Raw genomic sequence first — 53,299 nt, 5'->3', positions numbered from 1 at the left:
TTGCTTGCTCCTCTTCCCAATTTCTAAACATTGTCATGCTGAAGGCCAAATGCTAGACCCTCTTTTCTGCTCTGGCCACACTTGCCCTCTAGTGACCTCATCTAGCTCCTTGGCTTTACATACCTGGATAACTCTCAATTTTTTTTCTCTTCAGACCAAACCTCTCCCTGAGTTCCAGATTGCCAAATCTAACTGGTTTCTCAACATCTCCACTTGGATATCTTGTAGGCATCCTAAACTTAACTTGTCCAACAAAATTGTACTCATATCTGCTCCTCTGCTCATCTTCTTCATTTCAGTAAATGGCACCACTATTTTTCAGTTGCTCAGTGTCCTTGGGTTCATCCTTGATTTTTCTATTTTTTTTCACACTTCACATCCAGTCCAAATCTGCTAAGCTCTACCTTAAAAAATACCCAGAGTCTGACCATTCTTCACAACTTCCATCCAAGCCACCACCATTCTTCCTCTACATGACAACAGTAAACTCCTAACTGGGCTCCCTGTTTCCACTTTATTTTATTATTACTTTTTTTTTTTTTAAGAAATATATATATTTTTAAAATTTTTTTTTAATTTTATTTTTTTGTTTTTAGAGACAGAGCATGAGTGGGGGAGGGACAGAGAGATAGGGAGACACAGAACCTGAAGCAGGCTCCAGGCTCTGAGCTGTCAGCCCAGAGCCTGACATGGGGCTTGAACACACAGAAGGTGAGATCATGACCTGAGCCAAAGTCAGATGCCCAACCATCTGAATCACCTAGGCGCTTCCCTGATTCCATTTTAACCACCTCTCCCTATTTTGTTCTTTCCTCACACAGTATCCAGAATGAGCTTGTTTTTTTTTTTTTTTTTACCCTTTTCACTATTTTTAAGGGTACAGTTCAGTGACATTAAGTACATTTACTTTGTTGTGCAACTATGACCACTATTCTTCTCTAGCACTTTTTCACCTTTCCAAACTGAACCTCTGTGCCCACTAAATAATAACTTTCCATTCTCCAGTCCCTGACGATTTCTTTCTGTCTATGAATTTGATGACTGTAGGTACCTCATATAAATGGAATCATACAGTATTTCTCCTTTTATGCCTGGCTTACTTCACTTAGCCTAATATCTTCAAGTTTATCCATGTTTTAGCATGTGTTAGAATTTCCTTCCTTTTAAGGCTGAATAATATATCATTGTACACACATACTACACTTTATTCATCTGTTGATGGACATTGATTGGATTTGTTTCCATTTTGGGGCTATTATGAATAATACTTCTTTTAAAAATTTTTTAAATTTATTTTTGAGAGAGAAAGAGCAAAAGCAGAAGAGGGGAGGAGAGAGGGGGACAGAGGATCCAAAACAAGCTTTGCACTGACAGCAGAGAGCTCAGAGCGGGGCTCGAAGTCATGAACCATGAGATCATGAGATCATGACCTGAGCCGAAGTCGATGCTTAGCCAACTGAGCCCCCCAGGAACCCCATGAAATATTTAACTTCTAAAAGGCATTATGGCCATATAGAAACAACAATAATTTCTTTCAAACCGAATCTTCCAAGAAATAAATAATACGGATATAAATTGTCCTAGAGCTTAAGGAAAAATAGAAAATATTCCAATTCATCTCAAATATTTAGCACAAAGCTGATTAGGAAGTTGTATCAAAATGCGCCATGGTGGGGCGCCTGGGTGGCGCAGTCGGTTAAGCGTCTGACTTCAGCCAGGTCACGATCTCGCGGTCCGTGAGTTCAAGCCCCAAGTCAGGCTCTGGACTGATGGCTCGGAGCCTGGAGCCTGTTTCCGATTCTGTGTCTCCCTCTCTCTCTGCCCCTCCCCCGTTCATGCTCTGTCTCTCTCTGTCCCAAAAATTAAAAAAAAAAAAAAAAAAAGTTGAAAAAAAAATGCACCATGGTTATGTAATATATTATCATTTGGGGAAGGGTAGGTACATGGGAATTCTAGGTTTTTTTTGCAACCTCTTGTGAATCTAAAAATTATTTAAAAATAAAAAGTATTGGAGCACCTGGGTGGCTCAGTCAGTTGAGTGTCTGACTGTGGCTCAGGTCATTATCTCATAATTTATGAGTTCGAGCCCCACATCAGGCTCCCTGTTGTCAGCATGGAGCCCACTTTGGATCCTCTGTTCCCCTCTCTCTGCCCCTCCCCCACTCATGCTCTCTCTCAAAAATAAATTAAAAACATTAAGAAATATTTCAGGGGCGCCTGGGTGGCTCAGTCGGTTAAGTGTCCGACTTTAGCTCAGGTCACGATCTCGCGGTCCGTGAGTTCCAGCCCCGCGTTGGGCTCTGGGCTGATGGCTCAGAGCCTGGAGCCTGCTTCCGTTTCTGTGTCTCCCTCTCTCTCTGCCCCTCCCCCGTTCATGCTCTGTCTCTCTCTGTCCCAAAAATAAATAAATGTTAAAAAAAAATTAAAAAAAGAGAAATATTTCAAAATCTATCACAATCCTTAATTCAAGATGATGATTTCAATATAAAATTTATTTTCTTCATATTTCTTGTATCTCACAAATCTGGGATGTAATATTTCCATTATGATTTAGCTCAAAGTATTTAATTTCCATCATGGTTCATTCTTTGACCCAAAGTTATTTGGAAGCCTTTTTGTTTGTTTTCTTAAGTTTCCAGATACATGTTTGTATTTACATTTTACATTGTGATCAGAGAATATAGTATGTATTCTAAAATTCTTTGAAATTTGAATTATATTAGTTGAGACCAATTTTTATGAATAGTCTAAGTACGCTTAGGAAGAATGAGTATTTTTAAAAATTGTTTATTGGGGCGCCTGGGTGGTGCAGTTGGTTGGGTGTCCGACTGTGGCTCAGGTCATGATCTCACAGTTTGTGAGTTCCAGCCCCGTGTTAGGCTCTGTGCTGACAGCTCAGAGCCTGGAGCCTATTTCAGATTCTGTGTCTCCCCCTCTCTCTACCCCTCCATTGTTCACGCTCTGTGTCTATCTCTCAATAATAAATAAATGTTAAAAAAAATTGTTTTAATTGTTTATTTATTTATTTGGGGGGAGGAGGGGGCAGAGAGAGGGAGAGAATCCCAGACAGGGTCAGCGCAGTCAGTGCAGAGCTGGATGTGAGGCTAGAGCCCACGACCTTAAGATCATGACCTGAGCAGAAATCAAGAGTCCAACGCTTAACCAACTAAACCACCCAGCTGCCCCAAGAATGAGTATTTTTAAGTTTGGAGTGTATGGTTTTCTATGTTTATTTAAAACAAGCTTGTTTGTTGTGATAAAAAAAAAAAAGGAAAAAAAAAAAAGTCCATGGCAGCAATCCAGTCCAGAGATGATGGTAGGTTGGGAGCAGGAACGATGGAGAGAAGTGGAAGGCATTCAGATTTATTTGAGAGACAAAATGAACACTTCGTGGTGTTGGAAGGGGATGAGGGAAAGGTGAAGAAGAGAGCCATCAAGGATGACCTCTTCAGGGGCTCCTAGCTGGCTCAGTACATAGAACATGCCCCCCCCCTCCTTTTTTTTTTAAGTTATTCCTTTATTTATTTGAGTAATCTCTACAGCCTACTTGGGGCTCAAACTCAGGACCCAGAGATCAAGAGTCGCATGTTCTTTCCACTGAGCCAGCTAGGCGCCCCCAAGAGCATGCCACTCTTGATCTCAAGGTCGTGAGTTCAAGCCCCACATTTGGCATTGAGCTTACTTACGGGCGAGAGGGGGGGTGGGGTGGGGAAGATGACTTGTTTTATCTGTTTTACCCAATTCGACAGGTAGCAGAGCTATGCACCTAAAATAGGGACTCCAAGGAGGGATTAGGTAATCTCTGTATTTCGCCCAAGCACGTTTCTTTACTTCCCACGGCAGCTAGGAGGAAGGTGGCGAAATTAAGGCTTGGGGCTGAGCCTCAGCAGCTCCCCGCCCTTTCTTACATGCTCTATATTCGTGTTACAGTATTTACCATGGTGTATTATTCACCTTACAAGGTGTCGCACCCTTTGGACTGGGAGCTCAGAGGGCATGGGCTGAGTTTCTTCAAAGCCTCTGGAGGGACTTTGCCCAGAAACTCGCTCCTCCGCCTCCCCGGTCTTTCTTGGCCCCGCCCCCAGGGATTTCCGGCCGGCCCGCCCCTCTACACCCGCCTCCGCCGGGGCATCCCGGTTCCGCCCCTATTGCAACGGTTGTCCTCTAGCCTAGTTCGGGCTAGAGTGATTGATGCGTGTGTTCTCCAATCACTAACGCTGAAAGACCACATAATTACCAATTAGGCGGTAGCAGAGGCGGGTGCTGAAGCCTAGGGTTGGGGGTGACCAGGAAGTGAGAGCCGAGATGAGTCAAGCCCAGGCGGTGGCGTAAAGGTGACCGGGCATCTGGGTTCCTCCTTTCCCGTCTCTGGGTCAGGGGTCCCTCCGCAGCTAGGAGCCAGGACCTCCATTTACTCTTGTTAATGTGGAAGGGGGTGTGTCTACATTTGTAAACGGCCGAGGATTTTGCTGAGCCTCCTGCCCTTTCGCCGGGAGGCGGGTCCTTCTCTTAGCCTGGGGGTGAGGACTGGTGGGGTGGTCCTGACTCCCTCCCCCTCCGAGCTGGCGCCTGTAAAATTAAGGTCCTTCCGTAGCCTGTGGGTGGTTAAAGTCACCACGGAAAGGGTGGTGAGGGATGACGACGGTGAGATTCGCGGACTCTGCCCTTCTCCTGAGGAGTTAGAGACCTCCAGCTGCAGTCAGAGGTAGTAGAAGGTGGAGGGGTCCTGGAAGCTAAATTCCTGTAGTTAGGAAACTAGGGAAAAGAATAGGTAGGAGAAGGAACGGGTGGAAAAAAAGCATTTATGTAGAGGTCCTGGTAGTTCTGAGTCTACTGTAGGGTTAGACGCGTTGGGTTTGGGCTCAGGCTCAAAATCCCTTTCCCACCTCTGCGCCGTCAGCTTTTTGCCTTCATTTCTTTCTCCTCAGGCTGGAGGAAACACCTGAACATGTGGAATCCCAATGCCGGTAGGTGTTTGGGGATCTCTTCTCTCACCCCCACCCCTTTTCATATGAAACCCACAACAGGAAGTTTTTGTGTCAGTTTTTCCTCCGCCTCTCTCCACCGCAAAAGCAGTCCTTAAACCATAGCCGACCAATGGTCTTTCCTTATAGTTCACGGTCTCCCTTTCCCCCCAGTCCTGTCAGTCCTTACCTTTGTCTCCTGCGCAGCTTTGTCTCCCCTACGCCCCGTTCTCCTTCCTCACCTTTGCTTTTCCCTCTAAGTATTGAGTGAGAAACGGTGTTTCTCACCTTTTGTAGGCATTTGTTGCCAGAGGGTCTGAGCAATTCTGATCTTAATTTATTCTTTGCTTCTTCCACCAGGACCACCAGGGCCAAATCCATATCCTCCTAACCTTGGGTACCCTGGAGGTTCCAATCCTGCCCACCCACCGCCTGTAAATCCTGCCTATCCTCCAGGCCCCTTTCCAACTCCTCCAGAAGCTCCCCAGGGGAATCCAGCTTTTCCCCCAGGTGGGCCCCCTCATCCTGTGCCACAACCAGGGTATCCAGGATGCCAACCCCTAGGTCCCTACCCACCTCCCTACCCACCACCTGCTCCTGGCATGCCTCCTGTGAATCCCTTGGCACCTGGCATGGTAGCACCAGGAATGGTGATGGACAAGAAGATGAGGAAGAAAATGAAGAAAGCTCATAAAAAGATGCACAAACACCACAAACATGGCAAGGTCAGTGCCCTCTGGAGTCTGGCTAGGAAGGGGTGCCCCCTCAGAGGGACTAGGCTGGCAGGAATGGGTAAGGGGGATTTGCAGTCTGAGGACGTGAAGCAGCCATTATGTGGCTCTGGTAGATGGTTCTTCTTTGTAAAGGATTCCCACTGATAAGAATCTGATAATCTTGGAATATTAGGCTAATTGGACCTTCTATCAGGGAGGGCTAGGTTGAGCCTTAGACATAGATATTGGAATCTAAAGCCCTTCCTGTCTGTCTTTCTCTGTCCCAGAACTTTTGCTCCCCCCCCCCCCCACCCCAGATGCTTTTAGCAACTTAGATACACCCACCTTCAGTGTTCACAAGGTGTTGTGCTAATTACATGGGCCTTTTTGTCCTACCACCCAGCAGGACTCTTAGTGACTCTCAACCTCAGATAAAAATTTCGTGCACAGCCCCAAGGTGAAGTATCTTCCTTCTAGAAGAGTGTTAAGCAGCAAATAGCTCTCAGGACAACTCTGGAAGGACAAAACCAACCTGGATCTTGAGGAGGCCTTAGTTTACCTTTTTCTGCCTAGTGTTTATTTATTTGCCTTAGTGCTTTGGGCACTACCTCCTGGATCTAGGTCTTTGGTGGAAGCTTGAGGAGAAGGAAAGATGAGATTGAATTGGGGGGAGAAATTACCCCAGAGAGACTCAAAAGTGTTTTTGATGACAGTTGTTGGGAGTACGCATGTAAAGAATCTTGACTAGTACTCTCTCCACCTTCTCTCCCACCTTCCTCACTTTCTCCCATTTGGGGCTTAGGAAAAAGAAAAGATAGTTGGGCACACAGCTGCTGTTTCTACTCACTTGTCTTAGAATCATAGCTACAAGAACTTTCCATGTGACCAATCAGTAAGCATTTGTAAGGTAGCAGCTGTCTCTTAGCACTATGCTATGCTAGTGCCTGTATTTATTCCTTGCCAAGGCATTGAGTCAGGTAAAGAAAGTTGGAAATATGCTCCAAATGCAATATTAAGTTCTGTGCAATGATTTAGGAAGGTTTAATCCATTCTTATATGTTCACTGCTGAAAGAAACGTTTGCTTTTGCTGTTTAAGAGACAGTCTGTTTCAAAACTGCTGACCTTCTTAGGAAGCAAGGGGGTGCTGGGTGGAGGGGTAGAGCACCAAAGAATGTCCCATGGAGTGATCAATGGTCATTGGATCTGATGCTGTCTCCTTTCCCCTTTCCCATTACAGCATTCCTCCTCCTCCTCCTCCTCTTCCAGCAGTGACTCTGACTGAATACAGGGCCTGGACCCTTCCCTCAAGCCTCTCCAGTTCTGCTCTCCCATCAAGCTTCAGATGCCATCTTGTTACTGGGGAAAATTAGCTCTTGTGCCCTTCCTCGCTCACTTTCCCCTCCCCCCCCCCCCCCCCCCCCCCCCCACCGGCTCCTACAATCTGAGCCTTCCTCTTCTGTTCAGCCCTAACTGGCTAGGGAAAATGGGAAAAGAATTCCCATGGGCTAGCAAAGACCTTCTTCTCACTACTGGGATAGAACTTTTAGCTGATGAGTTTAGCAGGACTATTTTTTGAGGATGATGAGACCTTTGAGCTAAGTGCTGAAGACAAGTTTAAGATCTGTAAAATGTGGTTTTGTAATACTTGTAGTTGGGAGGTGTTGTGGAAGTTTAATTACAGCGAAAAAGAAACTGTATTGTTTTTGTAAGGTGGCTGGCACACTTTGGTAATTTAGTGGCAAATACATTTCCCATCAAGCCTTTATTGATCGTACTAACTGGAAGGCTGCTGGGAGGTGGAGTCCATTTGGAACCTAATCTCACTCCTTAGCTTGGTAGGCTGGCTCAGGTCCTTCTTATTCTCCAACTCTCAGTGCAAATAAAGCTGTTTTTCCTTGTCTCTGTTCACCCGTGCCATTACCTTGGTTGGGCCCAGCACATTCTACCACTTTTGCTGCCCTTCCTTAGACCCTCCAAAGTGTATCAGTTTTATATCCAGGAACTAGAGCATCAGTGAAGAAGACGCCATACTGTCTCTATGTTTCTTAAGTGAGAAGAACCTTCAGAATTGGTTCAGTCTACTTTTATGAATCTTTACTGTCTTCCCTTCAATGAACAGAAATAGGTCTTTAGCTTAAGTTTTCGTATCTGCTACAGAGGTTCTTAACCCTGGCTGGCCATCAGCTATCAGAATGATTTAGAGTTTTGCCCCAAATCTATTGAGTAAGACCCTCAAGGATGGGGCCCTTTTCCCTGTCAGGAAAAGTGACATTTCAACTGCCTCTTGGGCCTGGAGCATGGAAAGGATGAGTCGAAAAAAAATGAAAGAGTGGATTTTCCAAGTGGAGTGGGGAGAGGGGTTGGGAAAGGCATGTGTGCTTAGGTACAGAGTCACAGAATTCCATAGCATGTTTGGGAATCACAGGTCTCCCAGTGGGACTAGATTGGTTTCCTGGAAAATTGTTTATTGAGGAAATAACTGTGTTCTGGGTGCTGAAGCTACAGTTCCTGCCTTTCATGATTTGCAAGATCTAATGGAACAGATGGACACATAAATAGGTTATTATAATACAGTAAAAAGGACCACAATAGAGACATGGACCAAGCAGTGAGAGAACAAAGGAAGGAGTGACAGTGCCACTGGGAAAATGAACTAGATCCAGGCTGGGCCTCAGAAAAAGTAGGAGTTGCCCAGTTGGTAAAAAGTACCAGCTAACACTGAGCATTTATTGTGTGCCTTATGTTTATAACTTCTAGAATCTTCACAGCAACTCTATGAGGTAGGTACCATTGTTCCCATTTTATAAGTAAAGAAAACTGACGCAGGAAGTGGTTCTGTCAGGATTCAAACTCAGGCAGTCTGGCTCCTGAGTCTGTGCTCTTAACCCAATGGATTCCAAGCAGAAGAAACCTTTTTACAGAGGCACAGAGTTGTAAAAAGGGGTAGGATGAGGGATGCCTGGGTGGCTCGATCAGCTGAGTGTCTGACCCTTAATTTGGGCTCAGGTCATTATCTCATGGTTGTGGGACTGAGCTCTGAGTTGGGCTCTGTGCTCACAGCACAGAGCCTGCTTGGGATTCTCTTTCTCCCTCTCTCTCTGCCTCTTCTCCATGCTTGCTCTCTGCCTTCTCTCTGTCAAAGTAAATAAACATTAAAAAAACAAAAACAAAAACAGGGGTAGAATGAAAGTTTAGTTCTTGAGCCTGAGTCACCATGCAGGAAATGAGGGGCAGAGAGCCCCTCATTTAGAGGGAGAGAGCATGTGCATGCACAGGAGAGGGGCAGAGAGAGAAAGAGAGAGGATCCTAAGCCTCAGCGTGGAGCCTGACTCGGGGCTCGATCCCATGATCCTAGGATCATGACCTGAGCTGAAATCAAGTTTTCGGTATTCATCAGCTCTTCTTTTTTGAGGAGAAGGGAGATATGGACACGGGGATTGTGGGGTGAAGAGAAACAGATGTTGACAAAGTAGAAATAAGGAGAAACACAGCAGTGGCTAGAAGGGGAAAACACAAATCGTGAAATTAGGAAACTCACTGACTCCTTTTCTCTCCCACTCTTTCTCTCTCTTTTTTTTTTAATGTTTATTTATTTTGAGAAAGAGCATGAACGGAGGAGGGGCAGAAAGACACAGAATCGAAAGCAGGCTCCAAGCTCTGAGCTGTCAGCACAGAGCCCGATGGGACCTGAACCTATGAACCATGAGATCATGACCTGAGCTGAAGTTGCATGCTTAACAGACTGAGCCACCAGGCACCCCACTGTTATTGGTTTGTTTTTTTTTTTACATTTATTTATTTTTGAAAGACAGAGTGAGACAGAGCACAAGTGGAGGAGGGGCAGAGAGAGAAGGAGACACAGAATCTGAAGCAGGTTCCAGGCTCTGAGCAAGAGTTCAGCACAGAGCCCAATGCGGGCCCAAACCCACGAACGATGAGATTATGACCTGAGCTGAAGTCGGACACTTAACCAACGGAGCCACACAGGCGCCCCAACACCCCACTATTTTTTAATGTTTATTTATTTTATTAAAAAAATTTTTTTTAACGTTTATTCATTTTTGAGAGACAGAGTGCGAGTAGGGGAGGGGCAGAGAGAGAGGGAGACACAGAATCCCAAGCAGGTTCCAGAACCTGAGCTGTCATCACAGAGCCCCACCTAGGGCTCGAACTCACAAATCACGAGATCATGACCTTAGCTGAAGTCAGACACTTAACCAACTGAGCCACCCAGGTGCCCCTAATGTTTATTTTTGAGAGAGAAAGAGAGAGGGAGTGCTAGTGGGGAAGGGACAGAGAGAGAGGGAGACAGAGGATCTGAAGCCCAATGCGGTGCTCAAATCCATGAACCATGAGATCATGACCTGAGCCGAAGTTGGAGGCTTAATCGATGGAACCGTTCAGGTGCCCCCTTTCTCCCCACTCTTAACCATGGAGAGCACATCTCCCCATCCTGGCATTTCTAAGCCATATGCACAGTGCCTTACTATTGTTTTGTTATTTCTCAAAAATTTATTAACTTTTTAAAAAACTTTTTTAAAAAGTTTGTTTTGAGAGAGAGAGAGAGAGCATGGGAGGGGCAGAGAGAGAGGGAGAGAGAGAGAGAATCCCAAGCAGGCTCTCTCAGCTCAGAGCCTCATGTGGGGCTCAATCCGAATGAACTGTGATATTACGACCTAAGCCGAAATCAGGAGTTGGATGCTTAACTGACTGAGCCACTGAGGTGCCCCCCAAATTTACTAACTTTTTAAGAGCTGAAAGCAATACATGTACTTGAGAAAAAGATTGTAACTTTTTTGTTTTATCTTTTAAAATTGATATATTTTTTTAAAGTAAGTTCTATGCCCAGCCTGGGACTGGAACTCATGACCCAGAGATCAAAAGTTGCATGCCCCACCAACTGAGCCAGCCAGGGCCCCCAGATTTTAACATTTTTGAAAAAAATGTTTATTTGTTTTTGAGAGAGAGTGTGTGAGCAGGGAGGGCAAAGAGAGAGAGGGGCACAGAGTATCTAAAGCAGGCTCCACGCTGAGAGCACAGAGAGCACAGAGCCGAATACAGGGCTTAAACTCACAAACCCAGGAACAGTGACCTGAGCTGAAGTTGGATACTTAACCAACTGACCCACCCAGGTGCCCCAGATTGTAACATTTTTAATAGGAAATTGAGTGAAAAGATTCTCCTCTCTTCTCAGAGAAAGAGCCAATCACAACTACCAGATACTTTTGTAAACTTCCAGAGCTATTCTGTGTACAGTCAAGTGCCCCCCTTTTATTTCTATCTTACATCATTCCTATTTTCCTCCTCCCCACTTTATATGGGAGCATACTCTATGCTCTCTTTTGGACCTAACTTTTTCTCATTTAACCGTCTGTCTCGGAGTTGATTCCATCTGTGTGTATGTGCATGCATGTGTGGAAGTGTGCTAGTGAATACAACCTTGTTTTTAACACCATTCAATTTATCCAATCTTTTGTTGTTGGAATTTTATATTGCTTCCAGTCTTGCTATACACTTAACTGCTACAGTGAACATTTTGGTACATTTATCTTAAACCGAGGTTAAGAGATGCCTGGGTGGCTCAGTCAGCTGAGTGTCCGACTCTTGATTTCAGCTCAGCTCATGATCTCAAGGTTCGTAGAGTTTGAGTCCCACGTCGGGCTCACACTGACTGTGCTGAGCCTGCTTGGGATTCTCTGTCTCTCCCTTTCTCTCTGCTCCTCCTGCACTCTCTCTCTCTCTCTCAAAATAAACTAAAACAAAACAAAACAAAAAACAAAAACAACTGAGGTTGAAAAGTCAGATGCCCATGGCTATATCTGGCTATGAGTCTGTCCATCCGTCTGTCTGTCTGTCTCTTTTTTTCTTTTTGTGGAGAGCCCATTCTGTGCTAAATATCAGACTCTCCCCCACCCCCCAAGTAGGCTCCATGCCCAACGTAGGATCTCACAACTCTGAGATCAAGAGTTGGATATTCTACAGACTGAACCACCCAGGTGTCCCCAGACATTTTCAATAAAGATTTAGATTTCAAGCTAGAAAGTCTAGCAACAGTGGGTCCTCATTTCTGAAGGCAGAAAATCTGGCCTCGAGTAGTGGTCATTCCTTACAGGTGGATCCTGTGCACTCCAGTGTTCTCATTGCAACTTCCTGTTGCCTTCTTTCTCCCAATTACATAACTTGCCTGTCCCCTGAGAGCATTGGGTTTGCGCCATATTTTGTGCAATGATATAAAGCACTAAAGATGGTGGTTCTCAAATGTGTTTATCTTATGACTTCACCACCTTGTGTCCACCAGGGGAATCTGGGATTCTGCCATTCTCTTCCTACTATAAACAAAGTATAGCAAGGTTTCCACACAATTGACAATGGGAAAGGATAGGAAACCCATGAGATCTAAAATACAAATTGAGGGCCACCTGGGTGGCTCAGTTGGTTAAGCATTCAACTTTGGCTCAGGTCATGATCTCACGGTTCATGGGTTTGAGCTCCGCATAAGGCTCTCTGCTCTCAGTGCAGAGCCCACTTCGAATTCTCTGTCTCCTTTGCTCTCTGCCCCTTCCCCACTCATGCTCTTTCTCTCAAAGATAAATATTTTTAAAAAATCATTTAAAAAATCTCTTTAAAAAAATAAAATACACATTGACACTTTAGGGGCGCCTGGGCGGCTCATTCGGTTAAGTGTCTGACTCCAGCTCAGGTCATGATCTCACAGTTCATGAGTTCGTGCCCCTTGTTGGGCTCTGTGCTGACAACTAAGAGCCTGGAGCCTGCTTCGGATTCTGTGTCTCCTTCTATCTCTGCCCCTCCCCTGCTCACGCTCTGTCTCTCTCTCTCTCTCTGTCTCAAAAAATAAACATTAAAAAAATTATTAAAAAAATTGTCACTTTAGCTTTGGGGGATTGCCAGTCATGGGATGAGTCTTTAGTTTGCTGTCTTTTTGGAATCATCTGCCTATATCAGGTCGTTTTGTAGCTCAAGGCAAACTCACTCTCTTCTTTCCCTTTCTGAGAGAAAATTATTGATTCGTAAAATTATTAGGTATTGCCATTAAATGCATCTCATCTTTCTCTTTCAAAGCTGACTGCAACTGTTGCCCAGTCCTAGGAGAAGCCATACTAAGAATGATGTTATTTTATCAACTTGTATTTGATCTTTGTTTTGCCTTCCACATCAGAGATGACTGCTTGAATAGCCACTCACTTTCACCCCAGCTCACAGGGTCCCTGGAATATAAATGACCCTAATGCAAAATCTTGAGGTTAATCTGACCTTCTGCCTGGGCCTCTCAGTAAGCCTGTTCCTTAGTTTGATTTGTAATGTTATTGTCCTGGGAACCTGGCTGGCTCAGTTGGAATAGCATGTGACTCTTGATCTTGGGGTTGTGAGTTTAAGCCCCACACTGGATGTAGAGATTACTTAAATGGATAAAACTTAAAAAAAAATTTTTTTTGAAATGTTATGTCCTAACATTTTCTTGTTTTCCTTTCCTCTCAGTATTTGGTCTGCCCCTTGCCTTTGCAAGTACAGACTTCTTTTTATTTCCTTTCTTTAAATGTTTTATTTATTTTTGAGAGAGAGAGCCTGAGCGAGAGCAGGGGAGGGAGACAGAGGGGAATAGAGGATCTGAAGCTGACTCTGTGCCTACAGCAGTGAGCCCGACATGGAGCTCTGAAGCTGACTCTGTGCCTACAGCAGTGAGCCTGACATGGAGCTCGAACTCACAAACTGTGAGATTATGACCTGACGCTTAACCAGTTGTGCCACCCAGGCTCCCCACTTATTTTTATTTCTATCTCACATTGTTTCTAATGTCCCCCGCCCCCAAGGCACTGGAATACCCAAGCTGTATTTTCCACTTTGGAAGGCTGTTCTTCTTCAGATGACTCCATTGAATTGGGGTTGCCCAATAAAATAAACATACTAATATTAAGGCCAGAACTGACATCTGAAGGACTTGAACGAGGTTTGCTCTCTCTTATTTCCTTCTCTTATCTTATTCCCTGCCAGAGCTCTTCTCTGTTTTGTTTTGTTTTTCATAGAAAGTTTTAACATGGAAATATACAGACATACACAGAGAAAGCAGTTTAATGAACTCCTATATTCCCATCACCTAGCCTCAGTAATTATCAACATTTTGCCAATCTTGTTCCATTCCACGTCATATTGTTTCCAATTTTTATTATAAAAATTACCTCTTAAAAGTTTACAAACAGTACAGTGATTATCCATAAACCTACCATTCATACTAAACAATTGGTAACATTTTCCCATATTTGCTTCAATTTGAAAGTCTGTTGCATACATCATGACCCATGCTCAATAAATACTTCATCATGCACCTTCTAAACAGCATTTCTCCTACATAACCACAATTCCATGATCACACTCAAGAAGATTAAAAATACTTCCTAATATTAGCTAATATTCAGTTTGTTTGAATTTCCTCAGTTGCCCCCAAAATGTCTTATGTAGCTATTTAAAAACAAGCAAACAAACAAGATCTGATCCATACCTTACATTTGTTATTTCCTTTTAAATTTCTTTTCTTTCACCTCTTCCTCCTTCTTTTCTATTACATTGCCTTATTAAAGAACCTGAGGTAGTTGTCTTACAAACTGTCCAACATTCTGAATTTGCTGATTATCTTTTTGCAGTGTGAGGTATATAACTTATTCCTTTATTCCTCATACATTTTCTATATGTTGCAAATTAGTGGTAAAGGTTGATTAGATTAAGCTCTTTTGACAAGAATATTTAATAGATAATGCTATGTATTTATTGTATCTCATCAAGGACCACATAATGTCAACGGGTATCCTGCGATTAGTGATACAAAGTTTGATCACTTGAATAAGATGATGATTATCAGATATCTCCATTTTAGATTACTTCCCCTCCCCCCCCCCCCCCCCCCCCCGTGCGATTTGTCAATTATGTGTGTGGTGATATTTGGCCCCATAATATCCTGCTCCCCTAACAGCTTTTCACTTAAAGTTTTGATGTTTGATGAGACTGGCCTGAATGAATTATTTCATTTTGGGTTGCAGAATGAATGGTGATTTTCTAACTCTTTCATTCTTTCTACATTTATTAAATGGAACTCTTAAAAGAGTTTTCCCTTAACGGATGAATTACATTCTTCCTAAGAGAGAGTAAATGCTTAATTCTTTGCTTTTAGTTACTAATTTTCAGAGTAAGGAACTAGTGTAAAAGTTGCCTTCAATGTGGCAAATTAGTTTTTTTAAATCTTTCTTTTATTTAAGTATCACTATAGACTACTGGGTTTTTCCCGTCTCTTCTCATTCTCTTCACCCACCCCTTTTCCCTCTTGTCTCCCTTTATCCATGGCGACTGCAAACTCTCTCCGTACTCACGCCTGGGATTTCCAATCTTTCCGCTAGGGGCCACTAACTTCCTCCCTGTTCTTACGCTGCCGCTCTATCATAGACTTAGCCATCGGCTACAAGGTATTGTCTCGTTGGTGCCGACGCTGTCCACGGAGCCGCTCTAGGCTGTAGGGAGGCCGTCCGCATTGCGTGGGGAAGGTTTGGACGACGCAGTCGCCTCGCCGGCCCCCGGGGCGGTTAGCGCTTCCGGGGTCGGAGGGTGCGCGGGGTTGAAAGCGGGCCGCTCCGCCCCGTCCCCCTCCCAGACCAGCAGAGGCAGCAGCCGGAGCAGCCGCAGCCTGCGCCCTCTCCCGCCCGCCCGCCCTCCGCCCGCCCGCCCGCCCTCCGCCGCCCTCCACCCGCCCCGGGGTCTCTTTCCCCCTTCCTCCTCCTCCTCCTCCACCCCCCCCTTCCTCCTCCGCCCGCCCGCGGGGCCCCCCTCGCCTTCCCGCCCGCCCCTATTGTTCCGCCCCCGGCCTCCCGCCCTTCCCCTTCCCGCCCGCTCCCCTTTTCCCCTCAGTCGCCTCGCGCCTGCAGGTAAGCTTCAAAATTCTCCCTCCGCCCCCGGCTATAGCTTTCTTTCCACTCTTGCCATCTTTCTCTGTGGGCTCCGGTCCTCGTCACGAGCCCCGGCCTCGCGTAGTACCGCGTGAGCGCCTACCCCCTCAGTCTGCCTGGCCGGCCATTCACGCGAGGCCCTGGCTCAGACGCGGCCTAGTAGGCCTCGCGCAAGGCCTCCCCCCCTCCCCCCGCCTTTTCCCGGTGGCGGCTGCGCAGGAGTCAAGGAGGGCGCGCGCGCGGTAGGGGGGGCGGCGGTGGATTTGTTGGTTGAAGGGGGTTGGGGGAGGCGATGGCCGGCTTGCTGGCCGGGCGGGTGAGCGCGGCTCCCCGCGGGGGTCAGGCGCTGGCGCAGCCACACGAGGAGGCGCTACTAGCCCGGCCCCTCCCCCTGGATCGCAGCGCCCCCCCCCGACCGAACCGTTTATTTTTTTTCCCTTCTCTCTTTTCTAGTGGAGGGATGGGGGGGGCATTTTTTAATTGGAAAATGCTTGGGTGACCGAGGGGAGGGGGGCTGCGGAGTTAAAGAAAGGGTAAACGGGCTCCCAGTTACCGAGTTATTCAGGACGTTTTCTCGGGGTAACGAATTTTGAAATTACAAAATGCCTGCCGGTATAGACCCAGGCCGAGCTATTTATAGGAGAAGGGGTAATGGACTGCAGGATTAACAGCTGGATTTCTGGGATTGGGTACATTTATATTAACCTAGGCGGGAGAGGAATGACAGGGATTCTTGGATGTTTGGAGTTAGAAATGCACGTCTGTGCCTTAATCAAGAAATGGCTTTCTAATAGGTTTTTCAGTGTTCCTGCTCTTTTGAACTTGTGTTACTGTGGTATTTGAAAGTGATTCCAGTTACATTTGAGTGGGGATAAAGAGTTAAACTGCCAGTTTTTTGGTTTTTTTTGTTTTTTTTGTTTTTTAGCCATAGCTTATTAAAAAGTCATTCTTAAAGACGTAACAGTCTCCCTCGCCCCCCCAGCACTGTTGTTTTTCCCTGAGTGAAAAGTGTTGAATTCTGGGATTTTGCCAACAATTCTATTTTGACAATGGGGGAATGAGGTGCTTTGGGGATGCAAAGTCTGTCTTTTAAAATAATCATATTTTGGAGGTAACCACAAGGCAGTTTGCCATATACAGAATGATTTGGCAGCAACTTAAACATTTTAAGTGTTTAGGGGATGGGCTTTGTGTTGGAACAAAGTTAAAACAGTGGCTGGTTTGTGAAGGGGGAAACTTAGCTGAAAGAGAGATCATTGATGTTGACTTTCGAAGGGATGGTTGCTAAAAACCTCACTGGTGAAATTTATCAACTTTGGAGAACCTTTTTAAAGCTAATGCTATTAGGTCCTAAGGAGGTATCATAGGAAAAGGTATATTCACAAATTCTCTATGTTTGGTTAGTTATTCCAAGACAGAAATGTTAGGAATATTGTTTCAGATGATGGGTGGGGAAAGAGCTTTCTCTGTAGGAAAGGTTTATTCCTGCTGTTGCTTAAGACAACTATACAATAAATATTTAGCAGTAGTTTTATTTTCATTGTTTTCTTTGGAAGAAAATTTAAGATTTAATAGATTTGAATAAAGGTGGAGTGGTAACAAAGATTAATACGCAGAAGCAAGGCAGATTTTCAAATATGAGTGATTATCAAGTTGGGTCAGGAGAGGGGATGGGAGAAAGGACTCAGGATGTACTCAGTGTATTGAGCCTTTTCCCAAAGGGGAATATGGAATCCCAGCCTTCATAGAGGCTTTTCAGATAGTGCCATTTTCAGTGAGGTTGTTGATTTAAATCTTATTAAAATTATTTGGTGTCATCTATCAACATTTGAAATTGTAATGTGAGCTATCTCTAAATTTTTTTTTTATCTAGAAATTGCTGCAAGTAAGAAAACTTAATGTGTCCTTTCTTGCTCTCAACCTGAGCGTGCTACTTAACAGGGAAGCAAAAGGTCATCTGTCTGTCTGTAGTTGATTAGTTTGAGGTCTGGCCTCATGATTTCCAGGTGTTTCTGTATCCTGTCGAATCTTATTCTGTTGAAGGACAACTGGTGCACGTTCAGCAGTTCCTTTGCAACCATTGCGGGTTGAAGGAATCTTCCTCCTCCTCAGAGTCAGCGGAAACCTTACCATTAAGGACAGCAGACTGAAGAGTCTCTTTCTATACTCTATCAGAACCTGAGCTGTAAATGGTTGTCATTAGTGCAGTTGTGCTGGGTGTATACAAGCTTCCCGATGGATAGGCTGTCATATAAGGAAAAGAGTCAAAAAACATTTGTAACAGTGAAAATGACTTTGGGAACTATTTCTCCTATTGTTTTCCCCTTCTGATTTTGGTCATGTTTGCATTTCAGTTTTTGGCTTCACCCCCACCAGTGACCAAAGACTTGACCACTCAAAGTCCAGCTCCCCAGAACACTGCTCGACATGGACACCGGTGTGATTGAAGGTGGATTAAATGTCACTCTCACCATCCGGCTACTTATGCATGGAAAGGTATGCACCAGCTTGGGAAATTGGGTCATAGTAACTGCTCGGGGAGAGGCCAGGAAGAGAGGGCATGCATCTTGGAGCTCATCAGATTAGCACTGTGGGGCATCTGGCTTTAGCAGTCTTCTCTATCAGAGTAGATGAGAGTGTAGTGGGAAAATGGACAGACTTTAGTAGGAAGCTCCACTGAGCAGGAAAGGCTTAACTAGAGGATGGAGCCAAAGACTCTCATACCTGGATAATAAGATTTTCCTCATCGAGATTGGTGTAGCTTGTGATAAATAGATAACCTCTGCCAAGACAATTTTGGGAAACTATACAGATTTGGTACTTCAAAAAATAAGTTATGTTAAACACAGAATAGTATTTGATTATTTCTGAATCATTATTCCTTCAGTATTCTTTGGTACCTTCAGTTATGTTTTGAACAAAGAAGAGAGTAAGCCTCCCTACTTCTCTTCCTAATAAATCTGAGTTTTTCCATTGTTTTGGACAGTTAAAAATTCCTTTTTATGATATGAACACTTGAGTTTCCTCTTATTTGACGCTAGTTTTCTCCATTGTAGGAAGTTGGCAGTATCATCGGAAAGGTAAGACTGTTTCACTTCAACTCTAATTACTATTTAGTTAGTCTTGGTTGAAACAGCAGTTGGAGCTCATTCTTGACTTTTCTTCTTACAGAAAGGAGAATCAGTTAAGAAGATGCGTGAGGAGGTGAGTTATAGGGGGCTGGGATGGGGGGCTAGTTTAAGGGTTGTTAAAAGCCCTTAAAGGCAAAATTTTTATTTAATGAGCAATTAGAAGGAATCAATAGGAGAATCTGGTGTTTTTCTGGCCTGGTTATTTGTAATCACATAATATGCTGGGAAATGTAGTTCCAGTAAGCCTCAATTCATTCAAGCTTTAAGGCAGCTTCTGTAGTGTTGAGGGCAAACATGAGCAATGTTTGAAATCCGAAATTGGCTTGTGTTAAGATCATGCATATAGGTAGCTTCCTTGGTCATCTTATTTGGGAGGGGCTGTGTAATCTGTATATGCTCAGACCTTTTTGTTAACCTCTTGGCTTTGTTTTTTTAATCCAGAGTGGTGCACGTATCAACATCTCAGAAGGGAATTGTCCTGAGAGAATTATCACTTTGGCTGGACCCACTAATGCCATCTTCAAAGCCTTTGCTATGATCATTGACAAACTGGAAGAGGTTCGTTTTCACTCATTCCCCCCCCGAATCTTCATTTTAAAGAGCTTCTAGATAGCTCAGTGATTTTTCTAAGAGCTTTCTCAATTGAAGGCCAGACTGGATCATAAATCTGTAAATGGGTCCTTTACAAACCTCCTCTTCAGTGTTCCCAAAATTTAACCGTAAGTCACTTGAATCATTAAAAGGACTAGCTTGACTATTACTGAGGACTCAATGTAAAAAAAAAAAAAAAAAAAAAGTGTGAAAACCCATTTTTTATTTTTATCTTTTGACCAGTAGTTTTGAAGGTATGATGGTACTGCATTGGTAAACTTCATGTCCTCTAATTTATAGTTGAATGAACTTAAATAAATGTGCTTTTGTTAGGTGCCCTGATGAACACTAATACATGCCATAAATAACATATCTTTCAACTTTGGGTGCAGTTGGGATTTTTAAGAAATTCAGTCTGATAACTTTGTGTCAGAGCTATACTTGGAGGAAGAGAATATGTTTTATAGGTTTTCAGAAGAAAAATATCAATGCCAGTTTTTTGGCAGAAGGAAGTTTTGTTTTTGTTTTTTTGTTCACCAAGATCCCTCAACCTTCAGATACTCTACAACCATTGCCCTAGGTCTTCAGCCTCCTCCCCCTCTTCAGTAATGCTGCTAATCATGCATTTGACACCACAGGCAGAGGAGAGCTATTGGCTGCTGCTTGGTTGGTGGTTGGATACTTAATGGTGCCTGAAATTTTATCCTGGCCAAGATCAGAAATGTTATCTTTTGACCTGCAAGGCTCTGCTAATCCAGAGCTTGAAGCTTAAAAAACATTCAGAAAATTTATTCGTACTTTAACATGTCCTTGACTTTAGGGGCTTATGTTTAAGCACTTTTCAGGTCTAGCTACTACATAGAGATTAGGCTGAGAAGTGATGTTTAAACCACTTAATCTTCAGAGGGCTAAATTTAACTAGGTTAAAACCATGACTTTTTGGAAGTAGCATATTATGGGAAAGACAGTGGGCTTTGGAGCCAATACAGTCCTTTAATTTCAAATCTACAGCTTTTTAGATGTGATTGGGACGAGTACTTGGCCTCAGTTTCATTGTTTATATAATGGTGATTTTACCAAGAAATTAAAACAAATAGAAACACTTGCTTAATCTTTCTAATTTTCTAAGAGAACAGAATTGGTTATTTGAATTTGGGGTTGCATTGTTTCATCTGAATGTTTTAATTTTGACTTTGATATTGTTTCCCTTTACAGTCAATTCTGATTTCCAAAACAAACACTTTTCTTCCTCCATGAAAGAAACTGTATTTAGGGATAATCAGAGGAAGTTTGTAGGTGTTTTTATCTTTAAGGAAATAGTTGTTTTGGGGGTGGAGGGGGTAATATTTGAACTTTTGTTGATGGTAGATCATGACTGAAACGTCCCTTAAAAGGTTAAATGGTTCTTTTATAGCAGTTGTAGGTCCCAGGGATCTGCTTAAACTTAGATTCTTGTGTTCTCATTTCTTTTTGAAGGACATCAGCAGCTCTATGACCAATAGCACAGCTGCCAGTAGACCCCCAGTAACCCTGAGGCTGGTGGTCCCTGCTAGTCAGTGTGGCTCTCTCATTGGGAAAGGTGGTTGCAAGATCAAGGAAATACGAGAGGTTGGTGACTTTTGTGGTCTTGAAAATGTTTATTCTAAATGTGGCTTTCTCTGTTAATAGCTCTTAGTATGGCTTGGAAAAGTTAACGTTTGCAATGAAGGTTGTTATTAAAGTAGTAGTCCTAGACGATTATGATTTAATTGTGTATTGGGAAGAAAAGTATTACACAGTTGACACGTGTATATAAATAATGTGTAGGATGGTTTTTGTTTTTGTTTTTTGGTTTTGTTTTTACAATTCATATATCTTAACAGTAAGACAGAAGGTTAACCAGAATTTCTGTTGCATATGATCTGTTTCTATTTTTCATTTGGCAATTTTTCCATGAGACTATATGCTTTTTTTGTGTGTCTGAAGAGATTAGAGTTTGATATGGAATGACAGCAAATATTTTCCTTGGCCAAACAGCTAAATAGCAAGGGGAAAACAGGAAAGTATATTAGGATGTAGTTGTAATCCTGCTCCCTTTTAGGCTGGAATTTACATTGAATTACGGAAGCTTTTAATAGTATCTGGGAGTTACTAAATTGGATATTGGAATGAAATTTGAATGGCTTCTAAAGGAGTTTTTGGGATCATATTGTGCATGCCAGAAGAGCAGGGATTTTGGTTTTGTTTGATGTATTCCAAGCAACCTGGAATGGTGCCTGGTGCATAGAAGGGGCGTTATATAAATATTTGTTTAATAAAAGAATGAAAAGTGGGTGATATTTGTGGGGACTTTGATGGCTTACGAAGCTGTCATTAGCTGAAAGAAAACTATCTAGTAGGACCTTTTTCTTGAGAGCAGCTTAAATTTAGGCTGTTACTGACTTCCAGAGGCTAATTTATTTATAACTGTGATTAAACAGTCCTATCTGGAATAAGGGAAGAGTGGGAAGGGAGGATAAAAAGGGTAAAATAGGAAATGGGATAAGTATCGCTGCTGTAGAATTACTGCTTGGGGAATTGGAAGAGCATGAATCGTTTTTCTCTGATTTTTAAAAATTTTCTTTCTACCCCAAAGAGTACAGGGGCTCAGGTCCAGGTGGCAGGGGATATGCTCCCCAACTCAACTGAGCGGGCCATCACTATTGCTGGCATTCCGCAATCCATCATTGAGTGTGTGAAACAGATCTGCGTGGTCATGTTGGAGGTAAGCCCTCAGGCTCATGCTGAGAATGGGGGGAGGGTGATTGTAGGGAGACAGACTGATCTATATTTAGTAAGACTAGAATTAGGTGAAGCTGTTAGAAGCCTCCAGTGGGGGTGGGGAAGAGGTTCCGTGAGTTCATATTTTCCTCCCCCCCCCCCCCCCCCCCCTTTCTTATAGTCTGAGCAAAAATAGAAACTGTTAAGCAGCCCTGATCTTTTGGTTTACAGCAATTCTAGCAGGGTTGGTAGGGGAAGATTCACTACTTGGTCTGAGTGGACAAAATATGTAACTGGGTTCCAGAGAAACTGAGTTAAGTTGCCTTTTGGATTACAGTATTTTGGCTATGTGCAACTTTGACGTATTCTTCAAATTAATTTCCATGTTTTAAGGCAGGATTATATTCAAAATCTTTTTATATGAAAAAAAACTTACCTGTGATGGTGTTTATGAATAATTTGTGAGGTCCTGGTAGTATATGCTATCCAGTTAAAACAAGAATAGCAAAATTAAGGGAAAATAAAACATTTAGAACTGCCATTGAGATGTTCCTATATTCATGAGAAAAGGATTTTCCAGTAGAATTTAGGAAAATGTTGATCGAGCCTTTGAACTACTTACCGTGTATATTTCTCTAGGCATAATATTTGGGTACTTTATTTCATTTCCTGTTTAGGCCAAAATGTAAGATCCTAAATTACCAACTTCATATATACACATAGAGGTTTGTCATGTTCATTAGTTTTATTTGAAAACATGGAAATAATGCGTAAATTATTACAGGGGAATCTGCCTTGATGAGAATTAGTGTGAGCTGTGTAGTCCACGGACCCATCTTACTGCTTTAAAGGCAAATAACTGCAGATGATTTGAGATTAGATCTAGCCAGAGACAACGTTGGTAGGTGAGGGGATGGAAATTAATACAGTTTTTAATATAACTGACCTGTGTGAGCTTAAGCCACACAGCTGAAGCAGCTTTGAAACCTTATCTCTTTTTGTTTTTTTCCCCTCTGACTCTCTCCCAGTCCCCCCCGAAGGGCGTGACCATCCCGTACCGGCCCAAGCCGTCCAGTTCTCCAGTCATCTTTGCAGGTGGTCAGGTAAGAAAATTCTTATTGGTGGGCTACAATGAACAAGGATTATATTTGAAATGTAAACTTTGCCAGCAGCACACCAGGCCACTCTGCATGCTTGCTGAAACCTATACTCTGGCCATAGTTTGACCTGCTTTTAGTTTTATTTTTTGTACTGGAGAAAGCTCTGAATGCCAAGCTCTTAATTTTTAGCAGGCAATGGGAGTTTTGTAGGCACTCGGAAGAGGTAATTTACTTGGTAATTTAAGGTGGGTTGGGTTAGAAGAAAGGGTTAAATTGCCTTGGTGTCACTACTTCTTTCCCTTCCCCCCCCACCCCATCCATGCTTTTTAATGTGTGGGGTGTTCTTTAGAGGTCTGAATAAAAGTAGCAAAGGATTGGACCTCTGAAGGAGATTCTGGATGGTGGTCTCAAAATTGGGGGGTTCCTAAACTTGAGTGTCCTACAAACTTCCCCTCCCCCCCCACCTCACCTCCCCTACTCCTACCCCTTCACTCCCAAACTCCAGTGTGTTGTTCCCCCAGACTCTTAACCTCATAAGCTGGTTTGAACCCACATGGCATAACTGAAACCAGCCCGGGGTAAGGGTTCAGTGTGCAAGAATAGAAGGGGGAGAGCATGTTGGGCTGTGGTGCTATGACCTTTGGTGTTAGAGTAAGAACACCAAAGCACCCCCTTGGCCTCTTTCTACTTCACCCACCTAAACTCTTGATCTTTGGCATATGGTTTATTCTGAAGTTAGATTTTTATGACAAGAGCACGGGTTAGATCCATGGTAGTTTTATGCTTTGTTGTTAGTATTTGAGGAGTAGGTAGGTCAGTTTTTTAAATGTTGGGGTTCAGGTTGAAATAGTGACCTTCATTTTGGTGGCTGCCTAAGCAAGCAAGTACATTGTTCAAAATGCCTTTTCCCGATGAGGGGCTGGCCTGTTACAAGCACACTTAATTAGTTCCATCTTGTGTTTGAATTGGGGGAAGCCTAAACGAAGTCCATCCCATTCACATTCTATTTTGAGTTGGCATAAAACTGAACAAGAATTTGGGGACTTAGTTTGTCATGTGCTTCTGGGAGCTTTCACAAGAAATTAATCATGTCACAGTATTAGCTTGAGACAGTGTAGTACCTTGCTTTATAGAAACTGGATTGGTCAAAGGGTTCCGACAGTCTGGATAGGCAGGATAAACAAAGGCCCAGAGTCAGTTTAGTATAGCAAGGAGGCTTAGCCTTAGGAGTTTTCCCTTCTCCCCAGGAACTCCATGTTCCTGCTCTTCTGGATTCTTCCACTCCCATTTGGGATTGTAAAGAGTCCCATGCTGCATAGCAGCAATTCTCTATAATTCTTCATTTCCCTTTCCTTTCCTCCTCTTTCCACCTCCCCCTTCTTACCTCTTTGCTTCCCCCCCCACCCTCCCCCACCCTTTATTCAGTTGACCACCCTCTAAAGGCTTGCAGCTTCTTTCATGAGTGGCCCTTATTATTCCCACGGGCCTTTTTAAATGGACCCATTTATGCAACGTCCACAGATGGACCTGTACCTTTTGTTCCTTTGTGACAAAAGTGGGCTCTATAGGGGTTCAACTTAATCCCACAGTGACCAGTAGCTGGCATCAGCTCTGTTGCCCCACCCCTTCATTCTTACTGAAAATAGCCCAATTGTGCAGTGTGATACCTGCCACAAGGTAACTTTTTTTTTTTAAATTCACTGATTGCAGCTCGTTTCAAATTGTGTCGTGAGCTCCTTTTTAAAGGAAAAGAAAAAATTAAACAACTTTTTTTGTGTGAATTTCATGCTGGTGACAAGGTGCCGGATTGACAGCCCTGGAGACTGAAATCCTCTATTTATCCACAGGACAGGTACAGCACAGGCAGCGACAGTGCGAGCTTTCCCCACACCACCCCGTCCATGTGCCTCAACCCTGACCTGGAGGGACCACCTCTAGAGGTGAGAGGGGATGTTCAGTCTCCAAGGCTCACTCAATCCTTCCGCCTCAGCCGAGACTGCCAACACGCGGGGGGCCAGTGGCGCTGGTGATTTTTGTGCTGTGGACACCACCTGTCCACGGGGACCTGGACTGACCCCCCCCACCTCATTTCACACAGGCCGCGTAGCCCACCAGATGGTAACACCAACTCTTTTTTTTCTTTTTTTTCTTTTTTTCCTTTTTTTTTTCCTTTTTTTTTTTTTTTTCCTTTTTTTGTTGTTCAACCCTTCTTCCCCATCTCCCACTCTTCCTATCCCATTTTCACCTTCCCACCCCCCACCTGGGTGCACTTTTGGGGGTACTGGCCACTGTGATGTGAAAAGCTTCACATCCTGTTAACCAGCCACTCCTTCCCCTCCCTTCCTGTTCCTCCTTGTCCCCCACCCCATTGCCCTGAAGACCCAGCTCCCTTTTCGGAGGTTATGGTGTGGGGGGAGGAGGGTGTAGTGGGAGCTGCAAGTGCCTTTTATGGAGTGGGAGGTGGGAGAAGGTGCAGGATTTAGAACACAGTGATTTATTTTATTTATTTGTGTTCCTGTGATCAGCTCCCTAGTGTTAGGGATTAAACTAGCTTCTAGTGCACTTAAGGTCTTTAGGCAGATGTAGAAAAAAATTAGATAGGGAAAGGGAAGTGTTATAGAACATGCTGTATAGGTTTATGCAGATGCAAACATTCATGTCACCATGATTGGCATAAGGGTTGGGGTGGTTGAGGGAAGAGACCATTTTCCTCCTAGGCTGTCTTGTACAGAGGGAGAAAGGGGGCTTGGTCAATCGAGGCATTCCTTAATCCACTTCCCACCTTTTCATTAAGAAACAAATGTGTATTTTGCCTTTGATTGCAGGGAACTTGGCTCCCTTCATAGGCCTCCTGGAATAAGTCATCATATTTAGGTTTCAAAGAAAGCCAACTCAGGTCTGACTGTATTTGTGAGATACCATCTACTGCCTCAATCTGTGGCCTCCCCCATCTTTAGTTCAACTCTGGCTTCCTGGCTAGTTGAAATCTGTCTCCCCCTCTCCCTCTGGGTGGCTGTCCCTGATTGGTTTTTTTTAATAGGAACTGTTTTCCTCCTTTTGTAGGCCTATACCATTCAAGGACAGTATGCCATTCCACAGCCAGATGTAAGTTTTGTTTTCACTTCTTGTTTTGAAAAGTTCCCTTTCCCATCCAAAATTGTCTCACTCTTTCTTCCACATAGGCAGAAGTGAGTTGGGTCTTAAGCATATGGAGTATTGTTTTCCTCACAAGGTGAACCCCATCTTTTGGCCCTTAAATAATCTGTAATTAGGGCATAGTAGCACCTTGTTTGCCTTCTGATAATATAATCACTGGAAATTATAATCCAGCAAATTATTAGATTCTATTTTATCCTGTTTTCCAGATTACTGTGTCTAAAAAAGAAATGTTCTGTGGTGTATTATCATTTGTTATTCCAGGGCACAGTCTAAATTGACAGTGGACTGACTGCATCTCTTCATGGAGTCCTTTCTGTGGGGGAGGAGTGGGAGGTTGGGTTTGCCCTTGGGTACTGTACTCCTCAATTTGAGGTGACAATTTAAAAAGCATCTGGAGGGGTGGAAAAGGGGCTTATTTACACAGGGAAGAATAAGAAGCTGAATATTTGGGAATTCAACTCCATAAAACCTTTCTTGCCACTAAAAACTCCTACTTAAAAGTGCTGGTATTCAGATTTCCTTTAAGGGCATTTTCTTTCTGCACTTTTCTCTATCATTACTAACCCTTTCAGGTGCTGAGCATTAGACTTGGGAACTTGGGTTTGGTTCTTGGTTAGTGTTTGGCCCAAGAGAGAAAGTAGCCTTGAGGAGGGATTGTTGTAGAACTGCTAGGGTAGTGTATATATAGGTGAAGAAGAAACGCTGTAGAAATCTTTTGGTGAGGGGGTGCTGAGTCCAGTTTGGTTTCATCTTAATCTTTCTCCTCCTTGCAGTCTCCCTGCCCCCTCATCTCCTTCCCTCCTCCTGATAATGACAGAATCCTGCATGGTGTGTTTCCCTAGCACCACTGCACAGTTTGTTTACCTAGCCTGTCTGTGCTTGTCCCTGGGGCAACTGTTGCAATGGCTGCAAACACCTTCATTAAGTAGCCCACAAGGGGATGGTTGTTGGGCAGGTGCTGCTGCTTTTCTTTCACACACCCAAAATGCATTCATTCTCTTTACTGTGCCCTTTCTATTTCTAACCCTTACCTTCATATTTTGCCCCATCCCCAGGATTGTGGTATAAGCCCCATCCTATGTTGTAGTTTGAGTAGTAGAGTCAACTTTGGGGATCAGGAGCTCTGCATTTTCAAATTTGAATGTGCGTGAGCCCTGGCTCTCTTACTCTTCTAATGCCAACCTCTCCTGTTTCCTCCCTGCAGTTGACCAAGCTGCACCAGTTGGCAATGCAACAGTCTCATTTTCCCATGACGCATGGCAACACCGGATTCAGTGGTATGGATACCTCAGTGTTTATTTCTGTAAGGTGTAGTGCAAGACAGAGGCCAGCCCCAAGGTCTCAGTTTGACATCTGTTTAAAACATACTTCATTACCCAGCATCCTGCTGGTTTAAACTTGCCTGTCTTCTATCGCTAAACTGAAAGAGGTAATGTGTTTGTTAACTTGGTTTTCATTTGGGGTGAGTTATTCTAATAAAAAATAAAATAAAAAAAGGCCCTGGAAGGTTTGGGGTGAGGTCTGGGGATGCTTGTCAGGCAAAGGGTAGGCTGATATTTCTTCTAACCCATCCTCACTGCTGCCCCTTTGATCTGATTGGCACCCCCTTTCTCTCCACCAGCTATTCACAGATCTGGGTAGAGAATCCATATGTGCCAAATTGTGTAGTTGTTTTTGTTTTGTTTTGTTTTTGGGGTTTTTTTTTTCTGTATAAGGAATAACTTGTCCGATAGGGTTAGGATGAGACCACCAAACTCATTTTCACTTGTATCTTAACAGGCATTGAATCCAGCTCTCCAGAGGTGAAAGGCTATTGGGGTAATGATTAAAAAAAAAAATCTGTAGTATTCTACTGTTATATTAATAAACTGGTGGGAGTCTTGTTTCACTGCCCATGACATACCAGCAACATGCACATGGCAGAAAGGAGCTGAGAGAGCAAAGGGGTGGGCCTGGTGCCCCTGAGGGTCCCTTGATGGATCTGGCCAACCCCCTTCTAAAAATGTTGAGTTTAGCAGCCACAGCTGAGAGCAAGACTAGCTTTGAGAGTTAGCCAGCTGACCTGGTTGGGTCCAGATGTCAGTATTATTGATGGGTATGAGTGTTTGCTAATGGGATTTTTTTCTTTTTCTTTGGAAAACAAAATAAAAACCAGAACAAATTACTGAGCAATTGAGCAAAAGACAGGGAATAAATCTGGAGAAATAAACTTTCCTCACCTGGCTGCCATTTCATTCTCTCTGACCTTCAAGTGTAGGTTAGGATTGGGGGAGGTGTTAATCTGATACAGGTATATTTAAAGCAACTCTGCATGTGTGCCAAAAGCCCATGGTACCCAGTAACAGGCATGATATTGGCACTGGTGCTAGTGAGCATCAGGTGAGATAAAATTGGAACACAACAGCAGCAGGAAATCCTAAGCAGAAAAGGGGAGCAGTGCAGAAGGACTTGGTTAGATTTTGGTCCTTTTTGAGTATACTACATTCCCTTGCCCCTTGCTTCCATCCCCTTATATGCTAATAGGCTGGGCTTTGCAGGAAATGGCATGAAATCAGCTCTTCTGAGTGTACAGAGGAACCTTTCCAGCATTATTTCTGTACCCTTTCCCCCTCTTTCCTCTTTGGAGGCTTCCAAGTTAGTGATGAATCCCAACAGCCAATGCTGGGTTTCCAGTTTGTTTCCTTCTGTTAGGTTAATGTGCAAATCAGTGGGGGGTTTGTATGCTTTGCATTGAACTTCCTTGCTCTCTTCTGTCTTTTAGCAGGTTTGGATGCATCTGCTCAGACTACTTCTCATGAACTCACCATTCCAAACGATGTAAGTATAGTTAATAGGGTTTCATGGGATAAAAAAGAGTGTTGATGCAGTGTCATGCCACTTACAAGACCTAGGGAAGAAAATGGGTTTTTTAAAAAAGATCCCAAATTAAAAATTTTAAAGTATGTAGAATCTGAATAAAAACTGGTGGAGAAAATTGATAACACTATTGTGTTGAGGTTTCATGAGGCAGAAAGAACCTTTTTTGTTTCAGATAGAATATCCCATCGGCCTTGGCTTCTTGTATAATCTGAAGCCTTATACTTAAAGCAGCAGTTGAATGTTCTGTGTTGTCCAGCATAATAGTCACTAACCACATGTGGCTATTTAAATTGTGAGAATAATAAAATAATTACCTCAGTTTCTCAGTCTCACTATCTACATTAAATGTGTTCAGTATCACTTTATTAGTGTACAGTATCAGACAGTATGAATGGAGACCCAAGTTTTTACTTTTTTCTGAAGGAAAAGCATTCGAAATTAGCCAGAATTCTTACCGGTGTATTAAAATGGTAATCATAGCAGGATGAATTTGGCATCTTTGTTGCCAAAAACCAGAGACCTTTATTGTCCCTTGCCATGATAAACTGGTTTGTTACGATGTTGCCTGTTTTATTTTGTCTAGTTAGTACCCTGAGGAAATAAGCTGATGTTACTAGGAGTCAGTCAGCTGAGAGTTGGCTCTGACCTGTTAGTGGTCAGACAAAACAATAGGGCACAAGTTGAGATGCAGTCTATAACTCAAGTTTTTAAATCAGGAGTGAGTAGAGTGTGTAGAATGCAGATAGTAGTTTCTGTTCCCATTATCATGGACTGGAGCTATAAAAGGCTGGAGGGGTAGGATGGAATTCTTGGACCTAGCCATGCAATTCTTAATTTGGTGTGCCTTGTTTTTTTTCCTTAAGTTGATTGGCTGCATAATCGGGCGCCAAGGCGCCAAAATCAATGAGATCCGTCAGATGTCTGGGGCGCAGATCAAAATTGCGAACCCAGTGGAAGGATCTACTGATAGGCAGGTTACCATCACTGGATCTGCTGCCAGCATTAGCCTGGCTCAATATCTAATCAATGTCAGGTAAGGGTTCCCTCCCTGCCTTTTTTGTCTTGTTGGTGGCAACACAAGTAATGTGTGTTTTGGGGAAAGCTACAATGTATTACTAAATGTGGGAGTATTTGGGGGATGGGAGTAGGGATGGGTGGAGATGGCAATAAAGTTTAAGTCTAGCCCTACCTTAATCCATTTTTAGTGTAGCAGAGAAAGTAACCAGATTGTAATAAAATTGTATGGGGGAGGGGGACAGAAGGCTTGCATTTGACTTGGTGTTTTTAGGAGTGGAAAGAGTATGACTTCACTAGCAGAATAGTGCTCTGACCAGAGCACCTATAGTGACTTAAAACCAAATGTAGGTCTTTTGCTGTATGTATCATAGACCAATATTTCTTTCATTGATTGGGTTTAGTCTCCAAAACGCCCTAATTGATACAAGAAAAATGTGTGACAGCAAGGTAGTTTCTGGGAAGCAACCATTACCACTTACTCTGAAAACATCCATTTTTCTCAAATTGCAAATGTGTTCCATTGTTCACAGCTTGTGGGAAAGGGGAGGCATAGGTTTGGGAATATTTCAGAAATGTCTAGTATGTTTTCTTTCTTTCTTTTCTTTTTTTTTTTTTCTCCCACCATCTCATACCTTAATGACTTCTGAGGTTTCATTTTTCTTTACCAAACCGAGCTGATGTTACCACACAAGATAGTTGTAGCAGGACCATTCCAGTGGGCATTCTACAAGGCATTTATATTTCTTGCTTTCTCAGCACAAGTGCTTAAGTCATGTTTTTAATTGCTTACTAACATTCTAAGCCAGTTAGCCATTGCCCAAGGGGCTTAGCCATCCTTTTTCTGTAGATTTTTGTCTAGTTGTCGTTTACCTCTGTTAAAACTATTCAGTCTTTGTTGCGCGTAAAAGGTGTTAAGAGTTCAGGGGAAAGGAATTCATACAAATGAAGTCCATATTACATTTATAGTTACTGGCTTTGTATTTATTCCATTGTCTTTTATCTCCTGGTTAAGAATTTATCAGTTCCCCAGTGGTTTTGACTTTTGCCTGAAGCCTTTTAATGTCTTGAGGTACTTACTAGTATTTATGTAGAAAAAGACTTTTTTGTGTCTAGATCTGCTTTCTTCTACCAAGCACATCAGATTCTTAACATTTCAGTGTGAAATGGTGGTAAACTTTCTGCATAGGCTGTTTGCAAAGGTTTGTTGTCTTGTTTCTAATTGGGGTATGGGGAGGAGTTAAGTGGCGATAATCATGTTCTTGGAAGCTGGAGATGGCTTTCTTCTGCTTGGGTAGGCTTGCTCTGAATATTGTCAGGTAGTGCTTAAATGGAAGCGGTTTGTTTGACTCCTGTACCTGGGTCAGTGTCTACATTGGAAGGAACCAGAACTTCACCAGAGTTTCCTGATTCAGTCACTCTTTTCAGGATCATCCTTATTTTATTGAATGGCTGGTTATTTAGAGTCATCCTATTTAATGAAACTGTCCAAACTGAATTTGTGTTACAACTTTTTAAAGCTTCATTTAACACCGAAGCAAAGACTACATGCACAAAGCATACTCTTCACTTCCCCATCTTGGCCCAGTTTGAATACAAAAAGCAAACTAGTTTTACTACCAGGCAAGAAAGATTTCTCTGCTTTCAGTAATGGAGTCTGAGTGTTTCTGCTCTTATTCTGTCAGTCTGAGTCCTTTCTTTATCCCCTGCTTTATGGATTGTAAGGGTCTCTGGACTTCGGTAAACAAAATGGAATCTTAAGAGGAGGGTCCCTGCCCTTAAAGAGTTAAACTTGTGGGGCAGGTTGTCCAGACAGTTCTCAGCAAATACTGCAGTTCTGCTTTAGAAACATGCAGGCATTTGGGAGCTGCCAGGTCATTACTATTATTTAGAGTTTATTTTAAGAATAGAGGCGTATTTTTATATTTTTAAATGAGGTTTTCAGCAGTGCAGAAGTATGTTCCAGTTCTGTAAGGTCTCTATTAGAAGTATGATCAGTCAAAAACAAAAGGCTTTTTTTCTCACCCCCTCCTCCTACCAGAAATGAAGCTTTCCTAGTTCTTATCTATACTTCTGTTCTCAGCATTTTTCTTTGAAAATGCTACATTCTTTAAAGTTTTGAAATTAGTGACCTACTTTGGTTTCTTGTCCTTTCCCATCGTGATATATTGGTTAGTTTGCTGTGGAGATGGAAGCAAACTTCAGTGCTAGGGGGAAAATTTTCTAATTCTGTATAATAACATTCCACAGCTTCACAAGTGATTGGTGGGTGAGAGACATTTGTTCTTTGTTTGGAGATTGATACAAGTATTCTTTCATTTTCTACTTTGAAATCCTTTGACTCCTGAGTTGGATTCATGTGTCAGATACACGGAAGTGTGCTCTGTGTGATTTCTTTTCTCAGTCTGTCAGCTTTTCCTTCACCATAGCAGTTTTAAATAGCATCGTGGAATGGAATTTGGCAAAGTATACATTTTTAGAGGGTGGGACACAGACTTAAAGAAAGGTAGCTTATCACAAGTTGGTATTAGGTCTTCCTAATGTGCAACCAGAGGCACTTAACTGATAACAAGCAGTTTTTGTCCTGTACTTTTTCCCTTTTGTGGTCTTCCCTTCCACCCACCCTTTTTTTTTTGTTCCTTTTTTTCCTCTGTTACAGTTTAGAAAACGCTAAACCCTCCTCCCAGGCAGCCTCCGTCACGATCCCTGATCACCTCAGCATCAACCTCTCTCAACCCTCCACCCCTTCTTCTTCTTCTTCCTCCTCCACCACCACCCCCTCGCTCGCCACAGCGGGGACCTCCGACGCACCCTCCAGCCTCCCCAACCCTCTTCCGACCGCCCCTTGTGTCTCCAGTCTGCTTGGCATGAAACCCATCCCTCTCCTGGCTCTAAATGTTGTGTCTGCTGCTAAGGGTACCGGGGCTTCAGCTACCACCACCACCACCTCTGCCGTGCCATGTGTAACTAACAAACTGAAAGGCGAGAAACAGAGATTCTCCCCCTACTGATTGAATATCTTGAGGCACCCCCTCAAGTATTCCTTGGTTTATTTTGTTTTTCTTTGTTAACATTGGTGAGAACCAAACAATTGTGAGCTTGTGACCGTTTCCTTTTTACTATTTTGGGAATAACAGGGTGGGGGTGGGGGCAATGGTAACCTGGGGTTAGGTTTAGGCCATTTCATCGGAGTGCCTGTTTCAGAGTCTGACTTGTTGAATTCTTTATCTAGAGCCACAGTTCTTGCTCTTCTTTTTCATTCTGTTACTTTTTTGTAGCTTTATTCTGCATTGCAATATAACAATGTGTTAGGCTCTGTGTTAATGAATAAAAGCTTCTCCGTTAACTTTTTTTTTTTAATTATTTAATGGTTATCAGCAGGCCTTCTTGGCCAGATTTGTGTTTCTAGCTGTAATAAAGTTGCCACAGTAAGAACTTTAGTTGATTGTGTGCTGTGAAGGGTAAAGGGGTGGGGAGCTTGTGACCTGTGGCTACTCAATTTAGGGATTGTATAAAACTGACTCGGGCTTGTTTGTATCCCTGGTTAATTTAGTTGTCGTCCTTTGTCATTCCCCACAAAAGGAGATGGGCCTGCAGCAGATTAAATCCTGAGGGTCTTCCATAATTGCCATTAAGATTCTTTAGTGAGAACAGTTTCTCTGACTTCTAAAATCCCTTACCTTGCCAATAGCAGGTAACAAGGGTGTCCATCCCAGGCTTGTTTCCTCTGGTTAGTGGTTACTTTGAGGATCTTTTACAGAACATACATATAAAGAAGTTACTTCTTTACCTAGAATGAGGAGGCAAGTTGGGAAAAGTCCAATAAAGTTTGCTGGCTTTTGTCTGCGTTCCTCTGAATGAGAATTAACCCCTCTTCCTCTGACACTGGGTAGATCTTGAACAAGCAACTGTAACATCACCCAGAATTTGACAGGATTCTCCAGTCATCCTAAACCAACCCTGATTAAGTCCCTTTACCCTTCCTTCTATTCTCTGCCCACCCTTCTGTCTCCCACCAGCCCTGTCATGAATTGAGAATTCTAAACTGGGAACCTTTAAGGTCAGCTATAACTCACCAATTCACTCCCTTATCAGATTAAAAAAAAAAAAAAAAGCCTTGGAGAATTTAAGTTCACAGATCACATGAGTGACTAGTTGGCAGTAACAACTTCACTTTCCCTCAAGTGTACTTTTAATCTCCCTGAAGCCTTATTTTCCTTATCCCAAGGACCACAGTTCTGCCTCCACAAAAGACCAGAAATGCTGTAGGTGTGATGGCAGAAGGCCTCTGATAGTCTTCAATTCAACCTGAATGTATACGGTTCTTCGCAAGGCATTAGAGAACTAGTGTAGAAATTCCTGCCATCTGCCCCCCCCCCCCCCCGCCCCGCCCAGCGCACACACACACACACACACACACACACACACACACACACACACATCCCATTTGGTTTACAGTGTTAAAAAAAAAAAACTAATTGCTTGTAAGTGTTGCAATGTATTATCTCATGCCACTGTGGTCCCTCAATCCCAGGTTGGCCCTATGAATTAGTAACTTGTCCCAAGTCTGCATAAACGACTAGAGGAGCAACCTGTCCAGGTAGTTTTTCTTGTTAGTTGCTGGCTGCTCCTTTATCATATGGTCCAGCTTTCCCTTCATAAGCTCTTTCTGTAGTTACAACTTAATTTTGCTGGTACCATCCCCCCCTCCCCCCTGCCCCAAGAGACCTGGTTTTTATTTTATCTAGTTCTTGATTAGAAGGCCTCTTTACCTAATGAGTATTCCCTAAAGGAGGATTGTGGGGAAGGAAGCAGAGGTTTAAGGTGTCGACTGCCACCACCAAAGGTACTTGATGTTCAATTTTTAAAAACTTTTCGGCTCCTCCATGTGGTCCTTCTATCATAGTGTCCTTAGTGTGATTACGGTTGGGTTTTTCCCTTCTTGCCCCTTCTATACCTCCTGCCTCAATCAATGCTTAGGGTGTGTATAAATTCTGGATAGTTCTTTGAGTTCTTTTTGGTGCTAGAGTGTCATCACCTTCTTGCATGAACTTGATTTCTTTGGGTCCTAGATCTAAACTGTTTCCAGCAGCTCCTTTCCTAAAACTTCACTCCTCACTAAACTCTTTCGTTCAGGGCTTACAGTTTATGTTGCCCTAGGTCCTCCTATTTTGATGTTGGCAAGAATCAGCCCCCTTAAAGAACTATTCCCCTTTATGCTGAGGTAGAAATACAATTTCAGATATAAAATTAAATACAGTTTGTAGTTGACCTGTTTCCTGGATCTTGGGTGTCCTCATCACCCCCGTCCCCTCTTCGGACCAGCCTTTGGCTTTACATTGTTGTGGAAGGGATGGAGAGGACAAAATACCATTCATTTTCTTTTGACTAGATACCACAAATAGGTTATGACAGTTAAAGATTTTTATGAACTAAATTTAGGAATTGAAACTGTTACACATATAGTTCTGTTCAAAGTGGGAGCTAAGACTTGCTGACTGTGCAGTAATCAAGTGAAGCAGACTAAATGCTTACTTTTCCATCAGAGCCCAAAATTGGGTTCCAGGACCTCAAATGATATTTTTGAGACAGAAGGCATCGTAGCTGGGTATGTTTGGATGGAGAATTTAGCTTAAGGAAACAACAGGTTTTCGGAGCTTCTAGAATGAACTAGGGAGTTGTTGAAACATGTTGGCTTCTGCTTTTTTTAAGTCCTGAAAACTATGGGTTGGGTATAATTCTTGACCCATACTTAAACTATACTTGCTGTTCTTTTAACATCTCCTAGCGTTTAGGATTTTCTTAATAGGAATAACCTTCACAGTGCTAGAAAAACCCCAGGGCTGAAGCCTTTTTTGATGTTTCAACATTAGCCTCATGAAGCTACTTTCAGATAAATGTTTCCTAAGCTGCTTTCTATCAGTAGCTTGGGAGGAGCTAAAATAAGCTCAGTAAAGAAAGAAAAGTTGCTTCTGTGTATTGTGACCCTGTAAGAGGAGGTTTTAGTGTGTGGCATATTTTTGGAAAGCATTTAACATCTCCCACAAATATTCCAAAGAGCATCATTAGAAGAACACCCACAGTTGGTAACAGAGTCTGTTTCCTTCTGTTCTGAGGTAATTTGGCTCAGGAAGCTTGGATTGCAGGGGTTACAGGATCCTGGTACCAAGTACCAATCCAACAAATCTTTAAACGTCTCCCTTGATATTGAAACACTATGTACTCCTTCACATCTCACCAACTAGGCTAACCGTTCTTGGAGGTGAGGTGCAGCTGGGCATTCAGAAAACTAATTTGAGTTGTTTATTTTTTGTGTTACAGGCTTTCCTCGGAGACGGGTGGCATGGGGAGCAGCTAGAACAATGCAGATTCATCCATAATCCCTTTCTGCTGTTCACCACCACCCATGATCCATCTGTGTAGTTTCTGAACAGTCAGCGATTCCAGGTTTTAAATAGTTTGTAAATTTTCAGTTTCTACACACTTTATCATCCACTCGTGATTTTTTAATTAAAGCGTTTTAATTCCTTTCTCTGTTCAGCTGTTAATGCTGAGATCCATATTTAGTTTTATAAGCTTCTCCCCTCCCCCCTTTTTTTGGCTCATGAATTTTTTTTTTCTGTTTGTCATGGAAATGTAAGAGTGGAATATTAATACATTTCAGTTTAGTTCTGTAATGTCAGGAATTTTTCAAAAAAATTAAAAGATGGACTGGAGCTTTTTCTTTGTGAATAGAAACTGGATGCCACAGTGATTCATGTGGGTTTTATTCCTGTTGTCTTGCCGTTCTCTTTGCACCTCTTATGCCTCAAAGGACAAGGACCCTGCTTGGGTTTTGAATAGAAGGCTTTATTCCAGTTAAGATGTTTTCTTCTGTTTTACCACTCCATCTTTTTTTTTGTAGCCCTTGATCCAGTGTTCCCTTGAGCCTTCATTGCAAAGTGACCTAATAGCTGTTGCAAGCTGGTTGTGTGCCCTTTGTCCGAAAGTTTGGGGGTTACATTTTCCTAGGACTTGTCTGCAGAGAGTAGGCAAGCACTTCCACTGGATGGGCGGTGGGGTGGGGAAGGAAGGATGCACATGCATACTTCGGAAGCAGTTGGATGCATGTCTGACTGGGATTCAGGTGGCTGGGCATGTCTGTCCTGTCGGCCAAGCTAAAAGACCAGTTTTCCTGTTTTGAATAACTATTCATTTACAGTTCTCTTCATAAAAATGGGTGTTGTAACATTTTCTGTCCTTTTACTAAAGTCCTTTAGAAAGATGTACCTGTTCCCATTTTTGCAGATAATTTTAGAAGGTTGGAACTTTAAGTGATGTTCATTTAGTAAAAAAAAAAAAAAAAAAAAAAAAAAAAAACAAAACACATAAAAGGAGGGAATAACTTGTAACTTGTCCAGAGTCCTCAGATAATGTATGAAGCCTAAGGCTCCTACTTGACCATGTGTACTACCCCATACATTCATCAAAAAAACCCTCAACAGCTGGGCCTGCATGGAGTGGTTATATTTTAAGATTTTTCACAGGGGTTACAATATGACAGTCCCCACCCCAATCAGGCACCAGGATAAAAGCAGGGACTTAAAACAACATCCCATTTCTTCAGCCTGAGCCATCACATGCTTTCACAATCTCCTAAACTCCCCCTAGGCCCTAAGCCAGGGCTTGGGCAGAGAAATGGAGGGACAAAGAAATTAGTTACATTGCCACCTGAGAAACCTCCGAGGGGAGGACCCAGCCTTAGCCTCCCTCCTCCCAAGTGCAAAACGTGTAAACAGAGTAAACGGGGGGAAAAAAAAAGTGCAGTCTAAGTGGCTCCCTTTCCTCCTCCCCAGGGTCAGGGGGGAAAGAGTATAGAGGAACATAAGAGGCAAGTCTGGCTTTTCTATTGCCTTACCGCTTGCTGAACATAATGGGGTGAAGCAGGAAGGGGCCAGTTTGCCCGCACCCACAGCTCTAGGGTAGTGCTTGTCCTTCACTTCCACAGCTGCCAGTATCCCTAGAGTTTCAGGTGAATTGGTCAGGGGTCAGACTCCCTTGAGCCTGACTTAAGGCTGGGACAGCCCCATCTTTCTCTGTTGATTATGTGGCGCTTATATATTATTTATATAAATATTTCTCTATGTACAGGAATAAGAGTGGCTTTCATGGAGGGAGAGAGGCTGGAGGCTGCAAGGTTTCACCACTGTTGGAGTTGTCCAGTTCAGTGCTGTCACAGTCTGAGTCCTCAGAATTGGGAGGGCCCTGTGAAGAGTAGAAATGCAGTGAAGTGAGGCTCAGCATCTCTTGGCATTACAAAGAAAATAGATTCCTTCAAGATCCTTCACTGAGGTTTCTGTAACAGCCAGCAGTTCAGACTTCACTGCTTCAGATCTTTGCTCAGGCCATTACCAAGGCACCAGACTCCTGGTTTCAGGATTGCTCTTGGCTGCAAATTATACATACAAGCAACGCTGCTAACCTACTAACCATACTATGTGCTCTATCCTAGGGCCTCTCAAATTCTACCATGTGGATGTTTGCTCTTTGATAGGGAGGGAACTGGGCTCAGCTGCTGAGTGACTTGGAGGCTAAATACCTAGCTTTCTGGCCTCTGCTCCTGTTTACCCAGTAGATCCCAAATGACTAAGCATCTGCCCCTTAATACCTAGCTGTTTCTGTGACTTACCTGCTCCCCTCTGGGTAGGTCCTGGTGTGGGATGGATGAGGAGCTGGGTTCGGGGCCAGGAACCACCTCTGAAGCAGGTGGGTCCAGTGGGATTTCTGAGCCCTGGGAACACATGTCATCAGACCGCTCATCCGGCCGCTCATCCGTGTTGGTACTGCCAACTTCAGGTGTGCCACTGGGGGAAGGCTCACTGGCTGTGCCCTCCTCCCCATCAGATGGATTCTCTGAGCTGAAGGTGGATAGTGACTGGCGCATGTTCAGACCCTGAGGCCACCTGTATGTTGGGGAGGCAGGGGCTACAGTGAGCATGCCTTGCAGCCCAAGAAGCAAGACCCTGTCACTGCCTCCTGTACTGTGTCGCTCACCTCTGGCTCGATGTCAGCTCTACCTCACTGTCCACTTCTCCTTCCTCTTCCTCTGATGAGATGCCACGTTTCTACAGGAGAGATGAGGGGACTGTGGTCAAAAGACGAGGTCAGCAAGGACTCGAGGAGGGAACGTAGTCATAAGGGTTAAGTAGGGAATGGTTTAAGATGAAAACCTAATATGGGAAATGAGTTACGGACTGGGGGTCCCAGGGAGAACAAGGAAAGGGAAAGAGCTTAGGAACCACCCCATACTTTACCTGGCTTCGGGTGACAGCAGCCCTGTACAGCAGTGCAGCTGGGGTCAAGTGTTGGGACCCAGCCCGGCTTCCTCCCCGTCCCGCTGTCCCTTCCCTTCCAGTTCCCAGCAGCCCTACGTCACCAGGCCCTACTGGTGGAGGTGGCTCCCCTTTGGCTCCCCCAGGTGAATCTGGGCTGGTGGAACCAGGTGCTGAGCCCTCACTCGGCGGGGTGTCTCCCCGGGCTGGAGGTGGTGAGCCAGGATCCCCTGCTCCCCCCGTGGCCCCTCGGCCCCGGGCTCCCAGTGCTGCTGACAGCAGATCCGGGGACGATGACGACATCTTTCGTAGCAGGAGGTCATGGTGGAGCCCACGGAGGGCTGGAGGGCAGGCCTCCCAGGCTGAGGGTCCCCCTCCTAGCCCCCCTGGGCTTCCTGGTCCCCCAGGTTCATGGGGCGGCAAAGCTGCACGAAGCCCAGGCAGGTCTCCGCAGCTGCCCTTGGCGCTGGCCTTGCGGTGACGAGTCTTCCCACGGCGAGTCCGTCCTGGCGAGGGAGGGCCCTTAGGACACCCAGGAAGCCCCACCCCACTCAGGGCAGCATCAAGTTTAGGTAGCAAAGATTCAGTCTTGAGGATATCTGGCCTGGGGGAAGAGGGAAAAAGTACAAGTCTGAGATTCACAAATTGACTCACTGAAAGCCCTCCCTAACCTTGGGTAGTACGAAGCACATCTCCCCACCTATAGATCAATCTTCCTGGCCTCCTTGACCTCTACCCATGCCTCCGGCATTCCCCCTACCATTCTTAAACCTTGGCACTTGTGAACTCTGGTCCCACCTTTTACTGTGAGGTGACAGTTTCTGTGGGACGTTCCTCTTCTTGATGAGCTTCTCCATCGTGTTCCCATGCAGGAGGCCTCGGGAAGGGTGTGACTTCAGCAGACCTGGGCACCTCCTCTCTAAAGCTTGTTCCCTCCTAAAGACCAGACACCTCAGTTGGGCATGTGGTCAGAAAGGGGGACCCAGGCTCAAGAGGTTCACTGCGTCACACACTGCTCCACGAAGACTGGAGATCTGGTGCACGGGGAGCACGCAGTTACCTGAGCAACTCCCGCTCCTTGAGCTCCAGCTGCAGCATGAGGGCATTAAGTTCCATGTACAGGTTGTTGGCTCTCTCCAACTTCCTTTCGTAGTGCTCCCTGATGTCCAAGGCGTGTCTGAAACAGGCAGAAGGGTCTCCCGGGTGACCTAGCGTCACCTGGTGCCGTAATCTGTCCCAGTCTCTGGGAACTGGTCCACGGTCCCTGCTGTCCAGACAGAAGGTGTCCCCTTCCCAGACACAGGCACACACCTGAGCTCCTCCCGCCTCCGCATCACCAGCTCCTCTTCTAGGCGGTGCAGACAGGTCCCTTCTGACTTAATTTTTTCAAAGTGCAGCTTTACCTCTTCGCGCCACTCTGCCTAGGGGGTGGACAGACAATGAGGGGTGAGGGACCGACCTCACACCTGTAGGAAGCCTATACAGGTGCTGCCCTGCCACAGACCAGGAGCAAGAGGGGAGTAGGCGTAGGACTGGTCAAGATGGGGTCTCGGCCCTTCCCCGCCTCCCCACAGGGCAGGAGTTGAGGTATTCCTTTTCCACCCATAGCACACCTGGGACTTAAAGTAAGTCTCCTGGGGTGTGGAGAGGACGTCGGCTGAGGCTATGTCCAGATGCAGCAGGATCTGGCGGAATGATGGACGATTTCGTGGCTTGCTGTTCCTGGAGGGAATGGAGTTTGGAGGAGACAAAGGGATTATTTCAGGGAAGACCAGAAAGGAACGAGGGCATCCTTTTCCAAAGCACGTCCTGGAGAATCCTAGAATGTACTCTATGACAAAAGTCCCGCAGTAAGGAAGCCTATCTAATCCTGTTTTCCAACTTGTTTGCCAAAACACCTTTTTCTGAGTTCATTCCATTAAAAGAAACCTACTGTGGGAAATGGTTAACCAAAGATTAGAAATCTTCAACCCTCCCTTCAGAGTCTAGGTCCCAAATGGGAGTCCAAGGCCCTCCTCCTTCCTGAGTTCTAGGGCGGCCAACTTGAGGCTCAAACCCCCATGCTGGGCAGCCGTGCCTGCCCTTCGCAGGCGCACCAGAGCAGCTCTGGATGGTGTCCCTGTTTTACAGACGAGGATGCCACTAGCTCAGTGTTGCATTGCGCGATCTACTGTACCCTCGCAGGTTCTGGATCAGTCCAGCAACACTCCGCTGGAAACTGCAGTCCCCTTGACCCGTGCCCTGAATCCAGGGGCCTTGGAAAGCCATATGAGGGAGGTCTGTCCCTTTTTCTGTGTTCAGGATTCTGGGTCGGGATGCCTGGGTCCTAGGTGCTGGCTAATCATCAGCAACAACCCTGTGTTCCCAGCTTTGCCAGGCCACCCTTACCAGCACTGGCGAAGCAGGATTTTGAAGCCGTCCGGGCAGCTGGAGGGCACAGGCAGATGGAGACTGTTGCTTCCTACGCCCCAGATGATGGCTGAGGAATCCACGTCTTTGTAGGGGATCTCTCCAGTCAGCAGTTCCCACAGCACCACACCAAAGGACCTGGGGATAGATAAGAGGGGACATCCCTTGGGAGGGGCTCCCTCCAGAGGCCCTGGCTGTCAGGCTCCTCTCCTTGCCTCAGGCCCCCGAAGCTCCCTCCTTCCCCGGGGCTGGCCACCTGCCAGTCGCAGTCCTCAACCTGGCCCTCACCAGATGTCGACCTTCTCAGACACAGGCTCATTGCGGATCACTTCAGGGGCCATCCAGGCTACTGTCCCTGCAAAGGACATCTTGGTGCTCTTGTCACTCAGCTCCTTGGAAGTGCCAAAATCGGAGATCTTCACCACATCGTCGTACGTGATTAGCATGCTGGTAAAGATCGTAGTCAGCTGGGGTCCAGGCCCCTCCGCACCTCATCTAGCTGCAGCAGCTAACTTCCTATGTGAAGTCCCTTGGGACACCCAGAGGTAGGGGGCTTGCCACGGCCCTCCCAAGACAGGACTGTCATTTGAGAGGGGTTTTTGAGACGGCCACATGAGCTTAGGACAGGGTCTGGAAGCTGGGACACGGCTACGCTAAGAGGTGGGGTCACCTGCAGGAGACCATGCGCACCAGCTTCTCTGTGCGTGCTTGCTTACTCACTTGGGGGACTTGAGGTCTCTATGGATAATCTTGTGCAGGTGCAGGTAGTTCATGCCACCGGCGATGCCCATGGACCAGTCAACCAGCAATGAGGGGGTGACAGGGCGGCCGGCCCGCAGTACCTCGTACAGCTGGCCCTGGGCGCAGAACTCCATGAGGATGCAGTAGCAGGGAGCCTGGGTGCACACGCCCCTGGGGGCCAAACGGCGGTGTGAGGGCCTCAGCCAGCCCAGCACTCCCCTGATTCACACTTGGAGCCCCCGTTCCCACCCAGCCCGTTCGGGCATCGTCTCTAGGAAAAGGTGGAGTTGATCCTTGCTGCCCAGGCAGGTCCCTGCCCACAGCAGAGTGGCCCCTGCCCTGGCCCTTACTTGAAGGTGATGATGTTGGGGTGCTTCAGCTTTCGGAGGTGCTTGATGTCAGTCTCCTTCAGGTCCCGTACCTTCTTCACAGCCACCTCCTCCCCGTGGAAGCGCCCCAGGAAGACAGCGCCCTGGGCCCCTGAGCCCACCCACTGCAGATCCAGGATTTCCTCAAAGGGGACCTCCCAAAGGTCTGTGAACAGGAGGCACAGTGCCACAAGGCTCAGAGAAAGCCACACTCGGCCTTGTGACGGGCAGGCGGGGGGAAAGCGCTGGGCCGGCCGAAGTGACTCAGGGCGGCCGAGGCTGAAAAGCAGCCAAAGCAGACCAAGAAGACTAGGTTTGGGGGACCCGCTGTGGGAACAGACAGGCATCCTACGAGGCAGGGAAGTCGGCGGCTGGTGGACGGATAAGGGGCCGTGGCTGGGCTCGGGGAAGCAAAGGGTCATCAGGTGATGAGGCGGCGAGGGCCCACAGATCTCGGTGAGACGGGCCCCCGCGAAGACGCGGCCTACCTTCCTGCTGCTGCTTGTGCTCGGTGGAGTAGGCTTTGCCAATCATGGTCCAGACGGGGCGCAGGCAGCCGAAGAGCCCTTCCAGGAAGCCACTGCCACTCTGGCACTGCAGCCGCACCTCATCTGCTCGAACTCTGGACGCCCGACTCTCAGGGGACCCAGTGGCTCCCCCTGGGCCCCCTGCATCCTGCTCGTGAAGCTGCAGGACACTATTGGCAAAAGGCTCGGGGGGTGGCTCTCCGCCTGGGGAGGGGCTGGGTCCGCCCCCACCCTGCCCGCTGAGCGGCACCACATCTCGAAGTACACACTGGGTAGGCGTCAGGTCCTTCTCGGGGGTGCAGTCGGAAGTGTCTGGGTCGAGCTTGCGCATGGACGCCTCACTTAGGGTGGACACGAAACCCCCAAAGGAAGGGGAGGGTGTGCGGGTCTCGTGGAGGCAGGCCATGGCCTCTGGGCCCCGGTGTGGTGGCCGGCGGTGGGCCCTATGGAAACAAAGGAAGGAGGGACGGTGGGCCCGAGGTGCACCAGCTTGGAACGCTCACCCCAGAGGCAGGGAGGCTGGGTGGGGGATCTGGGCTCACCACAGCCCTCCTGGAAACCACACTCAGCCTCCCTCGCCCTCGGGTACCCTCCACGTTTCACCTGGGACCCCTCTAAGGAACCCTATCCACAAACTGGCTCTCAAGCATCTATTAGTAACATACCTGAGTATCATTTTCAAGCAGACACAGGTAACAGCCCCACTCAGGTATGTACATACTGGTAAGATAGGTCTGAAACTCAAGTACTCTGGTCACAGACTAGTTCCCTTAGCCTTGTAAGATTACTGAAAGTCCCCTCCGGAGCTCATTTTTCTTCCACTTGAAGCTCCCATGCACACACACAGGTCACATAAAGGTCTCTCAGGCATGCCTGTTTTGAGTCTCAACCGTAGCACACAGTAGGCACACACTTAGATCTCCCTCGCACTGAGGCACAGGCGGGTGACGCTCAGGCACTCTTCGATGACGTTCCTGGGCCTCCCACATACCGGTGCTGCACCCGGGGCTCCCGCTCATGTACTTACACGTGAAACAGCCGAGGCCTCTCAGGGACACTAAACTCGGGTGAGAGTCATCCCAAGGCACCCTCAGGGCTCCCATCTGGGTCTCCCTCTCCAGGGCTCACGGGTACACACCCGGGCCTCGCCAGTAAGTGAAGCCCGCAACCAATCAGCTCTCCTGTCCCCGACGGGGGCGGGGGGGGGGGGGACACACACAGCTGGGGGCAAAGGTGGACCCAGAGCAGGTACAGAAGCAGGGTCAGAACGAGGTTGCCTACTGCTTCACCCCCCTTAGCACTGCCACCTGATCTGCTGCTCCCCCAGGGGGGTGGTTACAGAAGGCCCCGACTCCTTTCCTCTTTCTCCATTCCCATCCCCAGCTGCCCAAACCAAGGACCAGCTTTCCAGACAGGGGAGATGTGTCCCAATTTGTAACCAGGTGCTATTTAAAAAGTAACCATTAAACCAAAAAAAAAAAAAAAAAAAAATCTGAATTCTAGCCTTTGCCACTTCCTGGCTGTGTGACCTTGGGTAAACTGGATCTGGGCCTCAATTTCTCCAACGGTACAAAGGGGTAAGCGAGCTCTCACTCAGGCACAGCGAATTCTTCAACCTATCCCAAACCTGCACAGAGCTTGACAGCTGGAGCCCTGGTCTTGTCTCCCTCCACCTCCAGTGAGCTAACAAATCACGAGATGTGAGGATTCCTGAGGACAGGGATCCTCTAACTGTTCCTCAGAATAGGGTCCTCCCCGAACCCTTGCACCAGAGCCTCGGAATCACAACGGGCGAGGAGGGACAGGAATCCACACATAAAAAGGGGTGACTGGATGATGACACAGATAGACCTAGAGGTTTGGCACCTCGGATGGCCTCAGCTCTTGTAACAAGTTTCCAGGCCTCTCAAGGACTTTTTCATTGGGTGTGGGGTGGGCCTAGAACCTGCATATGTAACAAGCACCTCAGGTGGTTCCTACTTGAATCTGGCCATCTGTAAAGCTGACCCAGTGCCATTCTATTCTCTTGAGTCCTACATTACTGTCTTAGTTCGGGCCTCGTTAGCTGCGTCACTTAGCCCAGAACTGACTCGTAGTCTATACTTTCTTGGCTCCCCCTGCTTCATTTTCCACCAGCCCTTTCAAGGATCTTTCTAAAACACAGATTGGCCAGGACCCCCTCTTCAGTTTCAAACCCTTTAGTGACCCTCACTGCCCTTGGTCCAGCAGCCTAGCCTCATCTCCACGCTCTGGTCCCTCCCCAGCCTCCTCTCCCACTGCTGTTGGTACCCGGGCCATACAGAACTGTGCCTGATACCAGGATACCGTCGGGCTTTTGTGCCAGGACATCTAATAATAACGGCTAATGGAAGGCTTCCTATGTATGTTAGCCTCTGTCAGTAGGCGCATTAACTCATTTAATCCTCAAAATGAAACTCACCCCTAGTGACAGAGGTATTGGATAATCTGCCCAGGGTGCCTTAGCCAGGAAGAGGCTCAAGCTCCGCCCCCAGGCCTTCTCTTCTCAAGCCCCATCTCTCCAAATCTCCATCCTCAAAGTCTTCTTCCTCCCTCTCCCCGCCACTCTGAGTTCATGTCCCTTCTGGGGCTGGCACAGCACCCCCGTGCTTCCTCCGTCATGGCTCCCATTATCCTGGAGGCACGGTGTGTTCGGGCGTGTCTGGCTCCTCTGAGAGCCTGGACTCCTGGAGAGCCCCTAGCTTTCGCGCACGGGATCCCAGGGCTTCGCCAGGAATCAGGTGCGCTGGCAGGACGGTCGTCTTCAAGACCGTCCCTACACCACGTACTCAGTAGCTCCCTGGCTCTTCGCCACCACCCAGGGAAGGAGCCGTTACCATTGGTCCCTTTATATTCTTCAGGAAACTGAGGCTCAGAAAGCTGAAGTCACAGACCCAGCCTCTCAATCCTCAACATATGCTACAAGCTATCGGCGCCTCGGAGGGGTTAGATGCACACTGCAATGCCAAAGACAAACACAAGCCGGGGATTTACTCTGCAGGACCCGAGGGCTCTCGCCTGTGCCCCCCAAGCGCTCCCGCCGGGCAGGTGCCCAGCGAGGAGGGGAGGAGGGATTGGGCCGCTTGCAGGTCCCGCGGGAAGCCCCAACGAGGGCCCTTCGAGGCGGGGACGAAGGGGTTACGGCCCCGGCGCCCCCTCCCCCTTCCCGACCTCCTTCCCGGCCATCACGTGGCGCGGGGCGCGTGGCTGGGACCAGGCGGGGGCCCGGCGGCGGAAGGAGGGGGTCCGGGCGGGGAAGGGGAGGGGACACAGCGGGTTGGGGGAAGCGCTGGGCGCTGCGGCGTAACCATGACGACTGGGCCCGAGGCGGCGTGTGAAGTCACCAGGACAAGATTAGCCCAGAGTCACGTGAGCGGCGACGGCGGGGGCGGGGCCGCGCCTGGGCCCCGCCCCTGACCCGGGCAGGCCCATGTGCCGATTACCTGGAGGGCTGCGGGGACGGACCCCGGTGCCCTCCGCCGGCCTCTTGCGTGCTCCCCTCCTTCGCATACCTCCCTTGACCCGTCATGCAGACAAATATTCAGCCGGGGCACCGAGAGGAGGGAGAGCCGACTTGGGTTGGCATCGGGGGTGCAGTGCCACAGAGAAAGCAGGAGATGGGGAGATAGGGAGACGGACACAGAAAGGGCCACAGGCACACCCAGGGAGGGAGGGACGAGCTGAGAGATTCACAGAGACTGAAACAGAGCGAAGCGCAGGCAGAATCAAATCTGGGAAGGATGGACTGAACAACTGGATGTGAAAAGCAGAGAGGACGCTGAGGAAAAGTAGCTGAGAAATAACTGGAAAACGCGGAGACCATCTGCGCCGTTCCCAGTTCTTTCCTATTTAGAAGCTGAGCCTTGACTAGGCACAACACCTAGGTTTTGAAAGGAAGTTTTCAGCCCTCGCAGGGTGTTTGGCCACTAGGATGACAATGCTCAGACACTTGCCGCCAAGCCTCCCTCCAGGTCACCAGGCTTCCCCAGAGGCCCCTCCGGTATCCAGGACTAGCAACTGGGGAGACGGAGAGAGAAGCCATTTCACCTGTTTGTCTTTAGGGCGGTGGGAGTACCCGAAGTACGAGATGGGACCCAGGGAGAAGGAGGGAGTCTAGCCAGGCTCCTGAGGCCAGCCCCCATCCTGTTTGACTAATGTGGCCCATCCAGACTGACCTGAAGGAGTAAGGGGAAGTGCAGCCCCCAGGGAGCTGCAGTCAACTGGAGATTCCTCTCCCAACACACCCCCTCACGGTTTCCTTTATCTCCAACCTGCCAGCTGTGTCCCACTGTCCCCCCCCCCCCCAGCTGGGCCTTGGCGCCAGGGCTTTGGGGGCAGATCACGGGCTTGGAGCCCCTGGCCTAGACATTTCAGTCACCCTGGGGGAGGGGAGCTGTCTCCCTAGCCATCAATTATGCATCAATTATGGGGGGAGGGCAGGGATGTGACAGGAGGGGGTGGATATCTCTGTCATTTTGTCAACCATATTTACCAAGTGCTTACTGTGCAGAACTCCAGATTGGGTGAGGGGACAGAGTGGTCCCTAAACTATACATCCGCCAGGGGAAGAGGCTCTCCGGACACCCTGGGAGGTCCTAATTCAGTTTCAGCTACCAGATCCTCTGCTTTGCTGGTGATTCCCAGAGTGCCCCCTCAGGAGCCTGTGGTGGGGATGGGGGCAGGGAGGTCCCCCCGTTTATTCTTCCTCCTGGAGTCTCCCGTCTGAGGTGCTGGAGGCTTGTGGCCAGGGAACCCTTTGAGTTCTTTCCTGTAATGTCCTGTTCTAACAGCACAATCTCAAGGCCAAACTGCATGTCTGGCAGTCTTGGGGGCTCGGTGGAGAGGCAAGGCCATCTGTCTAAATTGCGGGCTTTCACACTGAGCACTCACCCCTGTCCTGAACCTGGTTGTGCACTCAAGAATAAAAGGAAGACTCCCCGGCTCTCTCCAGTGGGGGTGGGAAGGCAGGTCTTCGCAGGGAAAGGAGACCCAAGATGTTGGGATGCTAGTTCCACCTCTGCAGGCTTTGGAGCTCCTGACAGGGTAAGGGACTACGACCTCTCCTGACCTTGCCTCCTGGCCACTGGCAGCAGCTGTTTTTCTAAATTTTGAATACAAAGTTCTTCACACAGGGAAAGAACTACAGCTTTCTCAATACCTGCATGAGGGGGAAATGTCTCCCTCTGAGAACCTGGGGTACACTGGGGATCACCTCTAAATCCAGCCGTTTCCCCCCCCACCCGGGGCCATATACAGGTCAAGCCCTGAGACCCCCTAGCTGCCACCACCTCTTCTTCCAGTGGGCTGGGCAGTGACAGGGCTGGGGGAGGTGGCAGGGCCGTTTAGGAAAAAGGAGCCAACTTTGGATTTGGAGAGATCAGAGCCAGAACCTCAGTTTTGCCACCAGTTAAAGACCATAATCCCTCCAAGACTCCCAACCCTATCTTATGGGGTGGGGGGATGGGTTAAGATGATGTGGGGGAATGCCTTGAACACAGTGCCTGGCTCCTGGCTTTGTCTTCCTGGTTAGCTGGCCACCAGGTCTCTCTTTGTGGATTCTGGAGAGGCCATCTCTTCTGTCTGACCAGAAAAAGGGAGACTTGGTCTCTGACCTTCTACTTCCCCAGGACAAATCTTGACTTCAGGCTCCAGGGAAAGCAGGTCACAATGGCAGTGGTGTGCTAGAGTCCCCAGCCACTGCCCCTCCAGATCCTCAGTCCTTCCTCTGCAAAGCCTACCTTTCCACTCCCCTCTCGGCTAAGGGAGAAGGCCTGCACTCCATACTCAACCCCTGGCCAATGTGGCCCAGGATCACCCCTCAACCCTACCCTGTGAGGTCAGAAGCGAAGGGGAGGGAGGGGTAGGAGCAAGGTATGAAGGGCCACAGGGTCCCTCCTACTCAGGCCCTCAGGTGGACCTGGAAGAAGTTCAGCACATTCAAACAAATAGCTCCTGAGTGGGGGTGTACATTTAAAAAGATGTGGAAGACAAAAAATAATAAAGAAATAAAGAAAGAAAGACAGATTGATCGATTGATTGATCTGGAAGGACAGATACCAAAGTGTAACAGTTTCTAAGTAGGGGGGATTGTGGGTGTTTTTATTTTTCTCTTGTGACTTACCGATTTTTTCTAATATTTCAGTAATAACTTTGAATTATTTCTAAAATAATAACAAATTGGGGTACCTGGGTGGCTCAGTCGGTTAAGCGTTCGACTCTTGATCTCGGCTTGGGTCGTGATCTCACGCACGGTTGGGGAGTTTGAGCCCCATATTGGGCTCTGGGCTGATAGCATGGAGCCTGCTTGGGAGTCTGTCTCTCCCTTTCTCTGCCCCTCCCCTGCTCATTTGTTCTCTCTCAAAACAAATAAATAAACTTAAAGAAATAAAATAATAAAAAATCGATTTTGAATTGAAAATGAGGAAACAAAAATTCAGAGTGCTCATCCATTCCTGTCATCTAACTTGGGACAGTGTGCTATCCAGGGAGGGTGGGTGGCCTGAGAATCAGAGAGGCTTGGTTGAGGTCCTGTCTCTGCTCTGGACCAGGTGGGCAACCTGGAGTAAGAGACTTCTGAACAAACCTGTTTCTTCTCTCCGAAAGGACAGAGTGGTACCACAGTATACAACGTGGTGGCTAAGAAGACAGGCCTGGGGCAGCAGGCCCGGGTTCAAGACCTAAGCTCTTGCCACTAACTGCTTTTCAGACTTTGAACAGATGACTTTTTTTGCTTTTAATAAATGTTTTTTTCATTTTTGAGAGAGAAAGTGCGAGCAGGGGAAGGGCAGGGAGAGGAGGGGACAGACAGAATCCCAAGCAGGCTTCGTGCTGCCAGTGCAGATCCTGACGTGGGGCTCGAACCCATGAACCCTGAGATCATGACCTGAGCTGAAGTCGGACGTTCAACCACTGAGCCACCCAGGGGCCCCCAGTTTCCTCATCCCTAAAATAGAGATGATGATAACACTACCCAACTCTTAGTCTTGTTTTTGACGCTAGGAAGAGAATACAAATAAAGTTCCTAGCCCAGTACCTCGCACACAGGAAGCTCCCATAAACATTAGCCATGCGGAAAGTGCCTAACAAGCAGTGGCAGATTTTTTATAAATGTGATTCCCTTCTTCCCCTTTTCCTCGTCTGCAGCAGAGAGGGTACAGGTGGAAAGAGAGGTAGGCAAACACGAGGGAAAAAAGGAGAGCAAAGAAAGACGGAACCAAAGAACAATGGCTTTTTATCCTGGATGATCCTGAGTGGCCTCTACGATAGTGTCCCTGCCTCCTCACGTCACCTTTCCCCCAACACACAGATGACCCTGGTACTTCTGGGAGCACATGAAGCAGACGGACCAGTCTCTGGGACTAGCCCCTCCTGAAGCCCTCGTGGGGCCTGCTGGCCCATCTCCACAGTATCCTCCTTCTGCCCAGGGAGGGGCTCCTGGAGGGGTTGACTCCCTAGTCCCTTCCTCTTTCTGGGCCCAGGCAAGAGAGAGGTAGGGCCACACGTGAGAAGCCACTGGGTGAGTCTGGGGCGGTGGGTACTAGGACTTAGGGTCCTCTTCCTGGCAAAGCCAGATGACCACATTATTACTTCCAGGGGAAGGACTGGGAAACACCACCTGGTTTTGAGAGGGTTTCTGTCACCCTCAGCTGTAAGGACACGCAGGACGTCCAAGCCAGTCCTCACTTAAACTTCTTGCCTCCTCTGCCCATAATGGGCTTTGATCCGGGGATGGGTATTTAGTTGTGTTTTCATGGGTGCTGGAGTTGGGGTATCACGCTGTTGGTCTCCCCAGCATCACCTCAGTGCCCACTGTGAGAATGGATGAGTGGCAGGCTCGAGAGGGCAAGTGATTTTGGCCTGCCTGAAGCGTGAGATGGGAGAGAGCAGGCCCTGAATGAAGCTCTGGGGAACTTTGCTGTCTGGACAGGAAGGCCAGGGAGCGCTTGAGCCCTTTCCTTCCTGAATCCCTTGTGCTCGCCTTCCCTTGGTATGACCCTCAAGTTGAAAATCAGAGCTCCCAGAGCCATGGAGTCGAACCCACGAGTTGATTGGGAATGTTATTTGGAGGGAGGCACTGCTGTGGCCAAGAGGACTCTGGGCGAGGCATAGACCTCAAGCACACTGCCTCTTGGTTGAGGGCCACCCACCCACTCTCCTCCCAAGAGGGAGCAGGTGCAGAGTTAAAGTCGCTAAAGGCGGGACTCCTCCCTCTATGCTCAGGGGCACCCCACCGATTTCCGTCCATTAGCTATAGAGCCTCTGACCCCCTTCTCTTCCCGCTCCTCAGCCAACACCATGGTTATCAGGAGTCACAACTGTGTGGAACAGATTCTTGCTTATTTTTAAGCCCAGGAGTTTGAGAAATGTTTGGGGGGAAAGGGAGGAGGTTCCTGAAAGGCCTGGGCTGGGGAAGTGGGTTAGGGGAGATACAGGAGGTGAGAAAGAGGGAGAAAGCCACAAATGAATGGGGGAGGGGAGAAAGCAACAGCTGGATGGAGAGGGTGAATGCCACAGCTGGAGGCAATTAGGGGCATCAGAGGGAAGGGGAGGAGGACCATCACCTGGGCATCCAGGCACAGGTGCTCTCAGCCTATAACCCTCAGGTGCAGTGGGCCGAGTGTGGGAGTGGGGGTGGTGGGGAGGTGGACGGTGGGCGCATCAGGCCCCCGTCCTTCCTTTCCTTCCTTGAGGGACCCAAAGTCTTCCTCCTCCTTCCCTCTTCCCCTTCTGGAGGATGAGTGGGAGGAGAGGAGGACGTTCTCTTGTCCGCTGTCCTTTAAGTCTGTCCCCCAATCATCTCCCCCACCCCCACCCCATACGGTCCTTTCCAGCTCTAGAGGCCCTTCGTCTCCAAGCTGGGCCGCGGCGTCCCTCCGCTCCGTTCCCCTCCTTCCCATCACCACAGACGTCGGGTCCAGGTCCCCAGTTCCTCCGCCCCACAGCCTCAGCATCCCCGCGCCACCCTCCCCCACCCCGCCACATCTGCATCCCGACCCTCCCTCTGCACCCGGATCCCAGGACAGGGACCCATCCCTGCCCTCTACCCCCCCGCCCCCCCCCCAACTCGGCCAGGCTCTCACCTCGGGGGCTCCGCGGCCGCAGCACAAAAGGCGGCGCTGCTGCAGCTCGGCTCCGGATGCTGCTCCCGCCTCCTCCTCCTTCTCCTCCTCCTTCTCTCCTCCCCCCGCTGCCCTCGACCGGACCCGGGGCGCTGCCACAGGCGATGCTTGTGCGGTGTCCGGGTGCACGGGTGTCAGCCCCAGCTTTCTCCCCCCACCCCCCGACCCCTAGCCCCGTCCCCACTCGGCTCGAACTCCCGCTCCTTCCAAGGCCCCCGCCCCTGGCCCCCCGGGACGGACACGCCCTGAGCGGGGGATGCTGCGCTGGAGCCGCCGGCCTCTTAAAGGAGCCTGCTGCTGCCATCCGGCGCACTCCAGGCTCTTCCCTGGCCCTTCTGGGCCCCTCACCTCCCTGCAGGCGGTGTCTGGTGGCAGTCGCACCTCGGGCCTTACGCTGATTCCGTAGGAGCCCTCTATGACCAGCCTTATAAACTCCCTCCTACACCCTTAGACAGCAGCCCCTCAACATGGGACCCCCCCCACCCACACCCGCTCAGAGCTCTAGCATTGCTTCCCTTGTCATACCGCTATTGCCAGCTTTCCTTCCCCTAATTGTCACCACTCCAGTTCTACCCAATTGGAATCCAC

General features: G+C 47.0%; 3 protein-coding genes across 27 annotated transcripts; 2 read left to right on the top strand and 1 right to left on the bottom strand.

Moving 5' to 3' along the window:
• Window positions 1-4,239: 4,239 nt before the first annotated feature.
• PRR13 (proline rich 13) lies at window positions 4,240-7,576 on the top strand. Of its 4 annotated transcripts, none has more exons than XM_019419563.2 (4): window positions 4,240-4,334; window positions 4,929-4,967; window positions 5,325-5,689; window positions 6,916-7,576. In XM_019419563.2, exons 2-4 carry the CDS (start codon window positions 4,949-4,951, stop codon window positions 6,958-6,960), a joined length of 429 nt encoding a protein of 142 aa, XP_019275108.1. In that variant the 5' UTR covers window positions 4,240-4,334; window positions 4,929-4,948; the 3' UTR covers window positions 6,961-7,576. The 4 variants fall into 4 exon arrangements, with proteins under 4 accessions (XP_019275108.1, XP_019275112.1, XP_019275111.1 ...); XM_019419567.2 differs by lacking the exon at window positions 4,240-4,334 and adding an exon at window positions 4,388-4,435; XM_019419566.2 differs by lacking the exon at window positions 4,240-4,334 and adding an exon at window positions 4,470-4,520.
• Window positions 7,577-15,411: 7,835 nt separating this feature from the next.
• Window positions 15,412-36,972, top strand: PCBP2 (poly(rC) binding protein 2). 22 transcript variants are annotated; one of them, XM_019419531.2, is made up of 15 exons: window positions 15,416-15,604; window positions 17,980-18,121; window positions 18,682-18,705; window positions 18,797-18,829; window positions 19,198-19,314; window positions 20,824-20,955; window positions 21,962-22,090; window positions 23,103-23,189; window positions 25,034-25,126; window positions 26,250-26,291; window positions 27,550-27,622; window positions 28,125-28,163; window positions 29,110-29,162; window positions 30,068-30,237; window positions 32,878-33,564. In XM_019419531.2, exons 2-15 carry the CDS (start codon window positions 18,053-18,055, stop codon window positions 33,227-33,229), a joined length of 1,413 nt encoding a protein of 470 aa, XP_019275076.1. In that variant the 5' UTR covers window positions 15,416-15,604; window positions 17,980-18,052; the 3' UTR covers window positions 33,230-33,564. The 22 variants fall into 22 exon arrangements, with proteins under 22 accessions (XP_019275090.1, XP_019275086.1, XP_019275088.1 ...); XM_019419528.2 differs by having other exon boundaries at window positions 15,417-15,604; window positions 29,107-29,162; XM_019419532.2 differs by having other exon boundaries at window positions 15,420-15,604; window positions 23,115-23,189; window positions 29,107-29,162.
• A 731-nt stretch (window positions 36,973-37,703) lies between these two features.
• Window positions 37,704-52,879, bottom strand: MAP3K12 (mitogen-activated protein kinase kinase kinase 12). The gene is made up of 14 exons (XM_019419522.2): window positions 52,673-52,879; window positions 43,536-44,017; window positions 43,030-43,213; window positions 42,659-42,850; window positions 42,227-42,385; window positions 41,918-42,076; window positions 41,143-41,251; window positions 40,841-40,950; window positions 40,590-40,706; window positions 40,328-40,465; window positions 39,512-40,133; window positions 39,252-39,322; window positions 38,887-39,160; window positions 37,704-38,462 (listed from the first exon to the last, which is right to left on the bottom strand). Exons 2-14 carry the CDS (start codon window positions 43,978-43,980, stop codon window positions 38,364-38,366), a joined length of 2,679 nt encoding a protein of 892 aa, XP_019275067.1. The 5' UTR covers window positions 43,981-44,017; window positions 52,673-52,879; the 3' UTR covers window positions 37,704-38,363.
• Window positions 52,880-53,299: the final 420 nt, after the last annotated feature.

This window comes from Panthera pardus, unplaced genomic scaffold, assembly GCF_024362965.1.
Source record: "Panthera pardus isolate Hobbes unplaced genomic scaffold, ASM2436296v1 HiC_scaffold_6, whole genome shotgun sequence".
NCBI classification, from domain to species: Eukaryota; Metazoa; Chordata; class Mammalia; order Carnivora; family Felidae; genus Panthera; species Panthera pardus.
Note: the sequence above shows the minus strand (reverse complement) of the source record. Positions and strands in the feature narration are given on the sequence as shown.

Coding starts and splice junctions, on each gene's coding strand:
- PRR13 (XM_019419563.2), top strand. Junction 5,690..6,915: donor AACACCACAAACATGGCAAG/GTCAGTGCCCTC, acceptor TTCCCATTACAG/CATTCCTCCTCCTCCTCCTC.
- MAP3K12 (XM_019419522.2), bottom strand. CDS start 43,980: ATGGCCTGCCTCCACGAGACCCGCACACCCTCCCCTTCCTTTGGGGGT. Junction 42,077..42,226: donor TCTGAGAAGGTCGACATCTG/GTGAGGGCCAGG, acceptor ATCTATCCCCAG/GTCCTTTGGTGTGGTGCTGT. Junction 40,951..41,142: donor AGACTTACTTTAAGTCCCAG/GTGTGCTATGGG, acceptor TCCACCCCCTAG/GCAGAGTGGCGCGAAGAGGT.
- PCBP2 (XM_019419528.2), top strand. CDS start 18,053: ATGGACACCGGTGTGATTGAAGGTGGATTAAATGTCACTCTCACCATC. Junction 22,091..23,102: donor TCTGCGTGGTCATGTTGGAG/GTAAGCCCTCAG, acceptor TTTTCCCCTCTG/ACTCTCTCCCAGTCCCCCCC. Junction 25,127..26,249: donor TGGAGGGACCACCTCTAGAG/GTGAGAGGGGAT, acceptor CTCCTTTTGTAG/GCCTATACCATTCAAGGACA.